This window comes from Salvelinus alpinus, chromosome 35 (assembly GCF_045679555.1).
Source record: "Salvelinus alpinus chromosome 35, SLU_Salpinus.1, whole genome shotgun sequence".
Lineage (NCBI taxonomy): Eukaryota > Metazoa > Chordata > Actinopteri > Salmoniformes > Salmonidae > Salvelinus > Salvelinus alpinus.
The window spans coordinates 22874982-22935696 of record NC_092120.1 but is presented as its reverse complement, the minus strand read 5'-3'; the positions used below and the strand labels follow the sequence as shown (position 1 = coordinate 22935696).

Below are 60715 nucleotides of genomic sequence, written 5' to 3'. Positions count from 1 at the left end.
CTGTCGTTCTTCCCCTGAACAAGGCAGTTAACCCACTGTTCCCCAGTAGGCCATCATTGTAAATAAGAATTTGTTCTTCACTGACTTGCCTAGTTCAATAAAGGTAAAAAATTAAAAAATATATATACCCATTGATTATTGAAGAATATAACAAGTCTCATGACAAGTCTCATGACCTTGGGTCAATTGTTGTACCCCACACGAACTGTAAATATAAGCTCTAAACAATGTAATTTGAAACAAAAGCTGTATAGCCTCAACTTGGTTAATTCTATAATTTTGACGTCATGAATGGTCAGCCCTTGCATCCATAGCTCTTGTCCATGGATCTTGCTCCCCGCGTGTGTGCGCTGCTAGTGTGCAGGTCAGTTAGGAGCTCTAAAATACCTTATTTCCTCCACTGTTTCTGCCATTCTTCAACGACACAAGATGAAAGAAATAATAATGAATCAAGAAAAACTTGCCAAACTTCAGGCACAAGTCCGCATCGGTGGCAAGGGCACTGCTCGCAGAAAGAAGAAGGTTGTGCACAGAACTGCAACTGCAGATGACAAGAAACTTCAGTTCTCCCTAAAGAAACTAGGAGTCATCTCTGGCATTGAAGAGGTGAACATGTTCACGAACCAGGGGACAGTGATCCACTTCAACAACCCCAAAGTGCAGGCCTCCCTGGCAGCCAACACCTTCACCATCACTGGCCACGCCGAGACCAAGCAGCTGACAGAGATGCTCCCCAGCATCCTCAACCAGCTGGGAGCAGACAGTCTGACTAGCCTCCGGAGACTGGCTGAGGCTCTGCCCAAACAGGCTGGAGATGGAAAAGCACCAATCGCCCCCATAGAGGAGGAAGATGATGATGTTCCAGATCTGGTGGAGAATTTTGACGAGGCTTCCAAGGATGAGGCAAACTAAAGGAAACAACAGACCTTCAGGAGAGTCTCAACAGGACTTGACTAGGCCGTGGGGTGGAGTGGGCACAAGGCGTTATTTTTCTTTCTTGCCACCCGATTTTCCAAATGCTATTTTGTGCACTACTGTCCGTGTCCAGTTTGAGAGTCAGTGGGAGATTGTATGTACGTTACTGTATATTGTCTCTCTGAGGTTTGAGGTGTTGCTGAACCTTATTTATTTGTAGTCTGGCTGAAACCATAATATCTGGAATAAACATTTTGCTATTGTCAACTTAAAAAAATAATAATAATAATAATAATTAAAAAAAATTGCTTGTCTATGAATTTGAGAGTGGTTGCATTTGGTTACAGTGGTTACATACAGGAGACACCTGAAACCCCACCTCTTTAAGGAATACCTAGGATAGGATAAAGTAATCCTTCTAACCCCCCCCCTTAAAAGAGTTAGATGCACTATTGTAAAGTGGTTGTTCCACTGGATATCATAAGGTGAATGCACCAATTTGTAAGTCGCTCTGGATAAGAGCGTCTGCTAAATGACTTAAATGTAAATGTAAATGTAATACAGCAGCAGGACGGTCACGGTTATTGTTAGAACTGCAGATTTACCCTTTTATCGTAAACAAGTTATCATTTTCCCAAGAGAAAATTAATCAAAATATAAAACAAAATATAAAAAGGTCTATTAACTTGTGAAACAAAGTTGGATGGCTCCTTGCGAACTGTGTGAAGACCATTTCTTCCTAACAAAGACCGTAATTAATTTGCCAGAATTTTACATTATTATGACATAACATTGAGGGTTGTGCAACGTAACAGCAAATTTAGACTTAGGGTTGCCACCGGTTCGATAAAATACGGAACGGTTCTGTATTTCAGTGAAAGAAAACAGTTTTGTTTTCGAAATGATAGTTTCCGGATTTGACCATATTAATGACCTAAGTCTCGTATTTCTGTGTGTTTATTATATTATAATTAAGTCTATGATTTGATATTTGATAGAGCAGTCTGACTGGGCAGCGGTAGGCAGCAGCAGGCTCATAAGCATCCATTCAAACAGCACTTTCCTGCGTTTGCCAGCAGCTCTTTGCAATGCTTGAAGCACAGCTCTGTTTATGACTTAAAGCCTATCAACTCCCGAGATTAGGCTGGCAATAGTGCCTATAAGAACATCCAATAGTCAAAGGTCTATGAAATACAAATGGTATAGAGAAAAATAGTCTTATAATAACTACAACCTAAAACGTCTTAACTGGGAATATTGAAGACTCATGTTAAAAGGAACCACCAGCTTTCATATGTTCTCATGTTCTGAGCAAGGAACTTAAATGTTAGCTTTTTTACATTGCACATATTGCACTTTTACTTTCTTCTCCACTTTTACTTTCTTCTTCTCAATATATATCGATATTCATACTGAACTTCAAGGGCGCCACAAATGGACTACCCGGACACAAGGTAGTGTCGGAATTTCCGGTGACGTCATTGCGTCTCAATATCGATAATGGATCTGCAGCTGTTTGGAGAGCAACAATAACAAGAGAAGCTCCGCGATAAAACGAGTTATTGTCTCGTCTCTGACACCTTTGCCAGCCCCAACTTGACATCATTCTGTCACCAACGCCATTGGCGAATTAACTCTGGCCTCCGCTTCCTCCGACTCGGAAACCGGCGGAGCGTCGCCGCCACCGCGGAAGAAATACCGAGCTTCGGTGGTGGAGGGAGCAGGGGAGCTTGGGGCTGCAATTGGGTCAGCGGCCCTGTCTACAGTTGTGGGGATTTTAACTTTTCCCAATTCACCCGTTGCTCCTGTCATTCGATTAAATCCGCACAGTGTAGCCCACATCTACATTAATAACATGCAGGCCAACGGGGCAGGACAGGGTCAAGATTCGGAGCTGTCCTGCCTAAACAACAGTACGCAAAACGGAGAGTCGTCCTCCGCCGGGGGAGCTCACACTAACGTTAATGGACTATCCACAACAAACAATGGGAACTCTGTCAGTAACAACATCGGTATCCCAGCCCCAGCAGCATCCAACAACACCGTGTCTTCGGATGCAAACTCCGTGAAAAAGAAGAAACGTCTTTCTCAGTCAGAGGAAGATGTCATTAGACTTATAGGGCAACATTTACACGATTTAGGACTTAAGTAAGTAACGTTTGCTAACTTTCTAGCTAGCTGTCAGCTGATGCTAAATCATGTCCTTCATAATAACCGCGAATAAAGCAAGTCATCATGTTGACAGCGACTAGTTCGGTGAGATAAATAGAGGAGTTTTGTAGAGGTAAAATTGAATAGAGCACGGGGTCCTATAGAAAATTGATGAAGGGAGAAAGATGGCCCGTTATTGCACAATTTAGCTGATCTTGGTAGTAAGCTATCTAACGTTAACTGTTACTTTGGGGTCCAGAAATGTGACTTCATGAAATGACAAGAATATATATATATATATATAGAGGTCGACCGATGATATCGGTTATTGGGGGACCATAAAAAGCCGATACCGATTGATCGACCCGGTTTTTATTTATATATATATATATATGTATATGTGTGTAATAATGACAATTATAACAATACTGAGTGAACGATAAACACTTATTTTAACTTAATATAATACACAAATAAAATCAATTTAGTCTCAAATAATGAAACATGTTCAACTTGGTTAAAATTATACAAAAACACAGTGTTGGAGAAGAAAGTAAAAGTGCAATATGTGCAATGTAAAAAAGCTAACATTTAAGTTCCTTGCTCAGAACATGAGAACATATGAAAGCTGGTGGTTCCTTTTAACATGAGTCTTCAATATTCCCAGTTAAGACGTTTTAGGTTGTAGTTATTATAAGACTATTTTTCTCTATACCATTTGTATTTCATAGACCTTTGACTATTGGATGTTCTTATAGGCACTATTGCCAGCCTAATCTCGGGAGTTGATAGGCTTTAAGTCATAAACAGAGCTGTGCTTCAAGCATTGCAAAGAGCTGCTGGCAAACGCAGGAAAGTGCTGTTTGAATGGATGCTTATGAGCCTGCTGCTGCCTACCGCTGCCCAGTCAGACTGCTCTATCAAATATCAAATCATAGACTTAATTATAATATAATAAACACACAGAAATACGAGCCTTAGGTCATTAATATGGTCAAATCCGGAAACTATCATTTCGAAAACAAAACTGTTTTCTTTCACTGAAATACAGAACCGTTCCGTATTTTATCGAACCGGTGGCAACCCTAAGTCTAAATTTGCTGTTACGTTGCACAACCCTCAATGTTATGTCATAATAATGTAAAATTCTGGCAAATTAATTACGGTCTTTGTTAGGAAGAAATGGTCTTCACACAGTTCGCAAGGAGCCATCCAACCGCTACATATACTGACTCTTCTTACACTGAACGCAAGAGAAGTGACACAATTTCAGGCACTGCATTGTTTATATGCAACGCAGGACAAACTAGTTAAACTGGTAATATCATCAACTATGTATAGTTAACTAGTGATTGTTTCGATTGATTGTTTTTTATAAGATAAGTTTAACGCCAGCTAGCAACTTACCATAGCTCCTTGCTGCTTGCACTCGCATAACAGATGGTCAGCCTGCCACGCAGTCTCCTCGTGGATTGCAATATAATCGGCCATAATCGGCATCCAAAAATGCTGACTACGGATTGTTATAAAAACTTGAAATCGGCCCTAATTAATCGGCCATTCCGATTAATCGGTCGGCCTCTAATATATATATATATATATATATATATATTGTTTTAAGTGTATTTAAAAAATATGCTTACAATGACATTACTCTTGCGAGTTGCCAAGACCAAGGAAACTGGAAAATCTAGTCCAGAATACTTTGAGAATGTTTGGTTATTTGATAGTATTTGCATGTCAGTCAAGCCACAAGATCACGTGAAATCGATCTGTTTTCATTAAGAATTTAGAAAATTGAACGGTCATCATATTTGCCTCCAACTTTAAAGATATGTCTACGTATTTGATACAGCACAAGTCGAATTGTTTAGGACTTTGGCAAGTCATTGATAAAGATACAATGATCACCCTATCAGGCATTGTGATATTGTACTTGACCAAGTAATAAGTTAGTAAACATGATTCAAATGAATTACTTCTTTATCGTTGAATTCCTCTACATAAAATAATGCTATTTGACTCTCCTTTTGCAAATACTTAGTATTTTTCCTTTGCACATGCTCTCCCTCTCATCTACAGTCAGACAGTGGACCTGTTGATGCAGGAGTCTGGCTGCAGACTGGAGCATCCCTCTGCCACAATGTTCCGCAACCATGTGGTGGAAGGAGAGTGGGACAAGGTGATGAAACCATTTGAGATGTTTTTATTTTTAGTCATCTAACGTTAGAGGTACACAACGCATCTATTCTACATGTTGACTCATTTTATTAATTTCTCTCAAACTTTTTAAACAACAATTTCGCTTATTAAGTTGAAATGTACAGTAGTTAGAAAACAGAAAATAACCAGTGTCTATTTTTTTTGATTGAATATAGGCTGAAAGTGACCTGAATGAGCTGAAAGCATTGATGCATTCTCCAAGTGCTATTGTGGTGAGCCCAACAGTGCTACAGTTAGTGCTGAGTTATTGGTGCATTTAGAGGTCGGTTTCATTTAGATTATATATCAAATAATCACTGTTTTCAATTATTGTTTTTAACATTAAATGCACTATGCAGTATGTGGGTTGAATGCTGTAACAACACAGAAAAAAACAATTAATAAAAGTCCCATGATGGTAGTGACTGCCCATTACTGCTTATCACTTATTAACCATAATGTATTCACATTTAATAAAATATTTCAGTTGTATTGTATTTTACATTTGTTTTAGGCCTATTTGATGGCAATTATTTAATTCCACGTCATCTCTGTAGAGCTGATGCTTATGCTGTCTGACAAAATCACTATTTTAGTAGTTCTTCACAGTAAATAAGGCATAATTTTATGACTGCTGAATACCAACTATCAATCTTAGATGATGTATTTTCAGGTATCGATACCTCACGAAGTAACTGCTCTCTATCCCTCTTGATTGTGTGTTCTCTCTCTCTCTCTCTCTCTCTCTCTCGATTATGGTCATTGTAGGTAATTACCATGTGTTCTGCACAAAACTATGTAGAATATTGACCTGTTGGAAACTCCCTACTACATTGCGCAGTTCGGGCTTGATCTGATTTATCTCTAGAGAAACTGCGCATTGCGCTCACAGAAAAAAACATGAATAAAATGGAATTCAAAAAATTGAACTGACAGCTTTCAATGAGTTGTTTAAAAAGTGAAAAATAACCAACATTTCGGTTAATCACTCAGCACTAGCTACAGTAGAATGCGGACAAGACATTGACACCTATTGCTTGTCAGAGTAAAAGAGTAGGATGTGTAGGCTACATTTTCCTCATAGACAAACCATTTTTGATATGTTTTAAGATGCAAGTGCTTAACTCATAATGCACTCATATTTGTACATGTCCTTTCCTCCCCTGCCCGTCTTATTTTCTCCTCTATAGCGGATGAAGTTCCTGCTCCTGCAGCAGAAGTACCTGGAGTATCTGGAGGATGCCAAGATCCTGGAGGCGCTGCAGGTCCTGAGAGCTGAGCTCACTCCCCTCAAGTACAACACAGAGCGCATCCACATCCTCAGCGGGTAGCTACCTCTGATCAACAGTCCTAATGCCCTACCCCACCCTAAAGAAATGGCCTAGATCACAGAGCTAAGCCTCTTTTGAAATTGAAACCGCTGTCACTTGTAGTTCCTTTTAAAAGGAATTTGATCCATCTCCATTGCAATGTGTGACAACTAACTATTCCATCAGTGAGGAGTGTTTGTGTTGGAGTACAGCCAATCCTCATTCAGTATACTCGATGGTATGGGATTTGATTATAGACACATTTTTGGCTCCACTTTGAATTTGAGCTGATTTTGAGTGAGCTAGAATAGCGGGATTCCTTGTCTGTCTTCGCGGTGCTGGGGCTGAGTCCTGCAGGGCAGCCTAATGCTGATGTCATTTATTTCCCAGGTACCTGATGTGCAGCCATGCAGAGGAACTGAGAGCAAAGGCAGAGTGGGAGGGTAAAGGCACTGCCTCCCGCACTAAACTCCTGGACAAGTTACAGAGTGAGTGTCATCTTCCACGCACACATACACACCCGCACATACACATCTCACACACACACGCCCACGTATACACACCCACACATACACATACACATCTCACACACACATCCCACACATACACATCTCACACACACACGCCCACGTATACACACCCACACATACACACCCACACATACACATCTCACACACACATCCCACACATACACATACACATCTCACACACACACCCCACACATACACATCTCACACACACACACACGCATACACATACACGCCCACATATACACACCCACACATACACACCCACACATACCACGTACTCACATACCACATCCTCACATTCAGCCTTCCCCCCAGTTTTGTTTAAGATGAGTGCACCTTTATTATCAAATGAATTCCTCTTGTTGGGTTCTGAGAATATGAAATGTACTTATTCATGTCACTGAGGGAGAGAGGGGAATGTATAATGTTTACATTCTGTACGGATATATTATTGTTAGCCATCAGGGATCCTATGGGAAGAAAAAAGACACAGTCTGGTACGAGTCAACATGACAGCCGTGAGTTGGGGAGGAGTGAGCACTTTGGGGCAGAGGTCAGATGAAGTGAGGAAGTACAGATATCACTAAGGTTCTGTCTAGCAACAGAGATGCATTGGCTGTTCAGATGTGCAGGAGGAGACTCAGCATAGGAGAAAGGGTTAAATGTCAGTGCTTGTGTGAATGTCTTCTGTCTTATGCAGCTGTATCGACCCAATGGGTGAATAAACTTGGTTTGAGCTTTATTAAGCGTCCGTGAGTTTTAATAGGTTCATTTAGAACCTGAAACTCCAGATTTGAAACAGAATTGATGGCCTTTAAACACAGATATTTTGTTCCTCTTCTTTTCCGAGTGACATTTTAAGAATAGACTTTCTTTTCAACAATTTATCTCTCTCCCTCTCTCTTTGTTCCCCTCATTCCTATCTTATCACACTGTGCCTCATTCCCTCTCTTCTCCTGTCTGTAGCGTACCTGCCTCCCTCTGTGATGCTGCCTCCGCGCCGGCTGCAGACCCTGCTGAGGCAGGCTGTGGAGCTGCAGAGAGAGCGCTGCCTCTACCACAACACCAAACTGGACAGCGGCCTGGACTCTGTGTCCCTCCTCCTGGACCACGCCTGCAGCCGGTAAGGCTCTTCATTCTATACTCTGTCTGTATTTGTCTGTCCTTCCTGTGCTGTGGAGCTGCAGAGAGAGCGCTGCCTCTACCACAACACCAAACTGGACAGCGGCCTGGACTCTGTGTCCCTCCTCCTGGACCACGCCTGCAGCCGGTAAGGCTCTTCATTCTATACTCTGTCTGTATTTGTCTGTCCTTCCTGTGTTCATTCCCTTCATTTGGCCGTCAACATTGCCTTGCCTGGGACCTCAGCTGTAGTTGTAATGGTCTTACTTCCCAGGAATAGTTTGTTTTGCTTCTATTGTGGTTGTTACGTCACAAGATTGCATGTCTAGATTGTATGTATTCACGCGCCATTAACTAACGTTCGTTTTCTGACGTTCACATTTTCTAATGGAAGTGAAGTGCTTCATTTAAACCAATGCAAAAAAACCTTAGCGCATTGCCACTATCTGCCCTGGATTTTTTTTAAATGTATTAGCTACCCACGCTAGCTGGGTAGAACGTTCAGGGTGATAAGGTCTATACCTGGAATCAACAAAACCTTATTCTCTCCTATATGTCCTCTCTCCCTGACGTCTGAGTGTTGTTATCTACAGGAAACAGTTCCCTTGCTACACCCAGCAGATCCTCACCGAACACTGCAATGAAGTGTGGTTCTGCAAGTTCTCCAATGACGGCACCAAACTGGCAACGGGATCCAAAGACACCACAGTCATCGTGTGGCATGTCAACACAGTAGGAGCCTTTCATCATTACAGATGAACCATGATCATGCTGATAAGTGTATCAGGTTTTAGTAAACCGAGCATAAGAGGGGGGGTTTCAAAGGGGTGGCGGAGGCGGGAAGATGTGAACTTTGGGGGGAAATGATTAGCTGAGGTGATAGCTGTGCTGCTGATTGACAGGAGAGTCACCAGTTGAAGCTGATGAAGACTCTCGAGGGCCACGCCTACGGTGTCTCATACCTGGCCTGGAGCCCTGATGACACTTACTTGATTGCCTGTGGCCCCGATGACTGCTCAGAGCTGTGGCTGTGGAACGTACAGGTAACGTTGGATCGACTTTTTATCCGGAATGCTTGTTGTTCGAAAGATCAAAAGTCCTCTACAAAGTTCTGTTCCTTAATGATTGTGTTGCGGGTAAATTAGAGATGACTTCCACATCTTACTCTCACCAGGATGGAAATGGTAGTTGTTATTGTCATGTTATTACTAGGCATTAAAAAAAAGGTTACATTTTTTTTTTTTTTTATTTTTATTTTTAAATGTCCCCCCTGCTCACTCACGCATGTCTCTTGTCATTGGCCAGACGGGTGAGTTGCGGACAAAGATGAGCCAATCACACGAGGACAGTCTGACCAGTGTGGCCTGGAATCCAGACGGCAAGCGCTTCGTCACCGGAGGCCAGAGGGGCCAGTTCTACCAGTGTGTGAGTGTCTTCTATCAGGGTGTGACCTGTTCGTTCCCAGCATAAGGGCAGATTGAGCTATTGTGTGTGTTGGACTAATCAGTGCATTGAGGTTGATATAACCTTATCCCCAGGATCTGGACGGTAACCTGCTGGACTCGTGGGAAGGAGTAAGGGTTCAGTGCCTGTGGTGCCTGGGTGACACTCGCACCGTCCTGGCATCAGACACACACCAGCGTATCCGTGGTTACAACTTTGAGGACCTTACGGACAGAAACATGTGAGTTAGTCCCATCCATTGTCGTATCTAATCATTGTTTCTATACGCACGAGGCCCATCCTGTGCTTCTGCAAGTTCTGTCATTTTAATTTTGTGTTTGTGCTCCCCTTCCATAGAGTCCAGGAGGACCATCCAATCATGTCTTTCACAGTTTCAAAGAACGGGAGGTTAGCTCTGCTGAATGTGGCTACTCAGGTGAGTGGTTTGGCTTTTCTTTGGGGGGGGGGTTTGGTTCGGATTATGCCGAGCTGTCTGAGAGTGCACCGGTCAATATTCTGTCTGTCTGTAGGGTGTGCACCTGTGGGACCTACATGACCGGGTGCTGGTGAGGAAGTATCAGGGCGTGACACAGGGCTTCTACACCATCCACTCCTGCTTTGGAGGACACAACGAAGACTTCATCGCCAGTGGGAGTGAGGGTAAGGCCACGTCCCCTTCTAAGTCGATCTCATCTGAGTCCAAATTATGCTTTGACATTACTTTCAGTACTATTTGTAAACCTGTCGGTATAACCACACGAACTCACTCACATCAGGGAAGTTTTATTAGCTCATGCAACGGAAAACGTTTTCAAACCGTTTGCAAAGGAAAATTAACGTTTATTTTTGGAAGGCCAGGTAGTCCCTCCTTGTTTTCGGTCTGTTTTCTTCCATTTGTTGCCTAATGAACATGGCCCAGGAAAAGGTAGAGAGGAGAATATGTAACACTCGCATGGTCTGGTTTATACTGTGTGTCCATCTACAGATCACAAAGTGTACATCTGGCACAGGCGCAGTGAGCTGCCCATCGCAGAGTTGACAGGTCATACCCGTACAGTGAACTGTGTGAGCTGGAATCCTGTAGTGCCCGGTCTCCTGGCCAGCGCTTCAGACGACGGTACGGTCCGAATCTGGGGTCCCGCCCCTTTCCTTGATGTCCAAGACGCTGAGGGGCTAAACGGTACAGATATATTTTACTGGTCATCATACTTTTAACTAGTGGTCCCTCATTATATCTGCCATATGTTTTTAGGTTCAGTGTCTATTATTACCATAGCCTCTACTCTGTAATTATGAGACAAAATGTGGTGTAAAAGACCATTTGTAGGTTTTTAAGTCTATTGTGTAGGGGTGGACCAAGAAGAAAAGGTACTATACATGCAAATGCTCTGCTATTATGAACTCTACATATAGCATTGTTGGGAGATTTAGAAAGCCATAGTCAATCAATCAACAATGTAACAAAAATATTTATCTTACAATATGTAGATTCTATAGGATTAGACCGGTTCAGATTTTATGTGAACAGCACAGAAATCATGAGGGCGGTTTACGGCGATAGGTGGGATGGACTGAGAGTAGCTGAGGTGTGGTTTTAAAAGCTCATGTTCTATAATAGTTATGACTGACAGCGCAATGTATAAGTACTATTCTATATAGATGTAATGTACACTGCTCAAAAAAATAAAGGGAACACTTAAACAACACAATGTAACTCCAAGTCAATCACACTTCTGTGAAATCAAACTGTCCACTTAGGAAGCAACACTGATTGACAATAAATTTCACATGCTGTTGTGCAAATGGAATAGACAAAAGGTGGAAATTATAGGCAATTAACAAGACACCCCCAATAAAGGAGTGATTCTGCAGGTGGTGACCACAGACCACTTCTCAGTTCCTATGCTTCATGGCTGATGTTTTGGTCACTTTTGAATGCTGGCAGTGCTCTCACTCTAGTGGTAGCATGAGACGGAGTCTACAACCCACACAAGTGGCTCAGGTAGTGCAGCTCATCCAGGATGGCACATCAATGCGAGCTGTGGCAAGAAGGTTTGCTGTGTCTGTCAGCGTAGTGTCCAGATCATGGAGGCGCTACCAGGAGACAGGCCAGTACATCAGGAGACGTGGAGGAGGCCGTAGGAGGGCAACAACCCAGCAGCAGGACCGCTACCTCCGCCTTTGAGCAGGAGGAGCACTGCCAGAGCACTGCAAAATGACCTCCAGCAGGCCACAAATGTGCATGTGTCAGCATATGGTCTCACAAGGGCTCTGAGGATCTCATCTCGGTACCTAATGGCAGTCAGGCTACCTCTGGCGAGCACATGGAGGGCTGTGCGGCCCCACAAAGAAATGCCACCCCACACCATGACTGACCCACCGCCAAACCGGTCATGCTGGAGGATGTTGCAGGCAGCAGAACGTTCTCCACGGCGTCTCCAGACTCTGTCACGTCTGTCACATGTGCTCATGTGCTCAGTGTGAACCTGCTTTCATCTGTGAAGAGCACAGGGCGCCAGTGGCGAATTTGCCAATATTGGTGTTCTCTGGCAAATGCCAAACGTCCTGCACGGTGTTGGGCTGTAAGCACAACCCCCACCTGTGGACGTCGGGCCCTCATACCACACTCATGGAGTCTGTTTCTGATCGTTTGAGCAGACACATGCACATTTGTGGCCTGCTGGAGGTCATTTTGCAGGGCTCTGGCAGTGCTCCTCCTGCTCAAAGGCGGAGGTAGCGGTCCTGCTGCTGGGTTGTTGCCCTCCTACGGCCTCCTCCACGTCTCCTGATGTACTGGCCTGTCTCCTGGTAGCGCCTCCATGCTCTGGACACTACGCTGACAGACACAGCAAACCTTCTTGCCACAGCTCGCATTGATGTGCCATCCTGGATGAGCTGCACTACCTGAGCCACTTGTGTGGGTTGTAGACTCCGTCTCATGCTACCACTAGAGTGAGAGCACCGCCAGCATTCAAAAGTGACCAAAACATCAGCCAGGAAGCATAGGAACTGAGAAGTGGTCTGTGGTCACCACCTGCAGAATCACTCCTTTATTGGGGGTGTCTTGTTAATTGCCTATAATTTCCACATTTTGTCTATTCCATTTGCACAACAGCATGTGAAATTTATTGTCAATCAGTGTTGCTTCCTAAGTGGACAGTTTGATTTCACAGAAGTGTGATTGACTTGGAGTTACATTGTGTTGTTTAAGTGTTCCCTTTATTTTTTTGAGCAGTGTATATAAAAAATATCAAATTATTTTATTCTTGCTATGTAACTACTTTAAAAAGAAATGTATGTAAAACGTGTATGTAAAATGTGTGTAGACTGCATGTAACAACAACATTTTTAAAAACTGTAAAAACAAAGTTTATTTTTGTAGTCCAAAGAAGGGGATGGGCAAAAATAAATGTTAAAAAAAATAAACTATAAATGAAAATGCTCTTCTGTTTCTCTCTCTCCCTGAAAGAATGTTGTAACATGGACAGCTGATGGTGACCTTGGAGCAGAAGACACTACTTCTCGAATCCAGGAGAACAACACTAGACTCTAACGAATGAAGCAGAGAAACTATTGCGTTTTGACAGCCGCTTTCTGGAGGTTTGGCTCTGGGGCTGTGGCAGGTGATAACGTCACACACACGGAGATGTCAGACAAATCACATAAATTAACTGATTACCCAGCAGCCACCTTGACTGTGACCTCCCACCTCCTCTTACCTGTCTCCCACCTTCTCTTACCTGTGTGGCTCACAGTGTCTGATGTCTGCACCTGTGTTCAGCCAGGCCCCATCCTCTTTTGTCTCGGAGCTAACCCCAGGACTGCCACCTTTCACCTGCCTCGTTGAGAGTTTATTATTTATTATTGATAATATTATTTATTGTCATGATTAGTACGTTGATATATATATATAGAGAGGGCTGTAGTGGTGGAGAGTGGTAAGGGTATATATAGTGCTGTGAAACTATTTGCCCCCTTTCTAATTGTCTCCTTTTGCATATTTTTGATACTGAATGTTATCAGATCTTCAACCAAAACCGAATATTAGATCAAGGGAACCTGAGTGAATAAATAACACAACCGTTACATACTTATTTCAGAAACAAAGTTATGCAACACCCAATGCCCCTGTTTGAAAAAGTAATTGCCCCCTTACACTCAGTAGCTGGTTGTGCCACCTTGACCTACAATGACTCGAACCAAACGTTTCCTGTAGTCGTTAATTCGTTTCTCATGTCGCTGTGGAGGAATTTTGGCCCACTCTTCCATGCAGAACTGCTTTAACTCAGTGACATTTGTGGGTTTTCAAGCATGAACTGCTAGTTTCAAATCCTGCCACAACATCTCAATTGGGATTAGGTCTGGACTTTGACTAGGCCATTCCAAAACTTCAAATTTGTTTCTTTTTAGCCATTTTCATGTAGGCTTGATTGTGTGTTTTGGATCATGTCTTGCTGCATGACCCAGCTGCGTTTCAGCTTCAGCTCACGGACGGATAGCCTGCCAATCTCCTGTAGAATTCTCTGATACAGAGCGGAATTCATGGTTTGTTCTATTAAGGCAAGTCACCCAGGTCCTGAGGCAGCAAAGCATCCCCAAACTATCACACTACCACCATCATGCTTAAGGTTTTTATTGTGGAATGCCGTGTTTGGTTTTCGTCAGGCGTAATTGGACCCATGTCTTCATATAAGTTCTACTTTTGAAAATTCTGTCCATAGAACATTCTTCCAAGAGTCTTGATGATCATCCACATACTTTTTGGCAAACTTGAGTCAACTTTTTGGATGAGAAGGGTCCCATTATGTCCTGCGAAACACTGCATTCCACAGTAAGAAACTCATACCAACGGTCAAGCATGGTGGTGGTAGTGTGATGGTTTGGGGATGCTTTGCTGCCTCAGGACCTGGACGACTTGCCTTAATAGAAGGAACCATGAATTCTGTTCTGTATCAGAGAATTCTACAGGAGAATATCAGGCCATTGGTCTGTGAGCTGAAGCTGAAGGGCAGCTGGGTCATGCAGCAAGGCAATGATCCAAAACACACAATCAAGTCTACATGAAAATGGTTCAAAAGTAACAAATTTGTCGTTTTGGAATGGATTAGTCAAAGTCCAGACTTAATCCCAATTGAGATGACACGAGCAGTTCATGCTTGAAAACCCCAAAATGTCGCTGAGTTAAAGCAGTTCTGCGTGCAAGAGTGGGTGAAAATTCCTCACAGCGATGTGAGAGACTGATCAACAACTACAGGAAGTATTTGGTTGCAGTCATTGCAGCTAAAGGTGGCACAACCAGTTATGGAGTGTAAGGGGGCAATTGCTTTTTCACACAGGGGAATTGGATGTTGCATTACTTTGTTAATACATTTTTTTTGTAAACTCAGGTTCCCTTCATCTAATATTAGGTTTTGGTTGAAGATTTGATATCGTTCGCTATCAAAAATATGCAAAAATAGAGAAAATCAGAAAGGGGGCAAATATATATCACGGCACTATATATCTATGTTTCTCTTCCAACAGGAAAGTCATTCTTTGGGGGGTTTATTCATTGCTGCCTCTAATAAACGTCTCAACGTATGAGATTGTGGTTTTCACACTCTGGAAATAATTACGTTTTTTTTATTTCACCTCAAACTTTTAGCTATTTTTAAATGATAGGACTTACGGGCATTTTAACTGAATCGGATGGATATAAAATACACAAATCTAAGTGAATCTCGGAGATGCTTCTATGGTTATGATGATTACGTTTGTTTAGTGTTTTTCTTTTTTAACACAGTAAAATACCCTTTTAAATTGGATGTAGCTTTGTTTCCCCGAATTGGTGGGATGGTGAGATTGATGTGCATGTCGCTTAGGCCTCACTGCTGCCAGAAGAAACCATTTTGACAACCTGTGGTTCACAGCTAAATAGCATTTGATTATATGGTGGCTATGCTCTTACTCTTCAGAGTCCTTGCTAGACCTAGTGAAGCACGTGCTGAGGCTAACTTTCTAATGGGAACGTTTAGGAGGTTATAGTTGTGGAGAGGTTAGGTAGTGGGGAAGGAATTGCTTCAACTTGCTGTATCACCCTTAACAGCAATGGGGTTGACTCTGGGTTTTCCTTGACTTTGATCTCATTTGTGTGTCCACCATTGTGCTGTTTTCATTTGACCTCCATTTCCCTCTTCTCTCCTTGCCTCTCACTTGTTCCCTTCTCTCCTGTCCCTCACCTTTATCGCTTACGTTTTTGGTGTATCCACTTTTTTCTCTAGCTGTGGTGAAATTAGCATTTATTTGCTGCTTTGTTTGTTTTTCATTTTCCTGATTTATGTATTCAATACAGGCTGACATAAGTTTTTTTCAGACATTTTATCTGTTTTTAATGGCTTTTGTGAATTTTGTTACTATCGTTTTCTGTTTCATTTATCACTTCATCTCATTTTCCCCGTACTATCATTGGCCTCTTCAACCATTTCTTTTTCTATACGTTAATTTATTTTACCACAATTCATCATGTATGTGTAATGCATTTGTACACAAGTGTATCAGATAATTATGAACATGTACAAATTGTTCCTGTTGGATGGTCAAGCAAAATAAGCTTTTCTGATATGGTATGCTCTTTATATCTGTATATGTTATGGTATGTATAATGAGATCGTGTAAGAACAGTATATAGGCTAAGCATTTTTCTGTGACACAGATCTCCCCTGCATCAGGCGAGCGCCTGCCCACAGGTCATTACAGCCACCACCAGCTTGTTCTGTTACAGAAGACTGATAGATATTTAAAAAAATGTATACACACGCCACACACCTCAGTACAGATCAAACACTAAAACAATCACAGATGTGGTGTTCTAGGTTCAGCTTATGCAACTTCTTGTTCTTTTGAGACTTCCCTTATTTTGGGGCTTCTTATTTCCCCACTCCTTGCCGTCAACGCTTGGCGAGGTGAGAAGCCGTTATTAGGTTTGTTTGTTAGCGGCCAGGTTCGGAAGAATCCATTTTGCATTTAAATGTGTTATTAAAAAAAGTGATTGTACTGTTACGTAATGTTGTGTAGGAGAAGATATGTATGCATATTTTCAATAAAGCATTCAGGGTTTTAAGGCCGTGAGTGATGGCTTTAATGATTAGCAGCTTACGAAACACAGCCACAGAAATTATTATATTCTCAGAACATGCATAAGTCTTCCGAGGTTTTCACTTTGTATTAGCCCTACCTCAATACGGGTTAATACAATCTCACAAGAAAAAGACACCAAAGTGTTCTCTTTCAAGTTTATTTATTTAAGAAACCCCCACAGATTATTTTCAAAAGCAAAAATAAAACTCGACAGCCATTTTAGTTTGATTTAAACAATCGGAACACGCTTGTCCCCATGGAGTACATTTGGCTGGAACATGGTCATTCTCAAACTGCACAAATAAAATGTTCACATTGACGTGTAATAAATGTGTATCTGTCATACAACTATCATACAGACAAGGGCTTTGATTCAATCTGAAGCACGATACAAATTTAAAGGCAATGTTCGCGGAGACTGCATTCATGATAAATGCTGCATGTCAGCTCAATTGGAAATTACCTTAAATGAAATTGCGCTACAGCGCAGCTCTTCAGCGCTACGGATTGAATCGAGCCCGAGGATATATTGCCCATTGATACACAGTCAGAGTGATGAAATAGGGTTGAAAAACATTTTCCAATCCAGGTGCATGTATTCCCCTGAGAACACTTTTTGTTTTATAATACCAATCAAATGTGCACCTTTCAGCAGTCAGATCTATAACTGATCGATGTTAATAAGAGACTCTGCAAGAAAATATCATAGAAATAGATTGCCAAAACACAGATCAGTATTCTGCAAAGGATATTCAATTCAAGGATTTTCCAGCATGTTGACAAGAGACAAAAAAATAAATATGACAATCAAATATGGCGTTCGGCAGGCTGCAAGAGGATGTGCTAGCTGTTGTGATTGGCTCTTGGCTGTAAGTGCTCAATTGTATGCACCATATAGCCTGTACGATTGTCATGTTTTCCATCTGCCCAGAGGAGCAGTGCGTGGACAGCATTGTTGGACACAGGCTGAACGAATGAACATACCCACGTGCACAAGCGAGCACACACACAATTCCAGGGCAGTTATGAGAACACAGAAGGAATGGGGGGGGGGGTAAGGTCATGTGACTCCAGCTGAGCAGAGGACTGAGGACCAGGACATATTGAACACCGCATACTGATTAGTTTGTGATTTGGCCGATTGGAGTAAAACGGCCATGGGGATCTCAATCGTTGATCAGTGCCAGGATCATGCTGTGGAGGAGAAAGGAAGCGTGTGACAAGTGAAGAAATGACTTGAAAACAAAACTTAAGCTCAGGCTAAACATCAAAGTTATCCTGTACGAAGCAATAAATGAAGAAGCAGTAAGATTAGCCATCTTAGTACTGTAACATGTGACAGCGGCTAGCATACAGAATCCCAGACAGCAAGGCAGTCTCTTACCTGTACAGGTAGATGAAGAAGCAGAGCAGGTGGAAGCCGAGTTTGATCATGGACTCTTTCATGTGAGACTTTAGTTGTCCCCGGTTGTGGATCTCAGTGGGGTCAAACACCCCCATGTTTCCCATGGGCACCTTCCAAACCCTGTCGGATAAACAATAGGTAGAGGGAAACTAACAACACTTGAGACAAAAGAGCAACCATGGCATTGTAGTAAACTGCTTAGGGGTGGGATATATCTCTAAGGGTTGGGGAGTTTGAAAGGGGCTTACATTGGCTAGGGTAGTTATAGTATTACTTGTGGGTGCTGGACTTCCTGCTGAGCAGGGGGGCAGTATGTCAAGTTCAATAACATCACTTCCTCGTGTACATCTACCGGTTCCCCACAAGGAACTGTCATCTCTACAGTGCTATTACTGTAACATGTGTACTTACCTGTACACGTTCCAGGCGGCCACAGGCAGGTTGAGTAGGAAGACAAACCAGTGAAGGGAGACAAGCATCAGCACTGTTGCCAGGGCCTGGCCTACCAGCTCTGGTACAACCCACTGCAGATACACATTATGAAAAGTATATGAGCACAAGCATACAGGACACAATAAATAAAAAGACAACTGGAGACAACAGGCCACAGAAGTATAAGTCAGGAAGCTGAAAGTTACTAACTACATGTAGGGTAAATCCATTTGAATTCAGGAACTTTTTTGACTACACCTCTTTTGGTTTGAACGAAACCTTCCATACATAGGCCTATTTAACCATTGTAGAAATGCTCAGAAAGTGACTTTTTGGACTTGAATTCCAAAACATTCACGAGATAAAGGTGCGCAAAGTTAACCAATTTTGCATACCCCCGCCATACCATGTCGTCGTCACTGGAAAAGATAAACGGATGAGATTTATATAATTTAAAAGCTTACAAACAAGGTTGTCAAATTGTTTGATAATTTGTAGCTTTATTTTTGTAATGTCTTTTTATTTTATTTTACCTTTGTCAATGATCTAAAAACACTATTCGCATATGTTGTAGCTTAGACCCTATTTTACAAGATTTTTGTGTTGTGTCATCGGTTAAGACACAACATGCTCCTGAATACAGGGTGGGTGTCATGTTTTGGCTGATAAATGTACAAATATGGGAATAAAATTGAAATGTCACATTTCAAATGGTACCACAAAGATGGTTGGAGGTCCACACATCAGCGAATGTTGACTGGAATGAGTATATCTGTTGTTTTAAATTATACTGTCAATCGTCCATAGGAAACCTATTGAAATCATAGAAATATAGATAATAGAATTTACATAACTATTTACGTTGACAGTCGACGATGGGCGGTCATCTTTGTGGTAGTAATTAGAAGTTAAAATGTCAATTCAATTTAAAGGTCAATAGTGTACCAGCTAAATTGCAGTGGTCTGAAGGGATAGTTCCATTCTATGAATTCTATTTCTATGATTGAAATGACACCCACCCTGTATTCAAGAGCATGTGTCTCAACCGATGGCGGGCACAACACAGAAACCTCAGATTATGTGAAATAGGATATATGAGAATATGAAAATATTTGAAGTTTATCAATTTTTTGATCATGTCATTTTTTAAAACCTTTTAATGTACAATTTGTATTTCAAAAATATTTTTCCAAGAAATAAAATAGTTTGACAAAACTGTTTGTAAGCTTTTAAATGATATTAAACTCAACTATCTTTTCCGGTGAAGAAGACATGGATGTTTCATGGTATGGTGAGGTATGGTGAGGCAAACTGTTAGCACCTTTAACTCCTGAACCTTTTGGCAATCAGGTCCAAAAAGTCACTTTCTGACCACTTTTTCCATGGGCAAAAAATTTTATGGAAAGTTTTGTTTAAATCAAAAAGGGATCCTGACAAAAAGTGATTTCATTCAAACGGATTTAGGGATGGATCAACATTTAGAATGGTTACCTGAAGGAAAATGGGGGAGGGTCATGCTTTTTCAATTTTAGTCAAGGGGAGGGGTTAGTATTTTCTTAATCTCGTCCAGGGGAGGGTCATGTCATTTGTAATAGATTGAAATGTCAATATTTTTCAGAGTTTTAGAAGTAGTTGCTTATTAGGCTATATATCAATGTGTGTCCGATACCGCCCCTTATCTCTGATTCTCCGCTGGGCACTCAATATCAAGTGCGCCTATAGGCTAATTAGTGTGGTCTCAATCAAAATGATCCATAGCATATAGGCTATTTAGTGTGGTCTCAATCAAATGATCCATAGCCTATAGGCTACGAAGTACATGCTTGAGAAGCACAGCGCAAAGTTGTATTTCTAAGATAGCTGCTGGGATGGTGTAAATGAAACTAGGCTACATTACACACTGCAATGTATAATCCAACCCTGAGCCCCGGCCTGCTCTGCTTTTGCTACTCAAAAATGTTTTTGTTTGCTGTCTAACCAATGGCTGTGCTGTGTAGGACTACAATGGCAGTTCAGGAGAGTCAAAGTTGCTATCACTTTATGTGTTAATTATTATTTGGGGTGTAGGGGAGGGCTGATTTTTTAAAGCGTTTAGGTTTAGGTCAAATATATTTTACTGTAGGGAGGGCCAGACATTTTCATTTCAGAGGTCCGATTTTCTCCATGTAACCCTTATTTTAAATAATGTTCACTCCCTTAAACCTATACCAACATTAACTAAATATGAGGTTCTGTCTCACGTCTGCTCTGCACTCAGGTGCACAGCTTGTACTTATCACGAGTCCTATAGAGTACCACAGTATGAGTCATAATACCCATGAAATCAAGCGGTCGAACAGGGAAATGGTTCCAATAAATTTTCCACCATTCCTTTTTCCCCATAGGGGATTTCAGAAACACTTAAAATAATCAAAGCAAAGTTTACTTGTCACGTGCGCCGAATACAACAGGTGTAGTAGACCTTACAGTGAAATGCTTACTAACCAACAGGGACATTTTTAAGTAAAAAATAGGTATTAGGTGAACAATAGATAAATAAAGAAATAAAAAACAACAGTAAAAAGACATTGAAAAATAACAGTAGCGAGGCTATATACAGACACTGGTTAGTCAGGCTAATTGAGGTAGTATGTACATGTAGGTATGGTTAAAGTGACTATGCATATATGATAAACAGAGAGTAGCAGAAGCGTAAAAGAGGGGTTGGCGGGTGGTGGGACACAATGCAGATAGTTCGGGTAGCCAATGTGCGGGGGCACCGGTTAGTCGGGCTAATTGAGGTAGTATGTACATGAATGTAAAGTTAAAGTGACTATGCATATATGATAAACAGAGAGTAGCAGCGTAAAAGAGGGGTTGGGGGGGGGGGGGGGGGGACACAATGCAAATAGTCCGGGTAGCCATTTGATTACCTGTTCAGGAGTCTTACGGCTTGGGGGTAAAAGCTGTTGAGAAGCCTTTGGGTCCTAGACTTGGCGCTCCGGTACCACTTGCCATGCGGTAGTAGAGAGAACAGTCTATGACTGGGGTGGCTGGGGTCTTTGACAATTTTTAGGGCCTTCCTCTGACACCGCCTGGTATAGAGGTCCTGGATGGCAGGCAGCTTAGCCCCAGTGATGTACTGGGCCGTACGCACAACTCTCTGTAGTGCCTTGCGGTCGGAGGCCGAGCAGTTGCCGTACAAGGCAGTGATGCAACCAGTCAGGATGCTCTCGATCTTGCAGCTGTAGAACTTTTTGAGGATCTGAGGACCCGATGCAAAATCCTTTTTCGTTTCCTGAGGGGGAATAGGCTTTGTCGTGCCCTCTTCACGACTGTCTTGGTGTGTTTGGACCATTCTAGTTTGTTGGTGATGTGGACACCAAGGAACTTGAAGCTCTCAACCTGCTCCACTACAGCCCCGTCGATGAGAATGGGGGCGTGATCGGTTTTCCTTTTCCTGTAGTCCACAATCATCTCCTTAGTCTTGGTTACGTTGAGGGATAGATTGTTATTCTTATACCACCCGGCCAGGTCTCTGACCTCCACCCTATAGGCTGTCTTGTTGTTGTCGGTGATCAGGCCTACCACTGTTGTGTCATCTGCAAACTCTTTGACAATTAATGATGGTGTTGGAGTCGTGCCTGGCCACGCAGTCGTGGGTGAACAGGGAGTACAGGAGGGGACTGAGCAAGCGCCCCTGAGGGGCTCCAGTGTTGAGGATCAGCGTGGCAGATGTGTTGCTACCTACCCTCACCACCTGGGGGCGGCCCGACAGGAAGTCCAGGATCCAGTTGCAGAGGGAGGTGTTTAGTCCCAGGGTCCTTAGCTTAGTGATGAGCTTTGAGGGCACTATGGTGTTGAACACGGAGCTGTAGTCAATGAATAGCACTCTCACGTAGGTGTTCCTTTTGTCCAGGTGGGAAAGGGCAGTGTGGAGTGCAATAGAGATTGCATCATCTGTGGATCTGTTTGGGTGGTATGCAAATTGAATGGGTAGGTGTTCCTTTTGTCCAGGTGGGAAAGGGCAGTGTGGAGTGCAATAGAGATTGCATCATCTGTGGATCTGTTTGGGTGGTATGCAAATTGAATGTGTCTAGGGTTTCTGGGATAATGGTGTTGATGTGAGCCATTACCAGCCTTTCGAAGCACTTCATGGCTACGGAGGTGAGTGCTACGGGTCTGTAGTCATTTAGGTGGGTTGCCTTAAGTGTTCTTGGGCACAGGAACTATGGTGGTCTGCTTGAAACATGTTGGTATTACAGACTCAATCAGGGACATGTTGAAAATGTCAGTGAAGACACCTGCCAGTTGGTCAGCACATGCCCGGAGCACACGTCCTGGTAATCCGTCTGGCCCCGCGGCCCTAACCCTAACCCTGTTTAAAGGTCTTACTCACATCGGCTACGGAGAGCGTGATCACAGTCGTCCGGGAACAGCTGATGCTCTCATGCATGCATAAGGGCTGTGTTTCATGTAGGCTTACCCTTGAGTGACTTTTTGATAACTGTGTAAATCTCTCTAGGATAAAGTGACTTTTATCAATATATTTGCCTGTATTTACCCACCAAAAAATGAAATGCTAATTAGCTGCTAATGTGGCTATCATAAAGAACTACAAATGCCATGATAATCTGGACGGGGCTGCCGAATCAAGGCAAAAGTAGGAATCTCTGGATTAACTATCTAATGTTAGCTAAATGTAGTAATGAATAAATTGGCTAAATGTATTTAAATGTACAATTCTGTGAACTGCCTTATGCAAGTTTTAAATTGACACAATACCTGTTAGCAAAGGTGTCAGCTTGCGATGGTCTGCAGGAGCTTGCGGGGGACTTGTCGTTTTGCATGTCTACTTTGATCTTAATTAGCATTTTCAAATCATAGTAAATAAAGCATAATATATTGATAAGTCCCCTTGTCCGAGATAGATTTACATGGTTATCAAAACATCACGACAGGGTAAGCCTACACGAAACCCAGCCCTTATTTTAAGTGTTTCTAAAAATCCCCTACGGGAAAAATTTATGGTTGAAAACGATTGAAACCACTTTCCTGTTTGACAGGTTTTATGGGTATTATGACACCTCCACTGTGGAATTCCACATCCCTTTTTGCAGTTGGAAATGTCCTGACCCTACCCAAATGCTCTGTCTAAACGTAAATACACTTTGCTTGCAATAGGATTTTGGAAATGTTTGGAACTTAATAAAAATGCTCCGCCATTTCCTGATTGCTAAAATTCTACGTTTGCATAATTTCAGTTTCTGACAAAACAAGCAAGTATAGTGTAGAGAATCATTGTAGCGTCTAAACTGCTGTGAAATATATTTTCCATAACCAAAAATATTGTATTTTCAGCTGTTTGAATGAAGACGGTGTACAAAACCTAAAGTAATGACGCAACAACTAAATGTAACGGAAGCATAGGATGCACACACAGAACATATCTACCTCTTCTTAGACTTGCTTTCAATGAGAATGACAGGTCTATAACATACATTTCTATGTGAATTTGGCCCAGTGGCCAAAAAGTTACATATTGCAGCTTTAACTTTCATATCAGCGATGAAAAAACACAAAAGATACACTTACAGTACACAGTTTGGCAAAGTTACACCCTGCTGTGTAATTATCTTTTATTTTTTTTAAATACTCCAGACGGAATCTAACGTTCCAATGAAGGGAGTTCGATTTAGCTCGCCCGGTTAACCCGTTCTGTGGTCAAAAAGAATGATTGCATTCGTTTTGACCACAGGCTGCCTCCCGGATTTGTGGAGTGGGTAACAAGGTGGGATATCTCTCTTTATTCGCTGGGTGCTCTGCCAGCAATTACTTAAAACGAAATCCCAAATTCAAGATCATTGGGAAACGCCGGCACACCAAAATGTGGCCCGGTGATGCTCGATTTGCGATTCACAAGTGTATCTTTTGGTATTTGAAATATTATTTCTCGCTAATGTGAAAGCTAAGTCCCAGAGGTTTCCAAAACCTTATCGCAAACGAGATTGAATGTTTCTAACCGTTAAAACAGTGTCGGGATTATAGTTTACAGTGAGCCAGCTGTGGTCTACATCTTTAACCGAGAGCCCTAAAGGATGGCTATGCCCCCTGGGTTCTCGAGAGCCAGCTAGCTGTGTGTACATGCAAAAATATATGACCCATGACAATTGTGCTTACTCTGTTTAACTTCGAACAGCAGGCTCGTGCATTGATGTAGTCACACTCTAGATCGGAGAGGGTAATTATCTATTCATGAAGTTAAGGTATGTAAACTGTCTGGGCAGAGATGTATCAGGCTAGCTATACAGTAACAGTTTCTCTCTATTCTGAATGTCAGCTAACTCAAGCGAGGAAGGAATTGAACACGTATGAATGTGTGAGAAACTAGGACTGACAGTCTAAGCTTAAACAGTCTAAGGCTTAGACTGTTTAAGCTTAGACTGTTTAAGCTTCATTGACTGCTTAGACTCTAAGCAGTAACCACTGAACTTTTGCTAGGAAAAACCAAGCAGCAGATACCGCATCTAAAATATGTCAACACTGCTGTTGACAGCCAGAAGATCGACATTTTACAGTGCAAAGGACGAACAGGACCTTGCTGGCTAGTTCGCCAACGTACGTTTATCAAGACAGAGCAGCACGGGTTGGATTGATCCGTTTGATCATCGTTAAATCACTGGCAATGTTAACTACAGACAGGTACCCACAAAGCACGAGCACTAAAACGTATTGATTATAACAAAGAATACCAATAGAGATCCAGTACACAACGTATTAGCTAATGTTCAAGAAAAGGATACGAAGTACACCGCCAGAAAAATCAAAGCACAGCAGTCGACCAGCGATAGAATGAACACAGCCGCCTCCATCTTTCCTCTTCCGCATTCACTGCTATTTCCTGTTATTTTGAAAATAGGTGCAAATTGTTAGTTAGCTTTTACCTATGCTGCCACCTCTCGTACTGTAGTCGATAGTACAAACTACCGCCCATTAGACAGACCTACAGTATCTTACAAATAAAAATAGCCTACAGTACAAAGCATAGCCTGCAGTGAACAACATGTAGTTCAACTAGCACCGCAAGTTTAAGACCATATGCTATTCTCCTTCTTTACGTCTGGTCTTAACAAGAGATGGGTCACCGTTGTTAGATACTGTTTTCCTTTATTTATTTGGCGTGGGCTACGGCCAAACAGTAACCTGTGTTGAGTTTGGTTAATTAACCTGGAATTCGTAAACGCAATCCATTAGTTCATTTAGGATCTAGCCAGGTCATTACAATATTTTTACTGACCACCATACGACCAGTTGGTCATAATTGTGACCACTATATTATGTCCTATGTTATGCAGCCTACTGGTCATAGTTAATCTGCAACATATTCTTAAAGTTTAAAGAGATCAAGCAATGGCAAAAACAAATCTACATCACAAATTTTAGCACATCTGCATTTAGTAATTGTTTCAAAATTCACCCACAGACATTACATGCATAGAAAGACTATATAAAGGCCAATTGTCTTATTTGTTTAATGATTCATAAGCATGGTTTGATGGGGTAGAGCCTCATCAAGGTCCTCTGAGCACAGAAGGCGATCTGGAGCGTAGTGGCTCTCTTGAAGAGTCGTGTGATGGGTCAGATCTGCAGTGAAGAGAATCAGCACATTACATCTGTATCAATTTTATATTTTAAAAGAAAACTAGAAAAGGACATTCTTGAAGAAACTTTGTGGACTCAGCTGCCTATGGGTATTTCCATGGTGGTAGTTGACTAATTTTGTGGCAGTTATAGCTTAGAGATGTCTTAAAAAAAGAGCAAGTTGCTCATATACATAGTTTACATCCTACACCACCGCGGTCAGGGGCATATTTTAGAACTTTCCAGAGGGCCCGCAACACATCAACCTACTGAATTTTCTGGCTTTTCATGGCACTTGCTGTAAGCATAAAAAGAGAAGAAAATAAATTAATGATTGGCATACTGTGGTCATGCAGGACATTGTCGTGACTTTTCCTTCAGTAATCTGATGACTTATTTATTTAATCCACTAACTATGTTTAATTGTTACCCGATTAAATTAATAATGTTAACTCATTAGGATTTGTGGCACCACAGAAGAGGTTAGAGTTACCATCTCCTGAATTAAGCTCTATAAGGTATATATCTATTACTTCGATAAACAGTCATCTTATTAGTCATTACCTCCTTTCATCTGCAAAAAACCCAGCCTTGCTCATTATTCAGTACTACACAAATTGGTTTCAATTATTTACGTACTAGCTAACTAAATAATAACACAGAATACACACACTTACTACATGAGACAAAGGTTCCTAGCGGACTGACACAATATGGCATTTTACCCAACGACATAGAGAGAGAGCGAGAGAGAGAAAGGCACACTTATTGTGGAGACATTTCAGAATTATTCTCACAGTAACACTAATCATATAGTTTGCACACGAACCGCCGCCCACTTGGAATAAGAAATCATGAATGTGTTTGCGTGTGGGTTCCCTTGTCCGTTGTGTAGTCCTGAACAGAACTACAGAGTTCACTCTTCCATTCGATCCTGAAGCTGCTTATTTGTAGATAAGCCAGCCGTGTCAATGGTTCCAGTGGGGTGATGGAAATATCGTACTACAGTGATTTGAGACTCGTAGTAGGATGGGATGGTTTGAAGAGTTTGAGATATTTGACTCAGGACAGCTAATCAGCTGTACCAGTGATTGTCTGAGGGGGGAGTTTGTCGCCTCTTCCTCCTCGTGTTGATTATTCCGGGTTCAGGATTCAAACCACCATGGACATGAGCTGTAGCTCTTCGTCTCTCTGGTCTAAAGGAAGGTGAGTTAATTTCTTCACCTCGTGTTGAGGTTCAAAGTTCCAACCATTTCAGACGTGTAGCGACCGCTCCACACTTTTCTCGTCTAATGTTAATTCTGTTACCAAGGCTTTTTATGCACTCTGGCCAAAGGGGATTGCTCCGTCCGTCTGTCACACTCTTCTGACCTCACACAGGATGTGGATACTTAATGTGCAAAGAATAGGATTAGAAGTTATCTCTTATGACTCCTAAAATCACATCCACATCATTTTTCATATCCTATGTACAACGTATTGGTTGGAAACTTGACAGATTTCCAAGTTACAGTATTTCGTCCATACAGTTTTTAATGACATCGCAAAATGAAAAACAATATGACATTAGTTTTCTACATCTCCCCACTGACCATTCCCCACATTCTTTATGTTAGAAATATTGTTCCATTGTCCACTTTTTGGACGTTAGCATTTTGGGTGGGGAAAAAGTCTCTGGAGACAAAGGGACATTCCTTTAGCCAATACTGGAGGGTAGAGAGAGAGTCCTCTCCTGCTTCATTTACGACCGGGTGTTGAGGTGTCAAACGCCCACTCCAGTTCCATCCTCCCCTCTGCCAAACTGATCTGACCCATTGGGATCCTCACAGGACAGTCATGACAACAAGACAGAACAGTAACGCACAGTAAAATATTTCTAACAGAATCACTAAAAAGTCCTAGCAAAGACATGTTTGCTCCTCTGTCCCTTCATATTGAAGTGGGAAATTAATATATTAGTCATCAATCTGAAACATTTTAAGAAAGAGGATATCAACATTAAACAGAAGTTGGATAATGACAATTTTAACCCATTTTAAATGGTAAAGTTTTGCTTAATCCTAATACATGTTGTGATATTTACACAACCTTTTAGAAACACACACTCCATAATCCTGACAACATTGTCCCTGACAGAGGTTCCCCCAATTGAGGATAGCTTGGCAGTCTTAAAAAAAGAAACGTACATTTTTACATTTGGCTTTGTGTAGAGGCAATAAAGAGACAATAACATATTATCTTGTTCAAAAGTTGTCTGACATATCATTCTTCCTCTTCTCTGCAACTGCGCATGTGTGTGAGTTTGAGTGAGCGACAGGGAGAATGAGCAAGAGAGAAAAGGAAGAAACGTTATATGACTCACCGAGGTAGATGTCTGTTGAATTAGGACACAAGGGTTTTGCATCTGAATTTTTTTTTTACTTTACAAATGTATTCTATTAGAAGCGGTGTTATATCAATTGGATCTACTTACACTGCACTCTTAGTGTTCCAAAAGGGTTATTTGGCTGTCCCAATAGGAGAACCCTTTGAAGAACCCTTTTTGGTTCCAGGTAGAATTATTATTGGTTCCAGGTAGAACTATTTTTGGTTCCAGGTAGAACCCTTTGGGGTTCTATGTAAACTCCTCTGTGGAAAGGTTTCTACCTGGAACCAAAAAGGGTGTTAGCTAGCTACAGAGGTTAGTCCCATAGGGGACAGCCGATGAACTCTTTTAGGATCGAGATACCACTTTCTTTTTTTTTTTTTGCAAATCAACTCAGCCAAATCTCAGAGTTATATTTAACCAGGTCAGTAACTCGGTTGCTCGGCAACAACACAGCTGATGTTAATATTATTAGCTAGCTAGGTTGTCCAAAATCCAGCAGCTAACCTCTGTAGCTAGCTAGCTAACACCAGTCAGCTAATGAACAGGCTAAGAAAGGTAGTTAACTATATTTGTTTATGGAAGGTTTATTACACAAATAACTTCAGCCATTAGCTAGCTAGCTAGAGTCAGACATCAACAGTGTTAGTTTATGTCCAAATGCCAGTCCTACATTTTTGCAACACTACCAGTAGCTAGCTAACGTTACTCCATAGTCCAAGTTACAGTAAGAGCTAGCTAACTTCAGCCACATTTCTCTGTCAGACAGGACACTACTCAAACTGCTGAGAAAACAAATTGCTTGCTAATGATATTAACAGCGCCTCTGGCTCTGTTGTGCACTGACTGCAGTGTGCAAATTTCTGTTTGGTAGCATCAGAAAATCTCACTAGTTTAACATCCATAACGTCCATCTTAGTTCTTATTGCAGGACTTTGACTGTGGGAAATCACCTTATCAATCAGTCTATTGTGTGTATTGGCCATTCATACTGCTCTCTACAGCCTAACCTATGAATTGTGCACCCATGAAATGGGGTATCTGCATTCTTAGTGGCACTCAGAACACAACTGTGTAGAGTTTACACAAATATTAACGTCTTAGCTCTTATTGTGCAGAAAAACACTAATTAGTAAAACAAAGAGAAACTAAATAATTGTAGCTGAGTGTGTCCACAACATAAACACATGAAAAGTAAGAAATATGTAGTCACATTTCTGAAGGACGCACACTGGCCTTGGCTAAAACAAAGCATGCTAACTAAAGGAAATCACAGGAGATGACTGGAACTTATAACTTTTCTCTCGTTACTTCCTTCTCCTCAGAGCTGGAGAAGGCCCAGCATGCTCTGCTCCACATCACTGGTGGGCAGAGCTACAGCTCTCCTACTTTGAGCTAATATTTATTCTCTGTGGCCTTTTGTACAAGTAAAGCGACACAGTGGGAGGGACATTATTGGAGAAAGTGGATCCCTGCCTTTTGGCTGTAGTCTCAGGCTGGGTAGAAAATAATTTGGGAACTGTTAAATCTGTAAAGGTAGCTCGAAGTGGACTTGTGATGTTTTTCTGTTCAGAGGAGCGGATGTCTTGCTTCACGCGACTAGGGACAAGACCTGTGACTTGCTTTTCTTTTTCGGAGCAGGTAGCCTTTGAAAGGAGTGATTACTGGGGTGGCATTGAGGTGGAGCAACTGAAATTGAAAATTCTCTGTGTCTGTGACACCCTCCGATTGGTACGACGCAGACCAGGTGGTGAGCTTGGTGAAACTGAGAAGACATTGTCTGTCCTTTTGAGTTTTGAAACAGAACCTTTACCTGATAAAGTCATGTTAGGATATGTCAGATATCCAGTGAGTCCAAATAACTTGTGCCGAACCCACTAAGGTGTTTCAGATGCCAAAGCTTATGGGCATGTTGCAGCAGTGTGTAGGAGGGAGATTCGGATATGTGAGAAGTGTGCAGGAGAGCATGGGACGAAGGAATTTGTAGTATCGGCGGGGAAAACTGAGTGTCATTTGTGGGGGTGCTCATGTTGCTGGGGATCAGAAGAGAGAGAGAAAGGTATGAGAGAGAGAAAGGTTGAGGTTGCCAGGGTCAGAGTAGAACAGAAGGTGCTGTATACTGAGACAGTGAAGAGAGTAGAGGATGATTGGTCAAGGGTGAGTACTAGGCCTAGGCCAATACAGAGTGATACAAATTTGTTCTTCAGTAAGGTTTGCTTCTTAGCGTTCATTGCCATGGTTATCAGCTGTACCACAGAAATGGAACGAAAATCACAGAAAATAGATGTTATGGTGGCATCTGCAGAGAAGTACTTGGGAGTACAAGGTTTTACGAAGTGTGTTGAACAAAAGAGTCCCTTTCTCCCAGTCCATTGGCCTGGTGTAGGGTCAGTTAGGGTCAAAGTAGTGGAATGGGGTGGTGATGTAGATTTGTATTAAATAGTGGTATATACAGTACCAGTCAAAAGTTTGGACACACCTACTCATTCAAGGGTTTTTGTTTATTTTTACTATTTTTTACATTGTAGACATCAAAACTATGACATTACACAAATGGAATAATGTGGTAACCAAAAAAGTGTTAAACAAATCAAAATGTATGTTATATTTTAGAGTCTTCGATGTAGCAACCCTTTGCCTTGATGACAGCTTTGCACACGCTTGGCATTCTCTCAACCAGCTTCATGAGGTAGTCACCTGGATTGCTTTTCCAACAGTCTTGAAGGAGTTCCCACATATGCTGAGCACTTGTTGGCTGCTTTTACTTCACTCTGCGGTCCAACTCATCCAAAACCATCTCAATTGCGTTAAGGTCGGGTCATTGTAGAGGCCAGGTCATCTGATGCAGCACTCCATCACTCTCCTTCTTGGTCAAATAGCCCTTACACAGCCTGGTGGTGTGGATGGCGTATCGCTGCAGAATGCTGTGGTAGCCATGCTGGTTAAGTGTGCCTTGAATTCTAAATAAAACAAAGCACCCCCCACACCATCACACCTCCTCCTCCATGCTTCATGTTGGGAACCATACATGCAGAGATCCTCCGCCCACCTACTCTGCCCTTCCTGCAGGCTCATCCTGATATGACCCTCCAAAGACATGGCGGTTCTCAAATTTGGACTCATCGGACCAAAGGACAGATTTCCACCAGTCCAATGTCCATTGCTCGTGTTTCTTGGCCCAAGCATGTCTCTTCTTCATATTGGTGTCCTTTAGTAGTGGTTTCTTTGCAGCAATTTTACCATGAAGGCCTTATTCACGCTGTCTCCTTTGAACAGTTGATGTTGAGATGTGTCTGATACTTGAACTCTGTGAAGCATTTATTTGGGCTGCAATCTGAGGTGCAGTTAATTGCCGATTTCTGAGTGGTAACTCTAATGAACTTATCCTCTGCAGCAGAGGTAACTCTGGATCTTCCTTTCCTGTGGTCCTCATGAGAGCCTGTTTCATCATAGCGCTTGATGGTTTTTGCAACTGCATTTTTCCGGATTGACTGACCTTCATGTCTTAAAGTAATGATGGACTGTTGTTTCTCTTTGCTTATTTGAGCTGTTTTTGCAATAATATGGACTAGGTCTTGTTAATTGAAATTCCAGATGACTACTTTATGAAGCTGGTTGACTGGTACTGTATGTGTAGGGTTAGTTGGTGGTGCAGTATTTTCCTTTTCCCTTTTCCCCCTTCCTTTTTTATTGTTTTATCACAAAATGTAAATTGATTGACCACACTGTACCGCACAGTAGGTGGTGGTATGCACAAACAAAATGTACTAACGCCAAGATACCAAAGAAGAAGTACACATAAGGCTTTGCATTTAGTCCAAAAAGTGTATTACTTTGCTGTGTTTTTTTGCATATTACTTTAGTGCCTTGTTGCACACATATGCATATTGTTCTTTTCACTCTGTTAAGTTAGTATTGTGGAGTCACTCCAATGTTGTTGATCCACCCTCAGTTTTCTCCAATTACAGCCATTGAACTCAACAATAAAATCACCAATCACCAATCACTCACGGTGAAGCTGTTTCCTTCCTGTCCTGCAGCTCAGTTCAGAAGGACGACTGCATCTTTGATGTGTCTGGGTGGTTTAATACATCATCCACAGCATAATTATTAACTTGACCATGCCAAAAAGATATATTCAATGTCTGATTTGTTATTGTTACCCATCTACCCTTCTTTATGAGGCTTTTTAAAAGCTCATTTGTCTTTGTAGTTGATTCTGTGCTTGAAATTCAATACTTGACTGAGGGACCTTACAGATGTTGTATGTTTGACAGACAGAGGAAGGGCTAGTCATTAAAAATTAATGTCAACCCCTATTATTTCACACAGAGTCTATATAACCTATGTGATTTGTTAAGCCAAATGTTACTTCTGAACTAATTTAGTCTTGCCTAAACAAATGGGGTGTACTTATACAATGACTCTATTTTATTTATTTAATTTGTAGAATTTGTAGAATATTCTTTTCACTTTGACATTCTGGAGCATTTTGTGTAGATCAATGGCAAAAACAATGCAATTAAATCTATTTCAATCCCACTTTGTAACTCACATTTATTTATTTTTGTTCAAGGGGGTGTAGACTTTCTATAAGCACTATATGTACGTACATATATAAACTCAGCAAAAAAGGACCCTGTCTTTCAAAGATAATTCATAAAAATCCAAATAACTTCACAGATCTTCATTGTAAAGGGTTTAAACACTGTTTCCCACTGTTTCAATGAACCATAAACAATTAATGAACATTCACCTGTGGAACGGTCGTTAAGACACTAACAGCTTAGGCAATTACGGTCACAGTTATGAAAACTTAGAACACTAAAGAGGCCTTTCTACGGACTCTGAAAAACACCAAAAGAAAGATGCCCAGGGTCCCTGCTCATCTGCGTGAATGTGCCTTAGGCATGCTGTAAGGAGGCATGAGGACTACAGATGTGGCCAGGGCAATAAATTGCAGTGTCCGTACTGTGAGACGCCTAAGACAGCGCTACAGGGAGACAGGACGGACAGATGATCGTCCTCGCAGTGGCAGACCATGTGTAACAACACCTGCACAGGATCGGTACATCCGAACATCACACCTGCGGGACAGGTACAGGATGGCAACAATAACTGCCTGAGTTACACAAGGAACGCACAATCCCTCCATCAGTGCTCAGACTGTCCGCAATAGGCTGAGAGAGGTTGGACTGAGGGCTTGTAGGCCTGTTGTAAGGCAGGTCCTCACCAGACATCACCGGCAACAACATTGGCTATGGGCACAAATCCACCGTCGCTGGACCAGACAGGACTGGCAAAACGTGCTCTTCACTGACCAGTCGCGTTTTTGTCTCACCAGGGGTGATGGTCGGATTTGCGTTTATTGTCAAAGGAATGAGCGTTACACCGAGCGTTACGCTGGAGCAGGATCGATTTGAAGGTGGAGGGTCCGTCATCGTCCGGTGTGTCACAGCATCATCGGACTGAGCTTGTTGTCTATCGGCCTATATCGAATCTTCCATTCCTCTCAAAAAAAATTGAAAAAGTTGTTGCACAGCAACTCACTGAATTCCCGAGGACAAATGTATACGAAATGCTTCAGTCTGGTTTTAGACCCCATCATAGCACTGAGACTGCACTTGTGAAGGTGGTAAATGACCTTTTAATGGCGTCACACCGAGGCTCTGCATCTGTCCTCGTGCTCCTAGACCTTAGTGCTGCTTTTGATACCATTGATCACCACATTCTTTTGGAGAGATTGAAAACCCAAATTGGTCTACACGGACAAGTTCTGGCCTGGTTTAGATCTTATCTGTCGGAAAGATATCAGTTTGTCTCTGTGAATGGTTTGTCCTCTGACAAATCAACTGTAAATTTCGGTGTTCCTCAAGGTTTCGTTTTAGGACCACTATTGTTTTCACTATATATTTTACCTCTTGGGGATGTCATTCGAAAACATAATGTTAACTTTCACTGCTATGCGGGTGACACACAGTACATTTCAATGAAACATGGTGAAGCCCCAAAATTGCCCTCACTAGAAGCCTGTGTTTCAGACATAAGGAAGTGGATGGCTGCAAACTTTCTACTTTTAAACTCGGACAAAACAGAGATGCTTGTTCTAGGTCCCAAGAAACAAAGAGATCTTCTGTTGAATCTGACAATTATTCTAGATGGTTGTACAGTCGTCTCAAATTAAACTAGGAAGAACCTCGGCGTTAATCTGGACCCTGATCTCTCTTTTGACGAACATATCAAGACTGTTTCAAGGACAGCTTTTTTCAATCTACGTAACATTGCAAAAATCAGAAACCTTCTGTCCAAAAATTATGCAGAAAAATTAATCCATGCTTTTGTTACTTCTAGGTTAGACTACTGCAATGCTCTACTTTCCGGCTACGCGGATAAAGCACTAAATAAACTTCAGTTAGTGCTAAATACGGCTGCTAGAATTCTGTCTATTTTATCATATTACTCCAGTGCTAGCCTCCCTACACTGGCTTCCTGTTAAGGCAAGGGCTGATTTCAAGGTTTTACTGCTAACCTACAAAGCATTACATGGGCTTGCTCATACCTATCTTTCTGATTTGGTCCTGCCATACATACCTACACGTACGCTACGGTCACAAGACGCAGGCCTCCTAATTGTCCCTAGAATTTCTAAGCAAACAGCTGGAGGCAGGGCTTTCTCCTATAGAGCTCCATTTTTATGGAATGGTCTGCCTACCCATGTGAGAGACGCAGACTCGGTCTCAACCTTTAAGTCTTTACTGAAGACTCATCTCTTCAGTGGATCATATGATTGAGTGTAGTCTGGCACAGGAGTGTGAAGGTGAACGGAAAGGCTCTGGAGCAACGAACCGCCCTTGCTGTCTCTGCCTGGCCGGTTCCCCTCTCTCCACTGGGATTCTCTGCCTCTAACCCTATTACAGGGGCTGAGTCACTGGCTTACTGGTGCTCTGCCATGCCGTCCCTAGGAGGGGTGCATCACTTGAGTGGGTTGAGTCACTGACGTGATCTTCCTGTCTGGGTTGGCGCTCCCCCCTTGGGTTGTGCCGTGGCGGAGATCTTTGTGGGCTATACTCGGCCTTGTCTCAGGATGGTAAGTTGGTGGTTGAAGATATCTCACACTAGTGGTGTGGGGGCTGTGCTTTGGCAAAGTGGGTGGGGTTATATCCTGCCTGTTTGGCCCTGTCCGGGGTTATCATCGGATGGGGCCACAGTGTCTCCTGACCCCTCCTGTCTCAGCCTCCAGTATTTATGCTGCAGTAGTTTATGTGTCGGGGGGCTAGGGTCAGTCTGTTATATCAGGAGTACTTCTCCTGTCTTACCCGGTGTCCTGTGTGAATTTAAGTATGCTCTCTCTAATTCTCTCTTTCTTTCTTTCTTTCTTTCTCTCTCTCGGAGGACCTGAGCCCTAGGACCATGCCTCAGGACTACCTGGCATGATGACTCCTTGCTGTCCCCAGTCCACCTGGCCGTGCTGCTGCTCCAGTTTCAACTGTTCTGCCTGCGGCTATGGAACCCTGACCTGTTCACCGGACGTGCTACCTGTCCCAGACCTGCTGTTTTCAACTCTCTAGAGACAGCAGGAGCGGTAGAGATACTCTTAATGATCGGCTATGAAAAGCCAACTGACATTTACTCCTGAGGTGCTGACTTGTGGCACCCTCGACAACTACTGTGATTATTATTATTTGACCATGCTGGTCATTTATGAACATTTGAACATCTTGGCCATGTTCTGTTATAATCTCCACCCGGCACAGCCAGAAGAGGACTGGCCACCCCTCATAGCCTGGTTCCTCTCTAGGTTTCTTCCTAGGTTTTGGCCTTTCTAGGGAGTTTTTCCTAGCCACCGTTCTTCTACACCTGCATTGCTTGCTGTTTGGGGTTTTAGGCTGGGTTTCTGTACAGCACTTTGAGATATCAGCTGATGTAAGAAGGGCTATATAAATACATTTGATTTGTCATTGCAGACAATTTCAATGCTGTGCGATACAGGGAAGACATCCTCCTCCCTCATGTGGTACCCTTCCTGTAGGCTCATCATGACATGACCCTCCAGCATGACAATGCCACCAGCCATACTATTCATTCTGGATTGATTTCCTGCAAGACAGGAATGTCAGTGTTCTGCCATGGCCAGCGAAGAGCCCGGATCTCAATCCCATTGACCATGTCTGGGACCTGTTGGATCGGAGGGTAAGGGCTAGGGCCATTCCCCCCAGAAATGTCTGGGAACTTGCAGGTGCCTTGGTGGAAGAGTGGGGTAACATCTCACAGCAAGAACTAGCAAATCTGGTGCAGTCCATGAGGAGGAGATGCACTGCAGTACTTAATGCAGCTGGTGGCTTCACCTGATACTGACTGTTACTTTTGATTTTGACCCCCCCTTTGTTCAGGGACACATTATTCCATTTCTGTTAGTCACATGTCTGTGGAACTTGTTCGGTTTATGTCTCAGTTGTTGAATCTTGTTACGTTCATACACATATTTACACATGTTAAGTTTGCTGAAAATAAACGCAGGTGACAGTGAGAGAACGTTTCTTTTTCTGCTGAGTTTATATATCCTAAATATATATCCTAAATATAGTTTCAACTTTGTGAACAAGGAGAGACAGAGTTTGCTATCTGAAAGGTTTCTTCAGTCATTGCCAGTATATTGGTCTCCAAACACTGGTTGGTCACGCAATCTCTCTATTTCCCACACACTATCTAGACAAGTCTCTCAGTCATATTGTTTGGCTACTTTTCACTCTCATATGCATCACAAATGCCATTGTAACATTTATATCAATGAATACCTGTCGCAGTAGTACAAATATTAGACTGTGATTGCATTGTTTGATTTATTTTTTTGATGAATAAAGTGAACGGTGAAACTTCCTGCCACCACACCCATTCTCCATTACTCTTCAGTGTATTTCTGAGGTCAGAGATTCCATTGCAGCGTAGTATGCAGCCTTGCTTGAGTTACAAAGTAAAGGTGACTTGAGAATAGAAATTACACATGGCACTGGCAAAGTACCAGATATTGGTACTGCTTTGTTTAATGCTGGCAACTATACTATACTGGGGTATAATGTCCAGCTAGAGGCCAATGAAGCTATGGCCTTTGCTCTGGGCTCATTCAACCAGAAATATAATGAGGAATATCTCTACAAAGTTCTTAACTTCAAGTACAAACTGCTTCAGCTAAGCTCGCCAGAGTTTCAACTAAAATTGGGAGTGTATGCTGAGCACACACTTTTTGGTTGCATTGTTATAGAAATTGTCTAAGGTTCTGCTGTTTATGTTTTCCATTGGTCATGCTGTAATGATAATGGTTGTCAGGGATCTGTCACGCCCTGACCTTAGAGATCCTTTTAATTCTCTATTTGGTTAGGTCAGGGTGTGACTAGGGTGGGCAATCTATGTTTTCTATTTCTTTGTTGGCCAGGTATGGTTCCCAATCAGAGGCAGCTGTATATCGTTGTCTCTGATTGGGGATCATACTTAGGCAGCCTTTTTTCCACCTGTAGTTTGTGGGATCTTGTTTTGGTACTGTGCTGTTTAGCCCTACTAAAACTTTACGTTTGGTTTGTATTTGTTGTTTTTTCGGTGTTCATTAAATAAAGAAAGATGTACGCCTACCACGCTGCGCCTTGGTCCACTCATTCCAACAATGAGCGTAACAAGATCGCTGTAGCCTACTGTATGTTGTTGTTAATTGTATGATTGTTACTGAACCAATTAACTTTTTCTTGCCATTACAGATCATGATTGGAAAGGAATTAATCTTGAATCCACGGATCAGACTAACCAATTGCAATAAAGGGAGAGGTGCAGAAAGATAGTCCCTCTGGCACTGATAAAGCAATGGTAAAAACGAAGGTAAAGTGTTTATCACTGCAAAGATTACTCAATTATAATAGCACCAGACTAACACAGTAATAGCCTATAGGACAACATAAATAACAATGGGTAACACTTTACTTGACACCCAGCATCATAACACGTTATGACACGGTCATAACCATGTCATAACAGCTGACATAACTTGTCAAACTGTCATATGGTCATAACACTGTCTTGACACATATATTTAATCTGTTGTGACATATATTGCGTTGTTTTATGGCTGGTTATGACACCTACATAAGAGTGTTAAAACCCACAAAACCTACCACACAAGACAAATAGCCTACTTTATATCCTACAATAGCCTACAAAACAAATAGCCTACTTACACCATAGCCTACTTTTCAACATTATGTTTATGTTATATAACATTTACTGAAATTTACCATATTAAATTATTATTGTAATTGCGCACAAATTGATGTCAGACATGTACCTACCCCAATGCTCTGTTGCTGATGACTGGGATGAATACAGGAGAAGATTTCAGAAGCAGGACAATACACCCTTTTTTTGACTGATGACTGACATAACGGTATGTGATAGGCCTATATGATTATGATGGTCATAATGCTTCTTGACAGTATCATAAAGTCCATTTTCTTAGTTCAAGTAGTGGCGCAGGATGGTCATAATGCTTCATGACAGTGTCATAAAGTGTATTTTCTTAGTTCAAGTAGTGGCACAGGATGGTCATAATGCTTAATGACAGTGTCATAAAGTGTATTTTCTACAAGTTATGTAAAATATGATGAAAAAAAACATGACTGTAAAGAATTCATTACAACAATGTAACGTCTGGAGAGTGATGGGTGTGGAGTCAGACGCAGAGAGCAGAAGGTAACCGGGAAAAAACGCTTTTAATGTCCTTCGTCAAGTAACCAGTTTACAAACGCGGGTGAAGCCCTAAACACAGGTGCAACAAACCCAAAACCATAGTTACTAAAAATACCGGACAGCGAAAACCCAACAGAACACAAACACCATATACGTCAAATAACATTAAGCCCGCACAAACACCAGCGGGCTAAACGAACTTAAATAACACCCATCCCAAAACCCCAACAAGGAACAGGTGAAAACAATTAGACAAAAACAAACGAAAATGAAAAAGGGATCGGTGGCAGCTAGTAGACCGGCGACGACGACCGCCGAGCGCCACCCGAACAGGAAGGGGAGCCACCTTCGGTGGTATTCGTAACAAACAACAACAAAGGACTTAAGAAACACATTTTCAAACGAAAGGAAACTTCTTGGCAGGGAAAAAATACATTTAAATAAATGTGTGTTTTCACACGCTTATGTAGGTGTCATAGCCAAACATAAAATAACACAATATATGTCACAACAGGTGTAAATATATGGGTCATGACAGTGTTATGACAATAATATGACAGGTTATGACAATGTTGTGTCAGCTGTTATGACATATTATGACAGGGTTATGACTGTCATAACGTGTTATGAAGCTGGGTGTCAAGTGTTAGTATGAAAGAATTATGTTTTAATGCATGTGTTGTGCAGTTGAACATTCTGTTATTCTCTCTAAGGAAACCTATTTCTTCTGTTTCAGATGTTGGGGTGCCGCTTTGTAGTGTTGCTATACAAGATCAAAATGGTGTTGGTCCAGAATGTTTGCAAACCAATGTAAAATTAGTCCCTGAAGCATCAAAATGTTTAGTCATTCTCTGGTGACTGGTCTGAATTTGATTGTAGCCTAGCTAAGCTACTATTATTGTGTAAATGTCATTAAATTCCATAGTTTGGGTCTTGGGACTACAATTTATTTAATGTTCTAGATTATTGAAAATAAACTGACTAATACTTTGTTTGGCCTCTATCTCTGTGAATACATTTGGTTACGTTTTTATGTCAAAGGGTCATTTTGTGAGAGGGAAGCCCGGCCTGAAAGTAACCCCTGGCACCATTTTCCTTTGACCTTAGTGTTCAGTGATTGCAGATCTGTAAAACCCAGAAAGGTGTAAGCAATAAGGCGTTGTCTCCCCGAATGTTGTTATATTACCATATTGCTTGCGCCTATCCCGTTTTTATAGATACGCAAACGCCAAGAGGTTAGGACCTCGGAGGTGGCGAAAAATAGTTTTCGGACCGGTCCAAAGAGACACAGCTCCCACCGGAGGATGCTGTGTCCTGACATTCCGTCGTCGCATACATCATTCATCAGAGGCACTTTGGGTGCAGCCATGGCGGCGCCCCTTGCACATTTCGATGACGAGTGGCACGATTTTAAGGAATTTGAGCCGGTCTCAGAGCAGGGGACTCGGATGGACCGAGTAAACTTGGTTGCCGAGCAGTTGACAGGCGTTCTGAGGGTCCTTCCAGAGCTCAACAACAGCTTTTCGGGCGAAATAGGCAGCTTCAAGTCCATGGAAGAGCTGGTGAACGATTTCGACGAGAGATTGACAGTGTGTTTCCGAAATTTCAACACCCAAACGGAGAACATCGCCCCTGTAAACATTATCACCGAGGATACAACGTTGAGGAACGACGAGTGAGTATGCGAAGTGACTCCTGGCCAAAGTTAGTTTGTAACAACACCGTTCCTCCCTTGCGACATACGATCAAATGTCAATGTCACGCCCTGCACAATAGCGTCCAACTCATACATGCTGTCACGAGTATTGATGGTTGATGCAAGCGGCGGACATTCAACATTGTATCAGATAAACTCATATTTACACATATTCGAGAATATTGTAATGCTACGTTCATTTCACTAGAAGTTTACGTTTATAATGATGCTTTTTTCCCCTTTGCATTATTGTTGCTATGCACGTACTGTCAGTTATGCTGATGACTTGTCAATAAGCAATGTTATCAATGGTCATTTGGCTGCTCCATCAAACTAGATCTTAGAACTCACATAATCTCAGTTGACAACATAACAGTGCATGGTTTCCCAAATGTGCCTAACAAAGACATCCTACTAAACTCTAGATTAGAATGTTGACCGAAATACCCTTCCCGGGAGTTCAGAATAAATCGGACAATTCACATTTATCCCCTCCTAAAAGATTAAATATTTGGCTTATGTCTTGGGTAGAGTAGTTGATCCCACTAATCTGTTTGTGGTTAATAAATAGTTAGCCCAATACTATGCTGTTTATAAATGATAGATTCGTTATTAATGTCTCACCCTTCCGCTTCTCACTATTCATAATACCGTTTTAAAGCGGTGCGGCTGTAGCATTATCAACAGCCCAAACATATCGCACAGCTGGCAGATTAGTCCTCGTTACATCTTACTGCTTCCAAGTGCAGTGTCATTATGACACATTTAACCACTGTTGACCATTATTAGAAGTTAGCTATCACTTATCTACATGAGCTTTTGGTCCTACAGGTGGTGGTGTTAACTGTCATCTGTCTCTCATCTCATTTCACCCCACAGGATCTGGAATGCTCTCGCAGATAATTATGGTAATGTCATGGCAGTGGATTGGAAACAGTCTCGAACGCGCTCCCTCCATCTCCCCGCTCTAAACCTCAAAGACAAACCAGTGAGTCAAGTTCCTGCTTCATAGAGGGCTCTTTCTTTGCCCCTTTCCTTTCATCCCCACTCTCTCTGTCTCTCTCTCTCTCTCTCCCTCGATCCCTATTCCCCACCACTCCGCCTCTCCCTGCCCCTACCGTCCTGTCCAATCTGTTTATCGCTCCAATCTAAAATTCAGAATTCATTGTGCCAGGATTTAGTTTTGATTCAATCCCCTCCCCCTGACCTGTCAGAGGGTGGATGATGTAACACTGGAGCTGTCCGACGATGAGCTGAGGGAACAGATGGACATGCACACCATCATCGTCTCCTGCCTCAATGACGAACCCCTCTTCACCGCAGAACAGGTAGGGCTACCCACCAATTTACCAACCTACCAACCCACAGCTCTGCCTGGAATAGCCCAAGGCTGACCTGCACTTTATCAAAGATAAAATACAGTGTAGCAGAGCTGGGTATGGGGCTTGTGCCTGTTGCTTGAATGTGCTTCACATAGACAGATGACAGGTGGACTGAGCCGGTGTGTGTGCGTTAACCAGAGTTGGGGTCTATTCTATCGACAGTGCCAGTCAATTCAGGAATACAATTTCATTCCAAGGACTGGAATTGAACTACATGGAGACATTCTATGTCCAATGCAACAGACAGGAATAGAAATGGAACTGATCCCAAATGTGTGGTGTTACCGTGTGTATTGTAGGTTATTGAGGAGATAGAGGAGATGATGCAGGACTCTCCTGACCTGGGGGCAGAGCAGAACCACCCCTCTCAGTCAGACCTCGCCATGCACTCTCTGGACATCCAGCGCCCCAGAACAAACCACAGCTATGAAGAGCGTGAGTATATCTCTTGTCAGTTAGGTGTGTGTGTGTGTGTGTGTGTGTGTGTGTGTGTGTGTGTGTGTGTGTGTGTGTGTGTGTGTGTGTGTGTGTGTGTGTGTGTGTGTGTGTGTGTGTGTGTGTGTGTGTGTGTGTGTGTGTGTGTGTGTGTGTGTGTGTGTGTGTGTGTGTGTGTGTGTGTGTGTGTAAATGGTGTGAGGGAGGGGGAGGTTGAAAGTGTGTTTGCATTCTTATGCTACATTTCTGTGTGTGTGTGTGCGCGTGCGTGTGTGTGTGCAGGAGAGAGGACCCTGTGTGTAGCAGAGCTGAATGAGCGGCTAGAGGAGGTGGAGATGGCCATCAGACATTACGGTGAGGAGCTGATTCAACACCTGGCCCTCAGGGACGAGCTGGACTTTGAAAAAGAGGTGAAGAACAGCTTCATCTCTATCCTGATAGATGTGCAGAACAGACAGAAGGAACACAGGGAACTACTGAAGAAAAAGAAAAAACTCAAGAGTGGTGCCGGGGCCCCGCAGGGCCGACCAGAGAGAACACAAGCACTAGGATCAGTGAGTGACACCATCCATGCTGTGCGTGCACACACACAAACACACACACACAATTCCTGCTGATCCACTGTTTTATGGCATTGCTTAGTAACCTTTTAATGTATTCAAACCTTATACAACTTATTTCTTGCTTGTACAGATGTCCCCCCGTATTACTATCTTGATATCTTATTACTTCACTCTTTTTACAAACTCATTTACTGGTTTATTGTTTTGGGGATATTGACCTTTTAAACCTTGCACATGGTTCCTTCTATTTTCATCTGCTTGTTTCTAGTTTGTGTGCCTCTTACTTCCCGTTTCTCTACTTCACTTCCTTCCTCTCTAGCGCTTTAGCATGGTGGGGCTCTCGTCTACCATTCAAAATGGCTTCCGGCAAACTTTTGGGAGTAGTGGGAGTGATAGACAGGTGCCTATATTTCTCTCTTTCTCTCTGTCTGTTGCGCTATTCATTGGTGCTGTGTGTGTGTGTTTTTGTTGGTCAACTAGATGGTAATTGTACATGAAGTACAATTGGTGGGATTAAAGTATTTTTGTGGTAGAAGTTTAAAACGTTTTACTTTACTATTTAAAGCAAAGCAGTTGCATATAGTCAAAGTTTAATGTAGTAAAATAATTATTTTTGATTAACTACTATATCAACCATATTCATTTGGATTATGGGGCAGTTAGATCACAAAAATGTCTCAACTACAGTTGTTGCGTGTGAAAACTAAAAGAAGAAAGACAAAGAACAAAGCAGTCTTTTGTTAGAAGATGGGGATAAAAAGCAGGATCAAGTGGACAACACTCTTAGGAAAGCAAAGAAACTCTGAATCAATCATGCTGTGGGTTTCAGATAAATAGATGCACAAGAAACGGAACAGAGCTAAGCACAGGCAAAATCTTAGAGGAAAACCTGGTTCAGTCTGCTTTCCTACAGACACTGGGAGACAAATTCACCTTTCAGCAGGACAATAACCTAAAATGCAAGGCCAAATCTACACTGGAGGTGCTTGCCAAGACGACATTGAATGTTCTTGAGTGGCCTAATTACAGTTGTGATTTAAATCTTCTTGAAAACCTGTGGCAAGACTTGAAAATTGCTGACTAGCAATGATCAACAACCAACTTGACGGAGCTAGAAGAATTTAAAAAAGATGTGCAACTATTGTACAATCCAGGTGTGCAGAGCTCTTAGAGACTTACTCAGATAGACTTGCAGCTGTAATCTCTGCCAAAGGGGGTTCTACCATGTATTGACTCAGGGGTGTGAATACTTATTTATGTAAATTAGATATTTCTGTATTTCATTTAACATTTTTTTACTAACATTTCCAAAAACATGTTTTCACTTTGTTGTTATGGGGTATTGTGTGTAGATGGGTGAGAAATTATTTTAATTCATTTTGAATTCAGGCTGTAACACAACATAATGTGGAATAAGTCAAGGGGTATGAATACTTTCAGAAAGCACTGTATTAGGGCTGACCCTAGTTAGTTGATTGTTTGGTCGATAGGCTGTTGGTCGACTGAGATTTATTTAGTCAAGCTGTGGCAAATATACACTACATGACCAAAAGTATGTGAATACCTGCTCGTTGAACATCTCATTCAAAAATCATGGGCATTAATATGGAGTTGGTCCCCCCTTTGCTGCTATAACAGCCTCTACACTTCTGGGAAGGCTTAGGGCTGGGTGATATGGCCTAAAACTCATATCTCGATTTTCTCAGCTTATGGGAGATTCACAATATATACAGTTGAAGTCGGAAGTTTACATACACCTTTGCCAAATACATTTAAACTCAGTTTTTCACAATTCCTGCCTGACATTTAATCCAAGTAACAATTCCCTGTCTTAGGTCAGTTAGGATCACCACTTTATTTTAAGAATGTGAAATGTCAGAATAATAGTAGAGAGAATTATTTATTTCAGCTTTTATTTCTTTCATCACATTCCCAGTGGGTTAGAAGTTTACATTCACTCAATTAGTATTTGGTAGCATTGCCTTAAAATTATTTAACTTGGGTCAAACGTTTCGGGTAGCCTTCCACAAGCGTCCCACAATAAGTTGGGTGAATTTTGGCCCATTCCTCCTGACAGAGCTGGTGTAACTGAGTCAGGTGTGTAGGCCTCTTTGCTCACACACGCTTTTTCAGTTCAGCCCACACATTTTCTATAGGATTGAGGTCAGGGCTTTGTGATGGCCACTCCAATACCTTGACTTTGTTGTCCTTAAGCCATTTTGCCACAACCTTGGAAGTATGCTTGGGGTCATTGTCCATTTGGAAAACCCATTTGCGACCAAGCTTTAACTTCCTGACTGATGTCTTGAGATGTTGCTTCAATATACCACATAATTTTCCTCCCTCATGATGCCATCTATTTTGTGAAGGGCACCAGCCCCTCCTGCAGCAAAGCACCCCCACAACATGATGCTGCCACCCCCGTGCTTCACGGTTGGGATGGTGTTCCTCGGCTTGCAAGCATCCCCCTTTTTCCTCCAAACACAGCGATTGTCATTCGGGTCAAACAGTTCTATTTTTGTTTCATCAGACCAGAGGACATTTCTCCAAAAAGTACAATATTTGTCCCAATGTGCAGTTGCAAACCGTAGTCTGGCTTTTTTATGGCGGTTTTGGAGCAGTGGCTTCTTCCTTGCTGAGCGGCCTTTCAGGTTATGTCGACATAGGACTCATTTTACCGTGGATATAGATACTTTTGTACCTGTTTCCTCCAGCATCTTCACAAGGTCCTTTGCTGTTGTTCTGGGATTGATTTGCACTTTTCACACCAAAGTACGTTCATCTCTAGGAGACGGAACGCATCTCCTTCCTGAGCGGTATGACGACTGCGTGGTCCCATGGTGTTTATACTTGCATACTGTTGTTTGTACAGATGAACGTGGTACCTTCAGGCATTTGGAAATTGCTCCCAAGGATGAACCAGACTTGTGGAGGTCTACAATTTTTTTTCTGAGGTCTTGGCTGATTTATTTTGATTTTCCCATGATGTCAAGTAAAGAGGCACTGAGTTTGAAGGTAGGCCTTGAAATACATCCACAGGTACACCTCCAATTGACTCAAATGATGTCAATTAGCTTAAAAAAAGATTTTTTTGCTGAGAAGCTTCTAAAGCCATGATATCGTTTTCTTGAATTTTCCAAGCTGTTTATAGGCACAGTCAACTCAGTGTATGTTAACTTCTGACCCACTGGAATTGTGATACGGTGAATTATTAGTGAAATAATCTGTCTGTAAACAATTGTTGTAAAAATTACTTGTGTCATGCACAAAGTAGATGTCCTAACCGACTTGCCAAAACTATAGTTTGTTAACAAGAAATTTGTGGAGTGGTTGAAAAACGAGTTTTAATGACTCCAACCTAAGTGTATGTAAACTTCCAACTTCAACTGTGTATATATAGATTTTTTTTTGATGTTTTCTCTAAATAAGCTTTGTTGTACAATTTAAAGGTAAATTACACTGCGTTTAAAACAGTCAGCAATAATCTAATGAATTCAGAGCTTGTAAAATTATACCTAGGCTAAATAAATGCCTTCAACAGCCATAAGACCCACTAATAATTTAATTATTTTATCAAAATACTTGTACCTGCTTTTTTTTGTAATAATCACTGATCTGGCTGTCAGGTCTGTCTATAAAAATGATATTTTTGTTACAAATTTAATCAGAACCATGCATAATGCACATCAACTAATAATGTATCAGGCATAGAAAATGAACACCGGTCTCATAAACAATCTCTCAAGCACAAGCACACGTGCTAGTAAGTAGCCAACTAATATTTATTTTTCAAGTTTAGCCAACTTGGATCTAGGTATAATTTCACAAGCTCTGAATTCAGCTAACAAAGCAAAACAGTTGAATTTTAACTAACACATTCTTCTGTCCATCTCCAACTGTTTGAACAGATGTTGAAATAAAGTGGCCTACCTCATTTCTCAGAATGAGAACGAGTTGCCAATTCCTTATATAACTGTTTTATGCTTATTGCACATTTATAAAACACAGCCTAAACAGCTAGTATAACTATCTTTATTCGACAAAAATGCTGCCAGCGATACATTGTACCGTAATGCGCGCTACAAACTGATCATTAGTTTTGTTCATTGGTACATCCTTTTCAGTAGTGTCTGCTCTGCTTGAAATTTGAGGAGTTGAAACATAAACAGGGTATGGTTCGATAGGGTTAACTTCTCCTCTACTACAGTAAAATAATGTCTCCATGTGTTTCGGTGTCCATATGATCGATTCTGTTGGACCAAACCTCAAATGCAAATAGCATATTGAAACCGTTTGTCAGAGAGGAAGAAGTGATCTCTCATCTTTGTTTTTGTGAGTTGTTGGGGGAGCGTCTTGGGAGAAAGAGGCGAAGCGCTAAAATCTGTCCAAAATATGGCCAATGCGTTTCTGTGTGCTTATTTTGAACCTAAGCTTGTCCGCCTGCCTTCCCGCCTTTCGAACAACGACACCCGTTGTTAGGGCGGCCACATGAGCATCTTGTCATTATATACAGACCTCTGGTGTAAATGGGAAGGTGCACAGCACAGAAGGAGTGAACGAGACGAGACCAAAAAGACATGAGAACAAGCGGACATAAATGCTCATGAAAACGAAAAATACAAAAACGTTGATTCTGCAGGCATTTGGAATGTCGCGCAAAAACATGAATTCAAATTAATTCTATATATCGCCCAGCCCTACTTTCCACTACATGTTGGAACATTGTTGCAGGGACTTGCTTCCATTCAGCCACAAGAGCATTAGTGAGGTCGGACGCTGATGTTGGGCGGTTAGGCCTGGCTCGCAGTCTGCATTCCAATTCATCCCAAAGGTGTTTAATGGGTTTGAGGTCAGGGCTCTGTGCAGGCCAGTAAAGCTATTCCAAACCGTTCTTAACCGACCGTTTCTGTATGGACCTCGGTTTGTGCATAAGGCATTGTCATGCTGAAACAGGGAAGGGCCATCCCCAAACTGTTGCCACAAAGTTGGAAGCACATAATCATCTTGAATGTTATTGTATGCTATAGCGTTAAGATTTCCCTTCACTGGAATTAAGGGGCCATTAAAAACAGCCCCAGACCATTATTCCTCCTCCACCGAACTTTACAGTTGGCACTATGCATTCGGGCAGGTAGCATTGTCCTGGCATCAGTCAAACCCAGATTCGTCTGTCGAACTGCCAGATGGTGAAGCATGATTCGTCACTCCAGAGAACGCAATTCCACTGCTCCAGAGTCCAATGGCAGCGAGCTTTACACCACTCCAGCCGATGCTTGGCATTGGAAACCTATTTCATGAAGCTCCCGATGAACAGTTATTGTACTGACGTTGCTTCCAGATGCAGTTTGGAACTCCGTAGTGAGTGTTGCAACCGAGGACAGAGAATTTTTACGCGCTACGCCCTTCAGCACTCGGCTGAGCCATTGTTCGCGGCTGAGCCATTGTTGTTCCTAGACATTTACACTTTACAATAACAGCACTTACAGTTGACCGGGCATCTCAAGCAGGGCAGAAATCTGACGAATTGACTTGTTGGAAAGGTGCACCAGTATCACCAGTAGTACATTTACTGTTAATTCCCATAATTTCTAATCTACAATGTTTGTTTGGTTACGGTCATTTCTGTTAATGCACTCAATATATTATTATTACAGTCTTACCGTTGTCACAGTTGTCATTGTAGGAGTGGACACGTTTGCAGAGCACACAACCTAGGCTGTGAGAAAAAAGTTTTGGTTTATTTCATTCCATTTACAAGTTGTCAATTTATTAATTGTCTTTTGTTTGGAGCACTCCTGTCAATCTTGAGTAGAGGACACGCAACTGATTACGCATATAGAATTAGGACTAGTCTACTTAGTCTGCGAGCAAATGTAGGCCTACAATTGTGCCCATTTGAGGATCTAATGCTATTTATGATTGTCTTAACTTACTATCACTGTGGAATTTCTGAAAGTAATTTTTTCTTCGCCTCAAGCAGCGAGTAGACAAAGTCTGTTTTTACATCCATTGAAAATTATAGTTGTTCCTCAACGGAGCCTATTTGAAAAATCTTTACAGCTCGCTCCCTTTTGATTACCGCTCAGCATGAAAGGGGAAGAAATGTCATGCTCTGATCCGGTGGAAGCGTCATAAAATAGGTCTACCTGATTACGTCTTATCCCTCGCAAAATAGCCTGCAGCTGTGTCTGTCTGTCTAGAGCTGAAAACTCTTGAGGACTCAGAATATTTTATACAATGTTGCAAGTTAGCTAGCAGGAGCTTCAGGCCAGACCAAGTTAAAACAATAGCTGACACATTGTTTCAAGTTCCTTGCAGACAGGTCATGCATAGACAATGTGATTTAGATTATATTTATTTTTATCAGGATATTTTCTACCTGCAGGTTGCAATGTTAAAAATGTTTGGCTTCATGTAGACTATTTTTACATATTGGCAATGAAAATAAAAGTTACTTTTAGATTTGTATCATTTTCATTTAGATTTACCACATAACATTGATTTTGAGATAGGAAGGCTTTATTATAAATTAAATTAAACTGTTCCATGAAAATGTGCATATGAAAATCATAACTGGCATGCAGATCATGTAAAGGTTTTCTTCCTGGGGTGAAGGAGAGGACCAAAATGCAGCGTAGCCAGTGCTCAACATGTTTAATTATAAGAACAAGTGAACACTACAAACAACTTACAAAATAACAAACGTGCAAAACCGATACAGACCTATCTGGTGCAGAACACAAACACAGAGACAGGTAACAACCACCCACAACGAACACAGTGAAACAACCTACCTAAATATGACTCTTAATTAGAGGAACGCAAAACACCTGCCTCTAATTAAGAGCCATACCAGGCAACCCTAAACCAACATAGAAACACACAACATAGAATGCCCACCCAAAACTCACGCCCTGACCATCACACACATACAAAACAACAGAAAACAGGTCAGGAACGTGACAGAACCCCCCCCTCAAGGTGCGAACGCCGGGCGCACCAGCACAAAGTCCAGGGGAGGGTCTGGGTGGGCATCTGACCACGGTGGTGGCTCAGGCTCCGGACGCTGTCCCCACACCACCATAGTCACTCCCCGCTTCTGTATCCCCCTCCCAATGACCACCCTCCAACTAAAACCACCTAAATGAAGGGGCAGCACCGGGATAAGGGGCAGCACCGGGATAAGGGGCAGCACCGGGATAAGGGGCGGCAGGTCCTGGCTGAGGAACTCTGGCAGGTCCTGGCTGAGGGACTCTGGCAGGTCCTGGCTGAGGGACTCTGGCAGGTCCTGGCTGAGGGACTCTGGCAGGTCCTGGCTGAGGGACTCTGGCAGGTCCGGGCTGAGGGACTCTGGCAGGTCCGGGCTGAGGGACTCTGGCAGGTCCGGGCTGAGGGACTCTGGCAGGTCCGGGCTGAGGGACTCTGGCAGGTCCGGGCTGAGGGACTCTGGCAGGTCCGGTCTGGCGGAAGGCTCTGGCTGATCCGGTCTGGCGGAAGGCTCTGGCTGATCCGGTCTGGCGGAAGGCTCTGGCTGATCCGGTCTGGCGGAAGGCTCTGGCTGATCCGGTCTGGCGGAAGGCTCTGGCTGATCCGGTCTGGCGGAAGGCTCTGGCTGATCCGGTCTGGCGGAAGGCTCTGGCTGATCCGGTCTGGCGGAAGGCTCTAGCGGCTCCTGTCTGGCGGACGGCTCTAGCGGCTCCTGTCTGGCGGACGGCTCTGTAGGCTCATGGCAGACGGGCGGCTTTGCAGGCTCATGGCAGACGGGCGGCTTTGCAGGCTCATGGCAGACGGACAGTTCAGACGGCGTAGGGCAGACGGGCAGTTCAGACGCCGCTGGGCAGACGGGCAGTTCAGGCGCCGCTGAGCAGACGGGCAGTTCAGGCGCCGCTGGGCAGACGGGCAGTTCAGGCGCCGCTGGGCAGACGGGCAGTTCAGGCGCCGCTGGGCAGACGGCAGACTCTGGCCGGCTGAGACGCACTGTAGGCCTGGTGCGTGGTACCGGAACTGGAGGTACCGGGCTAAGGACACGCACCTTCAGGCTAGTGCGGGGAACAACAACAGGGCACACTGGACTCTCGTGGCGCACTCTAGGCCTGGTGCGTGGTACCGGAACTGGAGGTACCGGGCTGAGGGCACGCACCTCAGGGCGAGTGCGGGGAGAAGGAACAGTGCGTACAGGGCTCTGGAGACGCACAGGAGGCTTGGTGCGTGGTGCCGGAACTGGAGGCACTGGGCTGGAGACACGCACCATAGGGAGAGTGCGTGGAGGAGGAACAGGGCTCTGGAGATGCACTGGAAGCCTGGTGCGTGGTGTAGGCACTGGTGGTACTGAGCTGGGGTGGGAAGGTGGCGCCGGATATACCGGACCGTGAAGGAGGACACGTGCTCTTGAGCACTGAGCCTCCCCAACCTTACCAGGTTGAATGGTCCCCATAGCCCTGCCAGTGCGGCGAGGTGGAATAGCCCGCACTGGGCTATGCAGGCGAACCGGGGACACCACCTGTAAGGCTGGTGCCATGTACGCCGGCCCGAGGAGACGTACTGGAGACCAGATACGTTGGGCCGGCTTCATGGCACTCGGCTCGATGCCCAACCTAGCCCTCCCAGTGCGGCAAGGTGGAATAGCCCGCACTGGGCTAAGCACGCGTACTGGGGACACCGTGCGCTTTACCGCATAACACGGTGTCTGACCAGTACGACGCTCTCTCACTCCACGGCAAGCCCGGGGAGTTGGCTCAGGTATCCAACCCGGCTTCGCCACACACCCCTTTAGCCCCCCCCCCCCCAAGAAATTTTTGGCCGTTACTCACGGGCTTTTCAGGCTTCCGTGCAAGACGCGTCCCCTCATAACTCCGGTTCTTCACCTCCCGAGAGCGGCGATTCTCTCCAACCCTTCCCCAGGGTCCTTTTCCGTCCATGATCTCCCAAGACCATTCCTCCTGTGTCCAGTAGTCCTGTGTACTGGGCCGCTGCTGCTCCCCGTTGCTACGCTGCTTGGTCCTGGTTTGGTGGGTGGTTCTGTAAAGGTTTTCTTCCTGGGGTGAAGGAGAGGACCAAAATGCAGCGTAGCCAGTGCTCAACATGTTTAATTATAAGAACAAGTGAACACTACAAACAACTTACAAAATAACAAACGTGCAAAACCGATACAGACCTATCTGGTGCAGAACACAAACACAGAGACAGGTAACAACCACCCACAACGAACACAGTGAAACAACCTACCTAAATATGACTCTTAATTAGAGGAACGCAAAACACCTGCCTCTAATTAAGAGCCATACCAGGCAACCCTAAACCAACATAGAAACACACAACATAGAATGCCCACCCAAAACTCACGCCCTGACCATCACACACATACAAAACAACAGAAAACAGGTCAGGAACGTGACAGATCAGTAGAAATGGTATGATAACTTGGCACTCCAAATGGAAAAGGTTGCCATCCGCTGGTGTAGCCTATTACCGGCAAATTCAGGAGCTTAACAGCCGAGGCAAATCTGCGAAAGCCAGCAGCAGCGGGCAGCGGGAGGAGGAAGGTCGGGAACAGGTGTTTTTCTTCTGGTTAGGCTATATTGATCTCTGGCTCTCTCTTTAGTAATTTATGTGTCTTCATTTTTAATCTCAGTGCTTAAAGCATCAGACAAGCTCAGTAGCGTACATATAGTTGATTTTATTCAAACATAGGACATGGAAAATAGAAGTAATTTTTTCCCGACTAATCAGAAGACTCTTGGTCAACTAAGATTTGTTTTAGTCAGGAGCATCCCTACACTGTATGTAGAATAGATTTCTATGTAGACCTACTGATAGCTAGCTGTAAGTCTAGCTAATAAATTAACTCTTTATTGCTAAAAGTAATTTCCTGATGTGGTTTATTTGCTAGCTTGTTTTAAAGTATGTATGGTTTTGAAATATGTTATAGTAGTGGTAGTGCCTGCAGTAGTAATGGTGGTGACTGGTTATAGTTGAAAAAGTAGGTAGGTGAAAAGCTAAGATAGTCTGAAAATATGAAAGTTGGTTTGGTGTATCTAGCTTGAACGGTTCAAGAGTTACAATTATTGTTGGTGGGCATGATATGCTAATTTAAGTGGTTAAAATGTATAGTGTAGACCAAAGCTAGTGCGAACCAGAGCACACCCAGGGCCAGAGCTGTACCAGAGCTAGTACAGACAAGAGCAGTAGTTGTGGTCAGTAGTTGTGTGGTTGTGGTCAGTGTCTAAACGACAGTTGTTGCATGTGAAAACTGAAAGAAGTGCAATGAGAAGCAGGGTTGCCAGGTCAAGCTTAAATTTCTAGCCCAATGACCTCTCAAAACCCTCCCAAAAGGCCTGAAAACTAGCCCAATTAATTTTTTTTTACAGCAAGAGAGGAGTTGCCAATTCAATTTTACCATAGTTTGCTGAGATAAAGGCAGGTAGCCTATAGCCCCTTATAGGCCTACATCTCATTTCAGATAGTCTACAGTATCCTAGACAAGACGTAGGCAAGATGTAAACTGAACGATTGAGCAGCTTGCTTAGTTCAAATTAAGACACATTTATTCAATATAAAAAGCGAGGCGATTTCGCAATAAGAAGTGCTTGTTTCCCCAATAGCCGGCTGGAACAGGCAACTGAGAATGGGGTCATCATTTCAATCACTGAATTAAATATGAATAATATATATATGAACTTAATATGCTTGTCAACAACAGCCAGTGTTTATTTTTTTGAATGGGTTTTACATGTAGCCTAATCTGACAGTTCATAGTTCATAATAACACAAGGCTACACCGACAAAGCTATAGGCTATATATTTCATTGGTTTGCCAGCTCCACAAGCGGCACAAAGGCTCCACAAGGCTACACAAGCGGCACAAAGGCTACACAAGGCTACACAAGTGGCACAAAGGCTCCACAAGCGGCACAAATTGATTTGCAATGACTCCAGTGATATCGTCATTTCAACAACATTTATTGTATCAAATGGTAGCCTACAATGTCATACACATGAATAGGTTTACTTGATGGCCAACAGAGGCAAATGTATAATTCTCCACATTTAGCCTAATGTCAGTTTCATTGAGGACTTTTCCTCGTAAAAAATAACCGGGCGAGGGAGTTCCATAACTTCCATTTAACATTTCTACTCGGGCGGCCCCTGAGACCCAAGAACTGAGCATGCATAAAGCACTTTGCTTGATACCTAAGCAGTCAACATTAAAATGCAGTTTAAACCGGCTCCAAGCGGATTTATGTAATGCCTTCTAGTGCGTTCCCAAAATGGTTGTCTATACGTTGTAATGTTTCCACGGCGTTTCTAGCGCGAACAGTGTAAGAAGAGTAGCGCGCTAAATAATAATAATAACAAAAAGTCTAAAGTATGACGAAGATTTAAAGTCTGGACTTTTGCTCTGTAAGTCCCACCTAAAAATGCTGATCCACCCAGCTTCACATCTCCATAAACTGAACATAAATTACTCGCTGTCTCACCTCTCCATAGGAAATGGCTAACCATACCCACCCCCCACTGTATTTAAGAAGGAGTCTTAACAAACATCACTCTGTTAATTGCTTTTCTACAATGGTTGCCCACTTCTACTCTCATGGAGAAGCAATTGAACAATTGTATTTAGCGTGTACAGTGCCTGGTGAAATTTTTCACACCCCTTGCACAGTTTTCTAAATGTTCCGCCTTAGTATTAAATGTAAAATGGGATTACATTTGATTTTTTTTCCGACCAGTCTACACAACCTACTACACAATTTCAATGTAAAGGAAAATTATAGAAAATGTTCTTAATTAATTAGAACACGAAACAAACATGCCTTGATTGCATATGTCTTCACACGCCATAGTTAATACTTGGTGGAATAACTTTTGACAGGCATTACATCTGTGAGAGGAACATTTGTGTAATGGCTGCCAGCTGTAATGGCTGCCAATGGTGGTTCCACCAAGTATTACATATGCAATCAAGACTGTTTTTTTTAATTGGTATTAATTTGGAAAATGTTCTATAATTCTTCGTTCACTTTGAAAATGTGGGATAGGCTGTAGTAGGAAAACAATATAACGTGTAATTGAATTAAGGCAGAAAAATGTGAAAAGTGTACAAGGGGTGTTTACACTTTCACTAGGTTTTGTACTTATACTCCCTCTTTTTCTCTGTTGTTTCTACCCCATGGTCTCTCTTAGTATCTGACCACAGTCATTCCATATGAGAAGAAAGGAGGTCCTCCATCGGTGGAAGATCTTCAGATCCTTACCCAAAGTAAGTGGCACCTTAGTAAGTGGCAACTCTCAGGTGCAGAGCATTTATCCCCCACCCATCAAATGAATCTTGAATAAATCAAAAAAATTGTGCTACTTGAAGTACATGGTACAGTTGTTTATCTGGTCTTATAGATGGTTGACATACCGTGGTCAAATAAATTCCTGGAATAAATCTATTTTTCTGATTGGTTTGCGTTTCTGTTGCAGTCCTGCAAGCTATGAGAGACGACAGTGACAAGGTGCCCAGGCTTCTGACAGACTACATTCTCAAAGGTGAGTACACTCAGCCTCTCCCTATGTACATTTTAACATTAGTAGGCTACATTACAGGGATGTATGTGTTATTGGCGTACTGTTGTCTCTGTATTTTTGTAGAATTCAAGAGCATAACGGTTATTGATAACTCGTGATTTTCATTAGGCTATTTTAAGCTAGGCTTTTCTACTGTTTAAGTTTGTTGTGCCTTTTCTTTTGTGTTTATGGTACAGGGCAATTTCCAGTTGAGTGATCTCCTTTTTCATTTCTTAAAAAAAAAAATGTCTCTCCATTCTTCATTTTCTGTTCAATGTCTCGCTGCATTGTACTTGCCAGCTCTGGTGTGAGAGCCATGGACAGAGAGGTTTGTGGCACACATTCACAGACACTGTACTGCGTGGTGTAGTTCACTCATTGCGGGAGAGCACCCAGAGTGGCCACTGAGCTTTAGTGTAATGTAACCGTACCCTGCCCTTGTGTCCTGTCACTGCCCCCACCCCATCACTGTCACACTGCTGCTTTTTAGGGTATGGTAGACCCCATTGCTGCTCCCGTTGGTGTCACAAAGTTATCCCTGACCCATGACCTTGCTTTGCGTAACCCTTCACATCCTCAAGTGATCCCAACTGGACCTGATGGGTTCCCCTGAAACACTCCCTGGGAATCACTGCTCTTACAACCATTGGAACCTATTTCTCTTTCTGGGCTTATCTATTTCTCCAGTTTTACTATTTCATTCCTTTTTCTCCTCTCAAGCCTGTTCTATTTCTTACTTTGTATTTTCCCATAGTTGCCCAACTGGCATTCACACATAGTCTCAGCCATACTCATTAATATGTGTTTTTTTCCCACAGTGCTTTGCCCAACATAGGCTGGAAGGACGATAACGGACCTTTTGGAAACGAGGTGAGGGGTCTGGTTTCAATGTCAACAAGCAAAATGAAGAGGACTCAGTCCGTGTATAAAAAATAAAAACATAAACACACTTCATTTATTCTTTATGATGCATGGTATTTTACCTCAAGTTGCTCCTTTTTGTGTAACACCCATAGATGTTTTATACCTCATTCAGTTTTATTTTCTCTGTGTTGAACATATATGATTTCACAAACCTTGTGTATTTGACAACTTCAAGTATTGTTTTATTGTTTTTACTTTAAGTGCAGTGTAAAATACAGTACTCAAAGTCATAAGAAAGATACTCATACATTCTACTGTAGCATCTACTGTATGTGGCTGATTTCAACAGCCTTTTGGACGATAAGGGGCCCTTACTTTTTTGGCCCTGAAGTAAGATCGAAGCTACTCATATCCAAAGGGTTGTGTCTTAATTTGATTAACCTAATCTGAAGGTCTCAGAAACGACTGAGCACTTGTAATATCAGGGATATGAAACATTTTAGATTGGTTTAAAAGTGCTTAAATACATTTCAATAATAAAATAAACCTTGAACTAAATACGAACATTATTCTACACAACTCATTCCACCATTTGGCCTTCCTAAAAGCACTGCACATACATTTTTTTGTCATAGCTAAATACTGTAGTAGTACCATTGTTGTCATACTTAGAAGGAATTGCAAAGGTAATGTGAACAGAACTGTAATTAATTACAGAGCACTGATGTGACTACTAGCTATGCATTTGAGTAAATACTGACTCACTGAAGCCCTGAATCAGAGGCACCGTGCAGCCCAGACCTGGCCAGTCTGTGCACACAAGCTGGGCATTATTATACTTCTATACACAAGAAATGAAGATGCCTTTGTATTTGCAATTTTTTTTGTACATTTGTAAATGACTTATTTTTAACCAAATGTTATTATACTGAGCTACTTATCTGCTAAATGTATAAAGTCAATGGTAAACCCAATTTAAATCTGTTTTTGTTTCATTACTGAGTCAAGTCCCTTTTTTTTCTCTCCTCGTGTCACGATCGTCGTAAAGCGCAGCGTGGTTTGAATACATTCTTCTATCTTTAATGAAGAACACGTAAACAAACTTACAAAACGAATAAGACGAACGTGACCGCTATATAAACAATGTGCTAACATGCAACATAACATAGACAATAACCCACAACCCACAATACAAAACAGGCTACCTAAATATGGTTCCCAATCAGAGACAACGCAAAACACCTGTCTCTGATTGAGAACCATATCAGGCCAAACACATAGAAATATACAAACCAGACATACAACATAGAATGCCCACACAGATCACACCCTGACCAACCAAAACATAAAACATACAAAGCAAACTATGGTCAGGGCGTGACACCTCGCTCATATAGCATTCTCCAGCTATCCGTCAGTGACAATGACATGGAACAACATAGACAACTTATTTAGTTGTGCAACCCTGCATTTAACAGGCAGCCGTGCTCTTCCAATGCCACGTCACTCTAATCCTCATTGGAACATGGGGAAATCATGAAGCTAGTGTTATATTGAACACAAAACACTGACAATTGACTCATTTTTCCAACTCCAACTAGGAGAAAAACATTAGAAAGAGGAACAACGTATATGGATCCAATGGTTGTTGCAAATGCGAGAGAGATGGCTCCGTCAGTACCAGTGTCTTTCACTTCACCAGTAGGCCTATAGATACTTGAGGATGAGAGTAACTCACACGTGCATATGATACATGTGAAATACAAAAACAAACTGTTGTTTTATAATCAGCTGACCACGTGTCCACCGAACCATATCCAGCTAGGTGAGAGGAACCAGATGAACTAAATGAAAGGGTATTTTGGCAGCTAGGCCAAGCCAGTAGGTAGCTACCAGTGGAAACATGATTGCATGATGAGTGAGATGATACATGCCAAATCAGGCCATGTGACAACCTAGCCAACACATGGCACCCCATGAAGAACTTAAAGATACCACAAGAATGTCACTCTTGTTTGGAATGAGAATGAAACACAAAGATCATGTCTAGAGATAATATCACCGCTTCATATTATATCCAAATGGAGTTACATTTCAAGATAGGAAACTGATATTGATATCTGAGATGATCAAATTCTCATCATGGACACACAAGGTAAACTGAGATAAACTCATTCACTATTGCTAAATGGAGTATATGAATGGAGACATGTCATGACAGAATATCTCATGTTAAATAGCGGCCTCATCTGCAAAAAGCATATGAAGAGTTTCATACCAAGATTATATACAGTTGAAGTCGGAAATTTACATACACTTAGGTTGGAGTCATTAAAACTCGTTTTTCAACCACTCCACAAATTTCTTGTAAACAAACTATAGTTTTGGCAAGTCAGTTAGGACATCTTCTTTGTGCATGACACAAGTAAATTGTCCAACAATTGTTTACAGACAGATTATTTAATATATAATTCACTGTAACACAATTCCAGTGGGTCAGAAGTTTACATACACTAAGTTGACTGTGCCTTTAAACAGCTTGGAAAACTCCAGAAAATGATGTCCTGGCTTTAGAAGCTTCTGATGGGCTAATTGACATAATTTGAGTCAATTGGAGGTGTACCTGTGGATGTATTTCAAGGCCTACCTTCAAACTCAGTGCCTCTTTGCTTGACATGATGGGAAAATCTGAAGAAATCAGCCAAGACCTCAGAAAATAAATTGTAGACCTCCACAAGTCTGGTTCATCATTGGGAGCAATTTCCAAATGCCTGAAGGTACCACGTTCATCCGTACAAACAATAGTACGCAAGTATAAACACCATGGGACCACGCAGCCGTCATACCGCTCAGGAAGGAGATGCGTTCTGTCTCCTAGAGATGAACGTACTTGTGGTCTGCGCATGTGAAATACAAAAACAAACACACACTCCAAAGCACACTCTTTTTTTCATGGTGTAAGGCTGCCACGTGTCAGCAAATCCTTGTCCAGCTAGCTGAGAACAACCAGATGCAGGGTCTATGGAGCCCCCAATCCACCCAACCCTTAGCCCATTGGATCCCCTGGAACAAAGAAAACGCAATACCTGGACCTCAGACAGTACTCTACTACAATTAGAACATATGTCTGTACAGAGTGCCTGAGTTTACTAATACGACTTTGTCACATTTTGTTATGGTATTAGATGCATAGGCTAACAGTTATAGTCCTAATGTTTATACAAGGTTATACTAATTCTGCTTTGTTCATTTAATTCTAATAGCCCGACAACGTGTTGTTCAATTTAGAATACAAGGTGCAGGGGAAAATACGTAGGCCAATGGTAAAATAGGAATTGTCCCTTAAATGTTTTATTATGGGAACCAAAAAGGAAGCATATGGGTAACCTATGTTAACACGTAGAGCTAATGTCACTCCCGCCTCAACAGGGTTAAAAAGTCATCAATGAACATCCTGCGCATAAAAAATAAGAAGGGAATAAAAGACCAAACGTCAGTTTGACATCTGTTAAACATTTGTTCTCTCAAAGGTGAGATTTCCTCTGTCAACTCCCACAGTGCCAATTCTCGAAACAGATTTTTCCTGACTTGTAGTGGAAACATAAACTATCATTTACACATCATATCAGTAGAAAAATAGGCAACGAAGACATACACCATGCACGTCAGTGGTGTGTGCGTTTGTCGTTTTGCCTTCTCCTCCTCGGGTAATCCACATTCCAACAGACCTCGTCTAAGAAAAAGGGCGGAAAGACAGGTAGGACACATTTTATCTCCATGTGGAAAGAATTATGTTATTTCTAAATGTTCAATATGTTGGAGTCAATGTTAGTTTATCATTTACTTTGGGTAGATAAGAAGTCGAGCACAATACTGCTCAACCA

At 42.3% G+C, this 60715-nt stretch overlaps 3 protein-coding genes and 1 pseudogene across 6 annotated transcripts; 3 read left to right on the top strand and 1 right to left on the bottom strand.

Annotated features, from left to right (window-relative positions):
* Nucleotides 1–333: 333 nt before the first annotated feature.
* On the top strand, nt 334–1182 carry LOC139564268 (transcription factor BTF3 pseudogene; annotated as a pseudogene).
* A 1156-nt stretch (nt 1183–2338) lies between these two features.
* LOC139564266 (WD repeat-containing protein 26-like) lies at nt 2339–16772 on the top strand. Its single transcript, XM_071383646.1, has 14 exons — nt 2339–3063; nt 5149–5248; nt 5445–5501; nt 6459–6595; nt 6969–7066; nt 8075–8231; nt 8824–8962; nt 9133–9273; nt 9536–9655; nt 9769–9914; nt 10031–10109; nt 10204–10333; nt 10659–10853; nt 13143–16772. Exons 1-14 carry the CDS (start codon nt 2771–2773, stop codon nt 13163–13165), a joined length of 1815 nt encoding a protein of 604 aa, XP_071239747.1. The 5' UTR covers nt 2339–2770; the 3' UTR covers nt 13166–16772.
* A 160-nt stretch (nt 16773–16932) lies between these two features.
* Nucleotides 16933–25542, bottom strand: LOC139564267 (protein cornichon homolog 4). Of its 2 annotated transcripts, XM_071383647.1 has the most exons (5): nt 25409–25542; nt 24786–24854; nt 18606–18718; nt 18174–18314; nt 16933–17983 (listed from the first exon to the last, which is right to left on the bottom strand). In XM_071383647.1, the coding sequence occupies exons 1-5, from the start codon at nt 25475–25477 to the stop codon at nt 17956–17958; spliced, it is 420 nt and encodes a 139-aa protein (XP_071239748.1). In that variant the 5' UTR covers nt 25478–25542; the 3' UTR covers nt 16933–17955. The 2 variants fall into 2 exon arrangements, with proteins under 2 accessions (XP_071239748.1, XP_071239749.1); XM_071383648.1 differs by lacking the exons at nt 24786–24854; nt 25409–25542 and adding an exon at nt 21539–24200.
* A 15022-nt stretch (nt 25543–40564) lies between these two features.
* Nucleotides 40565–57805, top strand: LOC139564265 (fasciculation and elongation protein zeta-2-like). Of its 3 annotated transcripts, XM_071383643.1 has the most exons (9): nt 40565–41014; nt 41915–42023; nt 42250–42363; nt 42717–42852; nt 43135–43406; nt 43735–43815; nt 55599–55674; nt 55884–55949; nt 56786–57805. In XM_071383643.1, exons 1-9 carry the CDS (start codon nt 40644–40646, stop codon nt 56800–56802), a joined length of 1242 nt encoding a protein of 413 aa, XP_071239744.1. In that variant the 5' UTR covers nt 40565–40643; the 3' UTR covers nt 56803–57805. The 3 variants fall into 3 exon arrangements, with proteins under 3 accessions (XP_071239744.1, XP_071239745.1, XP_071239746.1); XM_071383644.1 differs by lacking the exon at nt 43735–43815 and having other exon boundaries at nt 43135–43427; XM_071383645.1 differs by lacking the exon at nt 43735–43815 and having other exon boundaries at nt 40567–41014.
* The last annotated feature ends 2910 nt before the right edge of the window (nt 57806–60715 follow it).

Excerpts from the sequence above, each read along its gene's own strand:
- LOC139564266 (XM_071383646.1), top strand. The coding sequence starts at position 2,771 with ATGCAGGCCAACGGGGCAGGACAGGGTCAAGATTCGGAGCTGTCCTGC. Across the intron at positions 5,502-6,458 it reads ATTCTCCAAGTGCTATTGTG|CGGATGAAGTTCCTGCTCCT; the intron begins GTGAGCCCAACA and ends TCTCCTCTATAG. Across the intron at positions 6,596-6,968 it reads CGCATCCACATCCTCAGCGG|GTACCTGATGTGCAGCCATG; the intron begins GTAGCTACCTCT and ends TTTATTTCCCAG.
- LOC139564267 (XM_071383647.1), bottom strand. The coding sequence starts at position 25,477 with ATGGAGGCGGCTGTGTTCATTCTATCGCTGGTCGACTGCTGTGCTTTG. Across the intron at positions 24,855-25,408 it reads TTTTTCTGGCGGTGTACTTC|ATAATTACCCTCTCCGATCT; the intron begins GTATCCTTTTCT and ends CTTCATGAATAG. Across the intron at positions 17,984-18,173 it reads TTCTTCATCTACCTGTACAG|CATGATCCTGGCACTGATCA; the intron begins GTAAGAGACTGC and ends TCTCCTCCACAG.
- LOC139564265 (XM_071383643.1), top strand. The coding sequence starts at position 40,644 with ATGCTGTGTCCTGACATTCCGTCGTCGCATACATCATTCATCAGAGGC. Across the intron at positions 41,015-41,914 it reads ACAACGTTGAGGAACGACGA|GATCTGGAATGCTCTCGCAG; the intron begins GTGAGTATGCGA and ends TTCACCCCACAG. Across the intron at positions 42,364-42,716 it reads CCCTCTTCACCGCAGAACAG|GTTATTGAGGAGATAGAGGA; the intron begins GTAGGGCTACCC and ends TGTGTATTGTAG.